At 53.7% G+C, this 56,414-nt stretch overlaps 1 protein-coding gene across 2 annotated transcripts; it reads left to right on the top strand.

The window, feature by feature from the left end:
• Window positions 1–11,495: 11,495 nt before the first annotated feature.
• On the top strand, window positions 11,496–56,129 carry MIDN (midnolin). 2 transcript variants are annotated; one of them, XM_053297227.1, is made up of 8 exons: window positions 11,496–11,974; window positions 21,159–21,384; window positions 24,013–24,100; window positions 24,611–24,673; window positions 35,300–35,755; window positions 36,346–36,478; window positions 37,225–37,512; window positions 51,476–56,129. In XM_053297227.1, exons 2-8 carry the CDS (start codon window positions 21,167–21,169, stop codon window positions 51,736–51,738), a joined length of 1,509 nt encoding a protein of 502 aa, XP_053153202.1. In that variant the 5' UTR covers window positions 11,496–11,974; window positions 21,159–21,166; the 3' UTR covers window positions 51,739–56,129. The 2 variants fall into 2 exon arrangements, with proteins under 2 accessions (XP_053153202.1, XP_053153203.1); XM_053297228.1 differs by lacking the exon at window positions 11,496–11,974 and adding an exon at window positions 20,550–20,699.
• Window positions 56,130–56,414: the final 285 nt, after the last annotated feature.

The following is a 56,414-nucleotide window of genomic DNA, read 5'->3' as shown; positions in this document are numbered from 1 at the left end:
AGAGGGTGCTTTCCTCTGGCTTCAAAATGTACTCCAAATGTACTCCAAATTATATTCAGATCAGAGAATGTTGAGGTATGTTTTGGAGTAAACAGACCACAGCAGCATGCAAAATGGCGGCCTGCACACTCATGACATCTTAGCGCTCATGCGCGGGCATCCACACACATGGGCATTAAAAGACAAGGTACACCAACGATATCTAATGCATCAGAGGTATCGGAGAGCCATCTTTTCAACAAGAGAAGTCTTGACTTTCTCTCATGCGGGTCAGTGTGCGCGCATGAACGCTAAGGCGCTGAGCAGTGCACAACTTTGAGGAATGACGTCTCTAGGAACCAACCACCCCACCCCCTGGAATGTTCACAAGCCCCCCTCCCCAGGCAAAAATAGGGACAGCAAGGACTTTTAATAGGGACTGTGGTAAGCAAGATAGTTGGGAGTGTTCGATACTGCAATTTCTTGAAACCAGAGATGCCAGCGTTGCAGACCACCAGTCACGGTTTTCACTCTGGAAACCTACAGTCTCAAATTGGGGGTGTTTTTTCAGTGGTAAAAGGAAAGTATTTTGCATGTCCTCAAAGAAATGCTTGTCACCCAAGATTTTGCATGCCCCTAGGTCATTGAAAACAGATTGGGGGGGGGGAGGTGTTGTGGAAGCTCTTTAGCTTAAAAGAGCTGCTTCTCCTTCTCAGGTTCTGGGTGGGAAGTGAGGTCTAGTGGTTAGTGCCAGAGAAACTGAAAGGGAAGTAAGGCTTGTAGGTTTTCTTTCTGTTGCCAAGGAGGGAAATGGGTCTACTAAGAGCTCTACCAAAACAAACCCTGGGATTCAAGTATATCAGGAAATTTTGCCTGGAATTTTAAACCCCAGAGATGCCAGAAGTGGGATTAGCTGTGGGATTAACAAAAGTTGTTTGTAGGTCACTTTATTGAGGGGTTGACAAAAACACAGAATAAGTGAAATAATAATCATGATCAAATCAGAATAATAAAGGAAAGGCTCTGTTCATGTTGAGGAGCACCGTTTCCCCCGTATTGGTCACACATTCCAGGAATGAAAGATTTGGAATGGAGGAAGGGGTCACACTGAGGCCTGTTTGTGGTAAGCTGACCTGAGCGTCTTTTCCATCAGAAAAAGAGCCTGTACACTTAAATGCATCACCACCTTAAGTGGCGCAGCAGGGAAATGCTTGACTAACAAGCAGAAGGTTGCTGGTTCAAATCCCCACTGGTACTATATCGGGAAGCAGCGATACAGGAAGATGCTGACAGGCATTATCATCTCATACTGCGCGGGAGGGGGCAATGGTCAACCCCTCCTGTATTCTACCCAAAGAAAACCATGGGGCTCTGTGGGTACCAGGAGTCGAAATCAACTTGACGACACACTTTACCTTACATTAAATGCAGATCAGGTTTTGACGACTCTTGGGAGTGACGACTCTTTCCTACCCTACCTGTCCATCATGTAAAGATGCCTCGCCTCCCACTTGCTTTGTAAGCTTGAACAATCTCTCATAAAGTAATAATATTTGCAATAATTTATTACAGTCAATAGGCCAATGTGGTGTAGTGGTAAGACTAAAACTGGAACATAGGAACATAGGAAGCTGCCGTATACAGAGTCAGACCCTTGGTCCATCTAGCTCAGTATAGTCTACACAGACCAGCAGTGGCTTCTCCAAAGTTGCAGGCAGGAATCTCTCTCAGCCCTCTCTTGGAGATGCTGCCAGGGAGGGAACTGGGAACCTTCTGATGCTCTACCCAGAGCGGCTCCATCCTCTAAGAAGAATCTCTTACAGTGCTCACACTTCTATTCTCCCTTTCATATGTAACTAGGGCACACCCTGCTTAGCTAAGGGGACAAGTCATGCTTGCGACCACAAGCTGAGTTCAAATCCCCATTCAGGCATGACACTCACGGGGTGACTCTGGGCCAGTAACTTCTCTCTCCGCCTAACCTACCTCGCAGGGTTGTTGTGAGGAAAAAACATAACCATGTACACCACTCTGGCCTCCTTGGAGGAAGAGCAGGATATAAATGTAATAAATAAATAAACACACTGTATGTGCACCGAACGCAGCCCATGAGTCACCATCAACAAGGGAGTGTGGAGGTCACGAACAGCGTGTGAATAGATTCAGCAGGGATGAGATGGTTGATCTCAGGGAGAACCTTTTTGCAAGTTCAGGAACGGCGAGAATGGAGCCCTTGCTCAAAGCAGCATTCTTTGGTTAGACCTCAGCCCGAAGGTCCCCCCGGCTGACCGGACTGCTGCCAGCTCGGACTGAAGCAATTCCTGGAGGGTCTTTCCCCCAAATTTTCCCCAGTATTTTTCACCAGATCAAGCCTTTGAGATCTCCATTTGAGTCGGATCTCACCAAAAAGTGATTACAAGTCACCTGGTTTTTGTGTGTTTCTTGCAGCGGAAATCAAGGCTCAAAATGTCTGAAATGTGGCCATGCCCACCCCACAGGTGGACACCAAGAAGACCCACGTACCTCCTCAAGGGAATCCCAGTGAGCTCAGGCAGGGGACCTACTCCCGAGTAAGGATGCATTGATTCTCAGGCGCCCACCTCCCCTAGAATTCTCACCTCCTCTTTCAACCCAACTGCAAGTTGCATGAGCTGTGCCCCCTGGGCATGGGGTGGCTTGCTTTCTTTGGGGATTACACAGCAGCAGGCAGAGCCGCAGCCGCAGGGAGGGAGGGTTTAACCCTTCCCCTCTTGCTCTGCAGTCCTGAAGGAAACCTTGCGCGGTCTTCTCTTCCTCTCCCACCCTTCCTTCTCGGCACCATTATCTGACCCACCCTGCTCTCCTTCCTTCTCTCTCCCCCCTCCCCTTCCTTCACCATGCCCCCCTTTCTTCTCCCCGTCTCTCTTTTCCTTCACTCCTCCTTTCTCTCTCTTCCTCTGTCCTTTTCTCCTTCTTTAATCCTTCTCCTCTCTCCCAAAAATGATCCAGTCACACACGCACCCCCCACACACACACACACATAGACCTCACCCCTTGGTCAAGGTCACCTCCGGGTTCCGACTAGAGCCTAGTTGGGCCCCGAAGCAAGTGCAGAGGGCAGACAGACGAAGCAACCCCCACCTCTCCCTTCCCAACTCAAGGTCCCTCACTTGGAGGCCTTAATCCTGTGGCTGAGGGAGGCAGGAACAGTTCCAGACTCAAAAGCCCTCCCTCCACCCAGGGTTTGGTTTTAGCGGGCACTCTGTGCATGCCCAGAAACCCCCCAATGATCTAGAAAGTGATGTTTTTGTTTTTTGGGGGGAAAGGCTCTGGTGCTTTTCAGAACTGGGTAGGAAAAGGAACAACGTCGCCTGGTGTCGCCTCCCGGCCTGCCATGGCAGACACAACTCCCTCTTCTCCAGCAGCACAACGCACACCCACGGGCCTTTGCCAGGGCCCCAGCAGTTTCCACCTCGCCCACAAGCCTCCGCAGCTCCAGGCCATGTGTGGGAGAAACCAGGCCTGGCCCAGGAATAGCCAGAGGCGGCGGCGGCGGCGGCAGCAGCAGCAGCAGGGCACTGGAAGGGTTGGGGCGGGCGGGCGGGCGTGTGGGAGCAGCTGCAGGCTGGAGGTGTTGCTACCTGGGATTGAGAGCATTACAGGCTGTGTGGGAGAGCCCAGGCCAGGAATAGCTGGAGGTACCACAGGTCAGGACTGAGGCTGGGGTATTAGCAGCTCCTGTGTGGGAGAACCGCCGACGCTGAGCCTGGCACCAGGGCGAAGGCATCCCTCTGCTCTGCTCCGGCAGGCAGCAGCCCCCAGCGCCCCATTTTCCTGTCCCCAGTGCGACTTGGAAGGCCTCCAGTACCCCCTGTGCCCGGGGAGGATGAGCGCTGTAGCTCAACCACAGCTAGAGAGCCAAGGTGGTCTGCCCCGGCTTGGAGGAGGGGCAGAAGATGTTGCAAGGAGATCAGCCTGCATGTTACCACTGGCGCTCAGGATGTCTCCTGTGCACACATGCTCATCGGAGACCTCACAGACCCAGCGTCTGCCGCACATGCAGGTTCACCACGCCTGATGCGTACTGTGCATGTGTGTTCAGTCTCTGCGCATGGACACTAAGGCACTGTACTTTGGCATGGCGTGGGTGGCAAGAGTGTGTGTGTGTGTGTGTGTGTGTGACCTTAAGTGGTGCAGCAGGGAAACACTTGACTAACAAGCAGAAGGTTGCCAGTTCGAATCCCTGCTGGTACGATGTCGGGCAGCAGCGATATAGGAAAGATGCTGAAAGGCATCATCATCTCATATTGCGCGGGAGGAGGCAATGGTCAACCCCTCCTGTATTCTACCAAAGAAAAACCACAGGACTCTGTGGGTGCCACGAGTTGAAACTGACTTGACGGCACACTTTACATAGATAGATAGATAGATAGATAGATAGATAGATAGATAGATAGATATACACACACACATACACTTAACTACACATATATATAATGGGGGATAACATATAATAGGACAGTTCTGTTTTTCAAGGAGATCTTTAGCCAGAACCAAGAACCCCCATGTGTACAGGGCTGCCTTAGTGTGTAGTCTGAAAACTGCAGATGGTGCAAAATACAGCAGCCAGGTTGCTCTCCGGGGCATCTGGAAGAGACCAATTTACATCTATATTAAAAGAACTACAGTGGCTACCAATAAGTTTCTGGGCAAAATACAAAGTGAGCTGGTTTATGGGAGGAGAACTGGTCTGGTAGTAGCAAGCATGGGTTGTCCCCTTTGCTAAGCAGGGTCCACACTGGTTTGTATCTGAATGGGAGACTACATGTGGGAGCACTGGAATATATTTCCCTTAGGGGAGGGGGCCGCTCTGGGAAGAGGATCTGAGGTTCCCAGTTCCCTCCCTGGCAGCATCTCCAAGATCGGGCTGAGAGAGACTCCTGCCTGCAACCTGGGAGAAGCCGCTGCCAGTCTGTGAAGACAATACTGAGCTAGATGGACCAAAGGGTCTGACTCAGTATACGGCAGCTTCCTCTGTTCCTATGACTACATGGGTGAGCAGCACTGTCAGATATTCCCCTGAGGGGATGGGGCCGCTGTGCGAAGAGCACCTGCCTGCTTGCCTGCAGAAGGTTGCAAGTTCCCTCCCTGGTAGCATCTCCAAGAGAGGGCTGCCTGAGAGAGACTCCTGCCTGCAACCTCGGAGAAGCTGCTGCCGGTCTGGGCAGACGATACTGAGCTAGGTGGACCAAGTAGAATGACTCACTAGAAAGCTGCTTCCTGTGTGTTCCGATGAACCTGCTCTTTCCTACATTCCGACTCTCTGCACTAGCTGGGCCCTCACTTGGGGGCAGCCCTTTCTTAAGGCAAGGGGAGGCCATAGTCTCAGAGGGCAGATTATTGGGGTGCCAGCAGGGTGGCAAAGTGCCCCACCCCACCTCTGCCATCGACGCCACGCCTTGCAAACTTCTCCTCACACGCCTTGCAGAGATTGAGGAAAGGAGAGGAGGCTGGTGGGGCCACCTGCCTTCCCACACACTTCCAAAGCTCGTGTGGGTTGCTTCTGAAAGGCAGCGGGGCCCCCACGTGGGGAAAGCAGCCCTCGGGGCCTCGCTGCAGGAGCTTCCATACCTCAGGCTGCCGTTGCCTCCACTGGCCTGAAAGGAAGCGCGTGGGGGGAGGGGTGTTCTTGGGTTATATTCAGGGCTCAGGAAATCCACTCGTCTACTCGTCCGTGGCGAGTGAAAAATGATTCCTGACGAGTGGGGGGAAAATCCCTGCTGAGAAATGTAGCAATATAGCTCAAGGAACCATCTGACGAGTAAAATGTTTTGTCTGGCTGGTCAACTGAGCCAAAGTTTCTTGACCCCAGGTTATACTTGGGAAACGCCAAGCTCTCTCACAAGATTTCACCCACCAACCGTTCAAAATAGAGCTCAGCTGCAGTGTGGGAAATGCCTGGTTGCGCACTGCATGGCACACACATGTTCATGTGCGTGCATTGATGTGCATGAGCAACAGAGGTTAGATGCATCCATTCCCCAGGAGCAGAGCCCGAATAATGACAACGTAAAGAACTCCAACTCGCAAAATTGTGCCAGGCATCCATAGAAGGTGAACAGTAGGACAAAACTGGGAAGCTGAATTATTACAGAGAAACCTAAGTAGCTGCCTTGTACTGAGTCAGGCCACTGGTCCATCTAGTTCGAATGGTCAGCACTGACTGGCAGCATCTTTCCAAGTTTCAGGCAAGAGTATTTCCCAGCCCTACCTGGAGATGCTGCCAGGGATTGAACCAGGGACCTTCTGCATGCCAAGCAGACGCTCTCCCACTGAGCGACGGGCCCACCCCAAAAGTGGCACGCACGTGTCCCCCATCCAGACACTGACCATACCCAGACCTGCTTAGCTTCAGCAAGGTGGCTGTGTTGTGTGCCCTTACACCGTGCTCTGGGATGGGTGCTAGAATACCAGGACAGTTGGAGCATATTACTGACTGACTGATTTAATGTCTTTCTATACCTCCCCAAACCTGCCTCTCTGGACAGTTTGTAATAAATGCAACATAAACACAGCATAATAGTGCAACAATTACACATTTTTTAAAATCCAATTAAAATCCAATTAAAAGCTTCAGTGAATAGGTGTGTTTTAGGCAGCTGCCAGAAATGGGGGAGCTCTGCTTTCAGCAGGGAGCGCATTATTCCACAGCCTCGGGGCAGAGGCGGAGAAGGCCCATCCCTGAATAGCCGCCAGTCAAGAGCCGGGGGCAACTGCAGACAGACCTCCCGGGATGATCTCACTAGGCGTCAGATCTCAACCCAGAGAAGGCCTTCTCTTAAATACCCTGGGCCTAAGCTGTTTAAGGCTTTATAGGTTACAAGCACCCTGCTGGGACCCCAATAATCTGCCCTCTGAGACTATGGCCTCCCCTTGCCTTAAGAAAGGGCTGCCCCCAAGTGAGGGCCCAGCTAGTGCAGAGAGTCGGAATGTAGGAAAGAGCAGGTTCATCGGAACACACAGGAAGCAGCTTTCTACTGAGTCATTCTACTTGGTCCACCTTGCTCAGTATCGTCTGCCCAGACCGGCAGTGGCTTCTCCAAGGTTGTTGGCAGGAGTCTCTCTCAGCCCTCTCTTGGAGATGCTGCCAGGGAGGGAACACGGGACCTTCTTGTTCTTCCCAGGGCGGCTGCATCCCCTAAGGGGAATCTCTTACAGTGCTTAGCCATGTAGTCATAGGAACATAGGAAGCTGCCATATACTGAGTCAGACCCTTGGTCCATCTAGCTCAGTATTGTCTACACAGACTGGCAGCAGCTTTTCCAGGGTTGCAGGCAGGAATCTTTCTCAGCCCATGTATGCAATGCTCCTGCATAGGAATAGGGAGGAAAGACGCGACCAAGAGGTTCACGTGGATGAGACAGTAAATCTCTTCTGGAAAAGTTTGTATGGTTATGTGCAAAAAGACAAGTGTATCTCTTCTTAACAGCAATGGGACAAATTATGGAAATGGACGCTGGACGTAACCTCCCCCCCCCCACATTACCTGATGTGCCTTGAAATCCCCCACCCCCACCCCCGAGTTACAGTACTACCTGCATATACTTCATAACCTTGTGGGTTTCCAAATCCTTGTGTGTAAATCTTGGTAGATCTATGATGTACAAACAACCACTTTGTATATGATTGTGCTTTGGCAATGTACTGTATGCTTTGGTAGTTTGTTGGTTCAATAAAAAAATCTTGCCCTATCAAAAAAAACAACACCTTGTCCTATGTTGGAGAAGCTGCCAGGGAGGGAACTGGGAACCTTCTGCTTTTCCCAGAGCAGCCCCATCCCCTCAGGGGAAGATCTTACAGTGCTCACACTTCGAGTCTCCCTTTCATATGCAAACTTAGCTAGGGGGACAAATCAGGCTTGCGACAAGACCAGCAATCCTCTTAAAGTCTCCCATCCAAATGCAAACCAGTGTGGACCCTGCTTAGCAAAGGGACCTTCAAAGCGGTGACCCGCATTATCAAATGCGGTGGGGAGGCGATAAGAGTGCCAATCTTTCACGTGTACAACCTTTCAGGGAAGGGGAATGCTTCAAGCTCCTTCTGGCCTTTCACCTCACAGTTGTGTGCCTCCGATGCAGGGTTGCCAGCTCTGACGGCAGCGAGTCCGGGCAATTTTTCTCCTCCCCTGCCCCGCTGCATTTTTCAGCATCTCTCGCGCGACGAAGACTGCTTCCGCTCCTCCTTCACCCAAAGGCCAGTTCCGGCCAACCTTGGAAGGTCAGCAACCCTGCCCGTCGGCTTTTCAGGGCTGCGCTGCAGACAGGCCCTCAACCAGTCTCGCTGGCATGCATGTTGCAAGGAAGCTGCACCGGTGGCCTCTCAGCCTGCTTTTGAAAGGCACCGCCTCTCTGGCTGGGAAACAAAGCGCCCCCTGGCCAGGCTCCATGCCGCCTGCGTTGGCTGGACTGTTTAGGTTGGTGACTCAGGGCTGTGACGGGGGCGGGGAGTGAAGCCCAAAGTGGTACCCGTAGCTGCTCGGAGTGTGACGTGCATTCAGTTCCCTCCCGTGAGCAGCTCCTCTCTTGGCAACGCCACACACACAGGAAGAGATGACTAGATCGCTCCCTCTCCCTCTCCACTGAGCCTTGCTGTGGTCTCTTCGTCTTCTACGTCATGTGCTGGGCGAGAGGTCCAGTTGCCGGATGGTGATCTCTCCGAACAGCGAATCGAGCCGATTCCTCTGACCGATGCGAGCTGGCAATGTCGCCTCGTGCTACCCTCGGTCGGAATGCTGGCCAGACAGTTGTCGACTCGGACCGGCAGCAGGCCGCTGAGGTCCTTGGAGAGGCCATTCCAGAGACGGACCCTGGGGTATTTTCTGGGGAACAGGTTCTAGGTTCCATCACAGCAAAACAACAACAATGAAGCCCTCCATTCAGCAGACAGGTCCTGGTAGCCAGCATGAATCACCCCCTTTGCTAAGCAAGGTCCATCCTGGTTTGCATTGGGATGGGTGTCTACATGTAAGCACACAGCCTGCTGTCAGACATTCATTCCTCTTGAGGATGGGGCTGGAGCTCAGGGGCAGAGCGTCAGCTTGCATGCAGAAGACCCCAGGTTCCCTCCCTGGCAGCATCTCCAGGTAAGGTTGGGACAGACTCCTGCCTGACACCGGGGAGAAGCTGCTGCCAGTCTGTGTAGATGGTACTGAGCTGGATGGACTTGGCATTAGGCAGCTGCTGCAGTTATAACATTTGCAACTCTGCGACATAGAGATCCAGTGTGGTGTAGCGGTTAGAGTGCTGGACTAGGACCGGGGAGACCCGAGTTCAAATCCCCATTCAGCCTTGAAACTTGCTGGGTGACTCTGGGCCAGTCACTTCTCTCTCAGCCTAACCTACTTCACAGGGTTGTTGTGAAAGAGAAACTCAAGTATGTAGTACACCGCTCTGGGCTCCATGGAGGACGAGCGGGATATAAATGTAATAATAATAATAATAATAATTTTGCAGGGACAGCATAAGATCTTCAGGCATCTCGGCCTCCCATCCTCCCTGAGCCCAGAAGCATGGAGGTGGGCTCATGTGACTCCCTATAATGCAGATGGCACTCTCTGCATGCTCAGAGACCCTCCCCTTCCTGGTCTGTCCACGCTTCCTGGATTCTGCTTGCCACCCTGCCATTAAAGGCGGGCCTGCCAGAGCTTGGATGGGTTGGCCAGCCCAGTGGGGCTTCAGCCCATGGTCCGGCCTCGATGTGAGGTGCATGGCATCCATGTGGGAGAGGGCATGTGGGAGGAAACTGAGCAATCGGCTGGCAAGGGGCAAGTCAGAGCTGGGTCAGAGACCACACTGGAAGTGGTTACTCACAGCCCAGTGGGTGAGCAATCCGTCCCACTTCCATCTCTGTGCTGAAGAAATAAGCCATTGGTGGTACTTGGAAGATTCCAGGGGGGCGGGGGGGGGAGAACTTTTACAGGGTCATGGAGGTCTTGGCTGGAGAACTCCGCCCCTTCACCTTGGGCCACACCCACCACTTAGCCCAGTCTCCGCCCCTCCGCTGCAGCCAAGCCCTTCTCCTTAAAGGAACAGATAATAATAATGACATAAAAAGCAGTACTCCTGAGCACACACAGAGTGCCCTTCCCTTCGCTAACCGTGCTGCTGCGGTTGGTCGTCCCTGGGTCAAGGAATAGGCGTTCCTTTGGGGGGCAGAGAAGCCTCCCACCCAGGCCTGAGCGCCCAGCTCCTCTCAGTGGCCTGCTGCGCCCTGTTCTTTGAAACACAGTCTGCAGAAATATCGCACAGGGCCCGGTTGGCTGTAGCTCCGGGAGCAGAAGGTCCCGGGTCCAAGGCAGGGTGGAGGAAGACCTTCCTCTGGAACCCAGACTGAGCCTTGCTCAGGAGAAGGCCGCTGATGGGGAAGCCGGGTTGGCCCGTCGTCCACTAGGCAAAGCAGGCCGCCGCCCAGGGCGCCAAGTGAGGAGGGGCACCGCTGATGGCTGGGCCTGCGTGCCCCCTTTCCGTGGCATCCCACGGTCGGAGCGAGTGGGCATTGCCTGAGTGGGCATTTCCCCATCCCTGCCCGCCGGCCTGCCTCCTTGCCGGTTCGCTGCCTCACATGGCGTGGCCGGCCGGCCGGCTGCCCAGTGGCAAGGAGAACAAGTGGGCGGCCGGGTGGGTGACAGGGACTGCCTGCCTGGGCGAAGGGCACGGGGTGGGGTGCAGGTGAAGTGGGCAGGGGGTGCCCAAGCCAGGCTTTGCCTGGGGCAGCAGCAGGGGTGACGTGCAGGGAGGCGGCAGGCGCAGGGAGGCAGCAGCAGCAGCAGCTCCTCCGGCTGTTGGGGTGGGCATGGCCACATGAGGGGCTGGCCTGGAGAGGCCTCCTGCACGTCTGAATGGGCAGCTGGGCCCCGGCTTCCCAGGCAGAAGGCCCAAGTTGGAGGCACCTTCAGGCCGAAGTTCCCCCTCTTCCTGGGACCCCGGGGAGTTGCTGCCAGTCAGAGCAGACAACCCTCCGCTAGACTGAGGCTCCGCAGAAGGCAGCTGCCGGGGAGGGTTTGTGGGCCTCCAGCAGCAGCAGCAAGGAAGCCGAGCGAGGGGCGCCGCGTGTGCGGCCCAGAGGGCGAGGGCGGCGGCAGCGGCAGCGCGGGCGTCGCGCCTCCTTTGAACTCGGCAGCCCCGCAGGCCCCCTTGCAGGGCCGGGCAGCTGGACGGCGGGCGCGGCGGCCTGGCCACAAGGGAGCAAGAGCCGCAGCTCCCCGCGAGCAGGTGCGCTAATGCGCGGCGGCGGCGGCAGCGCGGGCCCTGGCGCTGCTGCCGGCCGGGGCGTCGTGGCCAGCGAGCCCCGGCCGACCGGCCGCCCGTCCTCCCAGAGGCCGCTGCTGAGTCTGCAGCAGGGCGGGCTGCTCCTCGCCGCCGCCTCTGCTGCTGCTGCTGCCGCCGCCTCCCTCCGCCCTCCGCAAGCCCCACCCCGCAGAGTGTGGCTGCTGCTGCTGCTGCTGCTGCTCCGGGCTGTCCGGGCGGCGGCGGCGGCGGGATAAAAACTTCCGAGCGCCTCCCCAGCAGCCCTGACTGAGGCGCCACCGGCCGGCCAGCGGGAGCCTCTCGCAGACGCAGCAGCAGCAGCAGCAGCAGCGCAGACGAAGGAGGCTGTTGGTGGGCGGGGAGGGGGGCCGCCTCTCGGGGGAGGAGAGCGACGACGACCAGGCGGCGGCGGCGGCGGCGGCGGCTTCGCCTTGTTCTGCTCGCCCCACGGTCGGATCTGGCTGCTGGTGCCTTTCGGGTCATCACCCCGGGCCGCCGCCTGGCCTGGCCTGGCCGAGGGGACGGACGTCGCCAGCAGGAGCAGCAGGAGCAGTGGCAGCGAGGCCGCCTCGGTCCTTCTCCTCTCGCGGGAGGACTCATTGCCTGGGCCGGCGAGGGGGACCGCGGCGGGCGGCGGCGGCTTCCCGGAGGAGAGTGAGGGGGTCCCGCCCCACCGCCAGCGTTCCGGCCAGAGGCTTCCGGCGAGTTCGGTGAGTCGGTCTCGCGCGGCTCCGGCCCGGGGGTGCCGGGAGGGCAGTTGCGCTGCGCGCCGTGAGGCGGCTGCCTCTTGCCGAAGAGGGGTCGGGAGGGCCACCCGAGGAGCCTCGCGTCGCAAAGCCGGGGCGGGGGGCGCGCTTCTCTGAGCCGGCCGAGGAGGAGGAGACCCGTCGGGGCTTCACTGCGTTGCCAGGCGCGCGCTCGCGCTCGGAGAGACCCCCCCGACCCCCTGCAGGGGTCGGGATCCCCTTGGGGAAGTTGCCCTTCCCCGTCCCTCTCCCTGGAGTGTTGGAGACCAAACAAAAGGCGGGCAACGATCCCCACATCGGCGCGGGGAGAAAACGGGGCCCCTGCGGGACGCCTCGCCTCGGGGTCCCCGCCAGGAGCTCCTCCGGGAGGACGGTCGGTGCCCCGGGGCGCTCCCCTCGGTGGCCTTCCCGCTGGATCCTGGGCACCTTGACCTGGATGCCAGTCCCTCTGGGTTTGACACAGGGCTTACTCCCGAGTAAGCGTGCACTGGATTGTGGCCTGACTGAGCCCCCCCCCCTCAAGTCAACAGCGAAATGAGACTTTCTTGTCTTTCTTTCTTAGTAGTGGGAAACTAGGGAGTGAAGCCAAGTTAAGGGGAGACCCAGAAGGAGGACACCGAGCCCGCATGTCCGCTTTCGGCATTGGGGGGGTGGGCGGGCGGGCGGGCTGGGACAAAGCCTCCCTTCTCCTCCTCCTCCTCCAGCCCGGATTCCAGAGCGAGGGTGGGATTCTTCTCGCTTTGCAAAAAGACTCTGCCGCTCTTCCTTAAGCAGCCCTTCTAGTGCGGGGGGGGGCAACAAAGGGGAATCTTTTTGCTGCACGCCTCGGAAGACCTCTGGGGGGAGCCGCCGCGCGTAGCTAGACCGAGGAAGGGGCGATCCCTTTGTGCCCCCCTGAGCACACACAGAGGGCCTTCCCGGCACCACAGCTGGCAGGCAGGCGGGGAACCCTCAGACTAAAAAAGCGGCCCCTTCCTCAAAGCCCTGCCGCCGCCGCCGCGTTCTTGGCACGTACGAAGGAGGCTTTTCGGTTCACCGCCACTCTGCTTGCTCGTCGTGGGCTTTCGAGGGCCCCGTCCTCTTCCTTGCATCATAAGGACTAGAGCCTTTGAAAGGGAGCTGGTGGGGGGGGGGTGTCACTTCTCAGCTGGCTGGAAAAAGAAATGACCGGGGAGGGCCGTCTTTCTTTGTGTGTGGGAAAGCTCAGAAAACCCTGAAGGAGCTGGGATGAAAGCACCCAACTTTTCCCCCCTTGTGTGGGAAGTTGGGCCTCCGCCTGTCGGGATGATACACTGGCTAGCTTGTAAACACACACACAGAGAGAGAGTTCCTGTCTTCTGGTATTCAGAATGTAGTTGCCGTGAACTGCCCTTCCTGCTCTGCTGGGGAGAGAAGGGAAGCCCCCCCCCCCGTTGATTTCCTGACTGGTTCGTCTTGCCCCGATGGTCCTCCTGGTCGTGGGGCGCTGCCGCCCGCACCCGGCCATGAGGCCATCCATGAATGCTGCTGACGTAGGCAGGGTCCAGGCCAGGCCACCGCTCACCCCCCGACCCCCTCCCCTCCCTGCCCATTGTTACACTGTCAGGCAACTCCTCCGTGCATCCCCTTCCTGGCAGCCTGGCCGCGCGGATCGGGGCCTTGCCGGCCGCTTCCAAGTCTCCCTGGATTTTTCCAGTCGTTTTGAACCCCCCCCCCCCCGGGAACCAGATCAGGGGCTCACTTGAGCCAGGCGGCCCAGAGGCACTTTCCTAGCCCAATCCTGCGTGCATTTGCTCCAAGGCAAGCCCCACACAGTTCCCTAGAGCTTACTCCCAAGCAAGTGAGCCGAGAGCTGGGTTTAGTTTGTGTGGAAAGAGATTGGGTGGGGGGGGGGGGAATGATGAATCACTTGGTGTTCAGGCCCTCGAAGAGTTCCTGTCGCTGTGTCCCCCTGTGGATGACTGTGCCTTCGCCCTCCCCTTCAAACAGACCCCTGCCAGCAGCCTCCATTCCAATAATGTCTGGAGGGTGTTTCTTGGGGGCTGTTCCTGTGAAGAGAGGGCATCAGGGCCCCACGGCTCATGGCGCCCCCCCCCACACACACACACACACACACTGACCTAAAAACCCTGCCTCTAAATGCCTCCCTGGCTGTGCAGGAGCCGCCTCTCTTTACTCCGTGTGGGGAGGGAAAGGAACTCTGCACACCCTCAGAGACACTCGGTGCATTCACTGTGCATGCATTGGGAGCCGGGTCCTAATGGCAGCTGGCTCCTGATGGGTCCTGGGAGGGGGAGATGAGAGGCCTCTGCTCAAACCACTGCTTAAAATATATATATTGCTGCCTCGTGATCTCCTCGCTGGCTCCCAAGTGCAAGGAAGCCACATCCCTTTGCCCCGGCTGGTTTCCCTTCTCTGTGCAAGGAGCACCCTGGTCTCCTGGACAAAGAGCTGGGGGGGGGGATTCCTTCTCTAAGAACCCAGAGGCTGTAGGGTGGCTCTGTGGGCTACATTCTGCTCTCCGGATTGGGAACGTCGTGCGTTGGCCTTAGAGAATCTTCTTACGTAGTCGCGCCTTTGGTAGGGAAAGGAACTGAAGTGGGCGATCCCAGCAGTGTGTCATGCAGACATCTGAGTGACGCCCGATGCCTCTTAGCAGGGGGTTGGTGGGGGGGGGTCACAGGACATCACAGCTGCCTAGGAACGCCCACTCCGTCATCTCGCTCCCCCCTCCACTTCCCGACAGCCTTCTGTGGGGCCAGAGAGACCAGGAATCAGATGGGAAGGACATCTTGTTGTCCCGATGGACACACAGCTCCTCTTAATGCACAGCTCTCTGTCCCTTCTCGGGGGGGTTGCCTCTCAGCCCCTCCCCGTCTGGACTGCAGTCAGCCCTTGAGGCTGAGAAACTGGGGGGGGGCACGCATGCGGGAGGCAGAGGACAAAGGGCTCCTTCTTGCTGCATGCAACCTTTCAAGTGACACAGAATGCTTTTGTTGGGCAGTCCTCCTCGATGTGCCAAGGCTGGCAAAGGATTCGGTGGGGCCTGGCAGCTGGCTCGCCACCTCGCCCATCTGAGGATTGCCCAGGGCACCCAGGGATCTGAGGCCCAGACAGGTTCATGGGGACCTAGCCCTGGGCTCTTGTTCTCCAGCCCCCAGAAATCTTTGCTCGCGTGGCGGCATCTCTCTCCCCACACATCTGTCACTGCTGGGGGTGTGGGGAACCTTATTTCCCCTCGCATGTCAAGATTCCTCAGTGCTCCCGCATGGAAAATAGATCTTTCTGCCTCAGGCTCTGTGATCCAGCCTTCCTCTTGGAAGCCATGTAGAATGTTGGAATGAACTCATTCCGCAACTCTCTTTGTCACAAGTGGGCAAAAGGCACTCTGCACATGCACCATGGCTCTTGCATGTGTTCCCGGCTGAAACCTTAGCCCTGGTAACAGCTACGCCTAGCCCCAACCAAGCCCCGTGATTGTGCTTGAGGACGACATGGGGGGTGCCCCCTGGGGGAAAGGGGGGGCAACAAGAACTTCCCCTGTGCCTCTGCCAGCAGCCTGGGGTACATAGAATTCAGTGGGTCTTTGCAGGAAGTCTCCAGATTTTGTTTGAGGGGTCCCCTGAAGATCTGAAGGGGTCTGTGCTTCCCACAGGCTGAAACATGAATGGGGAGACGGTTCCAGTTGCCCTCCCACTTGGAGGATTTCGATCAAGGAACCCGGATCCCAGAGCTTAACAGCTTTTGCACCGCTCCTGAGAACTGTGCGGTGGAGGGAAGCGGCTTTGCCAGTGCAAAAGACACAAGACGCTATTGATTGATCTTGCTCTCCGCCCTCGCCAAAGCGTTTTGCAATGCTTATCGCACTCTGAGGGAGGTTCGGTGCTGCGGCTGGGACACCCTCCGGACCACCCCGTGAGCTTTTCCAGCAGGGCTGTGTCAGGAATATTTCAGCACCCCCTCCTTCCTGCCTGGAACGTTCAAGGTTTTTTTTGTTTTGTTTTTTGTAAGCAAGGCTCTAGTCCCTTGCATTGTGGAGACTTAAGGGAAAGCCTGCAGGCGGGTTATTGCACAATTGCTCATTCAGAAATCATGCAGCATAATCACATGCATGTTTGCTCGGAAGGAAATCCCACTATGTTCAGTAGGGCGCAGTGCCAGGTCAGAGTTCAAAGGACTGCGGCTTAAGCTTAAACAGCTTTGTGTATACTGACTGAATCCCTGTTTTGGCTGTTCTGCAATGATTCTTCACTACCCCACTGCCCCCCCCCCCAGTGTCTTATGCCACAAGATTTCTGTCTCTGGGCCTGCTTTCATGGGATTGGAATGTGGACTTTCATTTGCCAAAAAATCAACACTGTGTTCCTTGCCCCATTTTCACTTGGCTAACTGCTTTTGGTGCCAGCTTCAGAGATTCACAGCATGCTTTGATGGTAGCTAAGGCTCTGCTGTATCTACAGACTGAGGCTGGTTTCTTATGCATAAGGAACTTTTAACCTTTAGCATCTGTAGCCAAATGTGCCCTGTGTGTATCTGAGAGCCAGCTCCCTTTCCAGCCTGCCTGAAAAAGATTGCTGTGTGACTCCAAGCCCTGCCCATTCCTACCCAGTGGCAGGAGATGATCTGAGGGGTGAGGGGAATACACACCATCATATCTGTCTTGGACTTCTAATTTTTCTGAAGCCAACAAAACATATCTGTATCAAAATAAGGAATACAGGGAACCTTGGTTTTTTTTTGTTTTTTTTTGCACAATTCTGCCATTTCTACTCCCCCAAAGACCATTGTTGTTTCTGCACTGTAAGCTCCTCAATGGCAGGGACCTGGCTGTTTGTCTGTGTGTGTTGCAAATGCTACTCTAGAAAGTTTGCTGTGTAAATAAATTAATACCTGTGCCCCAGTACATATCTCCTCTGTGTTTGTATGCACTCTCTGCCCTGCCTATTTTCATCGTTACCAGCAGAGGGAGCTCTGCTCTGCTGACTCATTCTAGAGACTGCCCCACTCAGAGCCAGCCAGCCAGAGGAGGAAGAAAGGAATGGGGGGGGGGGAGCAGATTGATTGAATGATTATTTATTCTGCTAATATCTATATACAGCTTTTCATGGGGGGGAAGTTCTCAAAGAAAATAGAAAAAGAATAATGAGCAGAAAGTGATTCCCAGTTCCCAAAGGACTCACAACCCGACAGGCAGTCGCAGAAGTGAAAATTCAGTGGTGTTGAGCAGCGGCAGGATCGGGGCCACCTGGGCCTCATCCTGCCTCTGACCCCAGCTACTTTTGGCGATAAGCCCCACCCAAGCAAAACAGATGCACATCCATGCCTACCATGGCCTCAAGGCACCCCAGATTCAAGAGTGGGGGTGGGGGGAATCTAACACGCTTTTGTTCTGTTGTTGCTGTCTACCAAAAATCCGTGTGTGTGTGTGTGTGTGTGTGTGTGTGTGTGTGTGTGTGCGCGCCTCTCCGGAACTGAACCTACATTTCCAGGTTAGGGAAAGCGGGGCAGGAAGCCACTAGCGTCCGCCCACTTTTGCTCCCCACTGGTAAAATCCCACAAGGTGACCTCAGATCACTCCGTTCCTAGATCCTTTGCCCGTTGTCCTCGAGGGTGCCCTCGCAGCTCTCGCTTCGATTTCGAGGCCAGAGAATTCTCTCCCTGGACAAGGCCTCCGTCTTCTCCTGCCTTCCTTTGAGCCCCCCACCCGCCGATTAGCCCCCTCCCCTGTTCAGTAGGGTGATTATTTATAGAGAAAAATCTGCTTGCCACAGTCTCCTGCATAGGATGGAAGCGGATGTTTATCTGAGCCCTGCTTTCAGCTCCAGAGTTCACCCTGAGCTGAACTTGGAGATGCCCACGGCGAGGCAGGAGGGACATCTTGCACACCTGCTTGGTTTGGCGCAGGGGAATGCAAGCATCTGGGTTTTGCAGATAGTATTTTCTGGTGGCAAAGAGTTCTGTGATGCTCGAAAGCTTGGTCGGGCTCTGTGAAAGAGGTCATTGCAGTCTTCTGTCCTTGGAGATAAACGCAGCACTACTTTCACATTAGACTGGACTGGGTTTGTTTTTAACTCCTGCTCCAACCCTTCCCTTCCTCTCATACTGCCCTTTATGCCTGGAAGCAGCTTTCAGAGCCGCACAAGCCTCCTGTTCCCTCAGATAACGCCTTTATCTCTTGCCATCCTTTATGCCTGTAATGCCCTCGCAGAACCTCACAACCCTCCTGCTTCCTCACTCACTTGTCCCTTGCTGCCCCAAATTCCTAGAAACCCATTCCAGAGCCACACAAATCTCCTGTTTCCAAAAATGACCCCTTACTTCCTTGCAGCTCCCTTCCGGAACACCTGTGTGATGCCGTCCCCCTTCCTTGAAATCCCACCTCAAACTCCACCTTTTGTACAAAAACTATGGCACAGCCCCCAATCCCCACACGTAAGAGGGTCCCACTCCACAATCTTACAGGTTGGGCAGATGAGCTCTCATTGCAAAGAGCTAAATGGGAGCCTCCATGTCCAGATGCAGTCTATCTCTAAATACTGCTTGCCAGGAAGGGCGTCATCAGAGGGGGTGCTCTCCTCCCTGCCCTGTTTGTGGGCTTCCCGGAGGCCTGTGGCTCTCCCCTGTTGGAAACAGGCTGCTGGATTTGGTCTGATCCAGCAGAGCTCTTTTGATGTCTTCTTCCCAAGGCCCCCATTTTAAGCATCTGTATGAGTCACGATTCTGTAGGACTTTTTGCGTCTTTTGTTGCTTTTTTGTTTGAAAAAAACACCTAAAAGAAGAAGTAAGGCGTAATTACTGATTATTACTCACGCTGATGCAAAGTTCTGTGTGGCCCTGTAGTTCTGTAGACTTGTATCTATGCATCCTGCCGCACCAGTAAGAGAGTGCCTTGCTGCCTCTTCATTGTTGTTGTTTGTTTATTTGTTCAATTTTTATACCGCCTTTCAAATGGCATCCCAAGGTGGTTACTGCTCTTTGCAAACAATTATCTGTATCAGGTATTTATTAGTGAAATCAGGAGGGACTAATTCCAAAGTTCCAGGCCTCAGAGAATCCACAACTGAGGCTGGAGGGACTCTGCACATGCTCAGAGGGACTCTCAAGGCACTGCCCACATGGACGCAGGCTGCACCCTGACATTTGAAACAGGATTTGGGGACTAGGTCCCGGCAGGTGAGCCTCAGAGGGGAGGAAAGGTGGATTCTGGGGCTTGATAAATCTGGGGAAACTTGAAGCAGAGAGAAAGAAGGGTCTTCGTTCTGAGCTATCTGTGGAAACCCGACTAGAAAATTCAAGCTTGTTCAAGAGAGTAGGGGTCAGAATAATGTCCAGGTATCCTAGGAAATGGAATATTCTTCCCCTCTCGTTTTAAAAAAAAAATGCATCAAAGAAAACCTGATAGTTTTAATCCTCTGGGTCTGCTTTTAAGCCTATTTCCAGCCTTATTGACTTTTCCAGGTTTCTAGCCCCTCCCTGTTCTTTGTGCTCCAGCATGCCCCCACCCCTTTCGAGACCAGAGGCTGCAAATTGTACACACACTTTGCTCAGGAGTAGGCTCTGTTATTTCTGTGGGGCTTACTTCAGAGTAGCCCTGCCTAGAATTCAGCTGCCAGACTACAGCCCAATGGCTGTCCCCATCTAGTCTCACATTCTGCTTCCCGCTGTATCCAGACTCTGGGAAGCCCACAAGCAGGGCAGAAGGAAAACAGACCTCAGAAGCCAAGGTGGGCCTTCAAGGCAGCAGCCCTCCCAGCCCTTGCTCCCTTGCCCCAGCATTTCAGAAGCATACTGGTAATCAGTGGTATACTGCCCCTGGCCACAGAGGCTCCATTTGGCCATAATGACTAACCTCCTAGGACAGACCTCTCCTCCTCGTCCGGGAACTTGCTAGCCGCTATTGCCACATCCTTTGGTTTTGTCTCCATTAGAACTGGGTTCTTTAACCTTGGGTGCCCAGGTGGCGGTGTTCCTATTAATATTGATTCTGTTAATAGTTTGCATTAATAGCAATAGATAACCACGACAACATGACTGAGAAGGTCTCCAGCAGTCAGTCTCTCTCTCTCTCTTTCTCCCCCCCCCCCGCGCGCTCCACGACCCTCCCCATTGTGCTAATAAAAGAATATGTTGCAGTGATTATGGAAAACCTGTCGATTGCACAGACGCACGCGCACACGCACGCACACCCCGGCCTCATGCTAGGAAGCTCTTTGTTGTAGAAACCATTCTTCATGAATGGCCCTTTCAATAAAAGGTAAAAGTGAGGAAATAGGGGGCGGGGGGGGTTACCTTTGCAACAGCGAGTGGGCGGGGAAGAGCGCCCTGGGCCCCCTCCCCCCACGCCCCTCCTACCACTGTTCGGGCGGGGGAGGAGTGGGGGAGCAAGAGTGGAAGTATCCGGTCTCCTTCCACGTGTGGGGTGGGGGAGAGCACCGGGCAAGCTGCCATTGGCGCAGAGCGCTGGCGTCTGGGCGTTCGGAGAGCCCGGATTGGCTGCGGCGGGGCTGAGCGGGGAGGGGGGCGCGCAGAAGGAGTAAAGAATGAATGGGGAGGGGAGAGAGGCCACGCCCCCTCAGAACGTTGCTACATTATAACTTTTTTTTTCCGCCCGCCCGCTTCGTCTTCCTCTCGGTCTGTTCCCGACGCTGGTTATTTGTACGCCAGACCTCGGGAGCGGTGGCTGCGTCGTGGCCACAGGTTCGAGTCCCAGGTGGGGAGAAAGAAGCCCTCCTCGGCTTTCAGACCAAACGCGACTTTCTCGACCTCTTCTCCGCCACCCTCTTTAAGCCCCCGCTCCGGAGCAGCTCCTGCCTGGGCACCCGCGTCCCATTGTCCTGCCCAGCCGTTGCCCTCCAAGAAGCCCTGCCTCTCTGGGGATGTTCTCGCTTCTGGGGAGGTGAAAGCTGGTCAAAGGGCGCGGGCGAGAGAGAGAGGATTTTCCGTTTCTGCCGCTTCTGTTCTCGCGATCGGCTTCGAAGGACAAAAAAGCGGAGCTGCCGCCGCCGCCCTTGGATTAGTCCGGAGACAGAGAGAGAGAGAGAGAGAGGGCGGAGGAGGAGCGGGGGGGGAGTCACTCCGGTGTCGTGTGGACGCAGCCGAGGAGGAGGACTCCTTTGTCTGCCTGCCCGCCCGCCCGCCCAACTGATCTCTCTGCTTGCCCCCTGCCCAGGTAAGCGAATGGACCACCAACCCACCCCCAGGAGCTGCAGCCGGGGGCCCCCAGCCTGCGACGCCGTCCAGAGCGAGCCTTCCATGAATGTGCACATCCACACGACCACTGGGGCCCGGTATGAGCTCGCTGTCCCCCTGGAAGAGACGGTGGAAGGTCTGAAGAGGAGGCTCTCGCAGAGACTCAAGGTCCCTAAAGAGCGCTGGGCCCTGCTGCACAAAGAGAGGTAGGCGGACCGCCCCCCCCCATTCGCCTTGACGGGGGAGGGGGAAGAAACCCCACACAAATCTGCCTTTTGGGAGGCACATCTCTCCCCCCCCGCTTAAAAATAGCAATCTACATTAAATGCAATTGGCGCGGGGGGAGCGCGGAGAAGCGTTTGCGATTGTCGGAGGCAGATGCTGAAACTGTAAAGTGATGTGAAAGTGATTCTGAAAGCAGGCAGGAAGGCAAACTTCTGTCGAATCCTTTCTGTGCACGCATCTGTGAAATATTTAGCAATAAAGTCTTTCTGTGTCTGTGTGTGTCTTTAGATACAAACATACAGATAACCATAGATAAATATTACATGTTTGTTTTATATGCTCATGAATTAGATAAATGTCTATATATATCTCTGTGTATAGAAGTGTGTGTATGTATATATATATATGAGAGCACACAAACAGCAAAGAAACATTAAATGCCACTAGTCTGCATATGCATATGTGTTTGTCTCTGTGTGTAGAACATAGACACACACACATAAATAACCCTTAGATGTTTGTGTGTGTGAGATATCGGCACACACATAAAAGCAGATGTGTTGCATGCATTAAATGCATGCATTCTATATGTACATTTTGTATATTTTAATACCTGTGTGTACTGATTTGTACGATGTGACATGTATCTGCTGTATATGCATCTCCGTGATATATTTATATACATATATGTGTGTGTACACACATGATTATCTCTATAGTCTGTTTTATATAGATGTTAATATCTCATTCAGTGTACACATGCATGCACGCACGAACATTCCTTCATTCCTTCCGCCCACTTCTGCATCCTCCTTTACGGCCAGAAATATTTTCACCTTGATGTTGCCCTCTGGCTGTGATCCGTAGCACACTTTCCTGGGAGTAAGCCCCAGGGTTTGCCTTTTGAGCTGCCCTAGGTAGTGACCTTCTTGCTTGGGAGTAAGCCCCCTTGAACTCAGTGGGGCTTGCTTCCCAGGTGACTAGGAAAACCTTGCATTGTGAAAATTGCCCCCCCCCCGTGTCCCCTTGGCAATCTTGGATATGTAACCCTTTCGGAAAGGAGCTGGGGGGCTCACGGAAGGTGGGGAGGAGTTTGGAGCTCGTCTGGGACACCCCCAAATACCTCTTTGCTTCTGTGTCCCCAGATAACACCCCCTTTTCTCCCCCATCCTCCATGTTCTCCTTTCGAAAGCACCCTCCTGAAACCCTGGCAGGAGAGCAGGCGCCAAATAATTTTGAGTCACTTCCATTGAGACGGGTGCAAGCTAGGCTTTTGGTGCCAATAATGCTTCTTTCTTGGGGGGGTGTTATGGGGCGGGGAATCTGCTTGTATTATTGACAGGCATTGACCCTGTCTCCCCTGAGCAGAAATCTGAGCAGGCCTTCTTGGGGGGGGGGATTGTGTGCTGTTTTCAGAAGGGCTTTCAAGGCAGTCTGGGGTGAGCGTTGGAACCAACCAATTTCCACTTCCTGAGCATCTCTCTCGAAGGTGTCCTTTGTTCTGAAGGTTGATTTTGGGTAGCGTACATGCACATGCTATCCTGGTCTAAACCCTACCGGTTTGGGTGTTGCTTGGGTTTTTTCCATTGCCTATCTCTTTATAAATGGGTCTCTTGCAAAGAATTTTGCAGAGAATTCTTTTTGCAGAAGGGTGGGGGGGACTCAGTATCGCCTTGCAATCCTGGGAATGTCAGGGGAGGGTGTTGTGAGGTGGGCCTCTCCCTTTGTTCCAATCAGTGCTCCAGCTTTGTTAGAGAATAGATTGCTCATGGGTTCTTAAAATGCAAAGCAGGTCTGTCCTTGTAAGATGAAGGGGGGGGGAACCTCTCTCTTTCTCCACCAGCCCTCACACACACACACACCCCCAGTGCATGCTTTCGAGCTGATTTCAAAGGACAGAAATTGCATTTTGCTGCAAACGTGGGTAATGCGTGGAAACAGTTCCAACTTGTCAAAATGCAACCTACCAAAAACTGGAAGAGCTTTTTGTTGGGGGTGGGGTAATTTATTTTATGTGATGCTTTGGTGTTGGATTTGACTGTTCTGCCTCCTATATAACCCCCACCCCCAAATGTTAACAGATCGGAATATCTCTCTCTCTCTCTCTCTCTCTCTCTCTCGGTTTTGCCCTTCCACTTGTCTGGAATCATAGAGGGCTCCGAAAGAGATAGTTCCTTGACAGATGACTGCGGTATATAGCCGTCCTGTCTGGGGGCGGCAGAGAGAGACTTATGATACGGTGTTTACATAAGAAACGGAAAAGGGAGAGAAGGAAGGAACCGTTTAAGGGAGGGGAGAGCAAGGGGAAGGCAACAGAAAGGCTGCTGGAAAAAGATGAAAGATTGGTGTGGGAGGGGACACCCCCCACCCCACCCCACACACACTGCTACCCTGTAGGGCCAATTTTTCTGCAGCTTTAATAGGAAATTAAATCTGTGTTTAAAAAGAAAATGTTTTTTAAAAATCCTCTTCCTTGTCTTTCCTCCTTCCGAAAACCGAAACATTCCTTTGACAAATTTGCATGCCATTTGCATGAGGAAGGGTTTGTAGCCACTGTGTTAGGGAAGAATAATTTTCTGTTTTCTCTTCTTCCCCCTCCCTCCACATAGTCGGCTTAGTTCGGGCAAACTGCAAGATCTGGGAGTCGGAGAAGGTAGCAAGCTGACTCTGGTACCTACAGTAGAAGCCGGCTTGATGGTAAATGTCTTTCTAAAAATCCTCTTAAATCACTCACCATGCACACGTGTTCCTTGGCAGCTTTTCCCTTCCTTTTAAGGCTGCCATCCTGAAGGCTTACTTGAGAGGAAAGCCCACTGAACCTGATTGGGCTTACTTATAATATAATATATTTAATTTGTAAGCCTTGCAAACCCATCCACCAACCTGGCTAGCCAGCCCATGCCGCACTTCAAGCGTTTGCCGGACATGGGCCACCGAAAAAAAGAAACGTCTGTACAGCTTTCCCTGCCTCGGCCCCTTAGGGAGATCTTTAACGCTCCATAAGCAACTTCTTAAAATCCTGGTCCAAAGCCCCGTCTTCCCCCTTAGTCATCTAAGGCGACTTTTAACTCTCCCTAGGCGACTAGGTAACCAGTTAGAAGCCGTACCTCCTTTGCTGGTCTCCTAGAGACAATCCTTAACTCTCCATAGGCGACTAAGTGAAAGACCATTTGGAAACCTCATCTTCTCTTCCTCTTCCTTCTGTAGTCGCAGGCATCTAGACCCGAACAGTCCGTGATGCAAGCCTTGGAAAGCTTAACAGAAACTCAGGTGAGAGAGAGCATACATCTGATTTTTTAAAAATTTTTATTTATTTATTTATTGGGGGCGGGGCGTTGTGGAGCTGGGAGCAAGTGGAATGGGTGGATAGCCAAACTTAAAAGAACTTTGTTTTCTGGTCCCAGAGAGGAGGGACATGAGAAGTCACTGCAAGGAAATGGCATGCATTGTGTGCAGTCATGTGGCTGGGGCTTTCCTGAATCCTGGCATACTCTGTATGTGTGTGTTAAAGTGGGGGGGGGTGCGCAAGGATATGCCGCCATACCAAGGTTCTAGTCCATGTGGAGGTCCAGGTTTGCGTGAAGCACGAATGTGATTGTGTCTTATCCAGTGGCTTCCCTTTTCACCCCGTTTACTTTCGGAGGGACTCTAATGGGACTTCTGGTGACATACAGAATGTGCCTGTGCTTTTTGCAGGGAGGGGTGGGTATTACAACCATCTCTAGCCTGATTGTTCTCCTCCCATTTGAAGTGTGTTTAGGGTGCTGTGTAACAATACCCTTTCCTAACTGGCTGGCCACAGATGCAAAACCCTCCTCGAGAACAAGTCAATTGTGGGAGGCTTTAGAAAGCAAAGTGGGGTACTGCACTCCCTTTTTAACTTTGGGAGGGGTTTCCACGCAGGGTAGATATTAAAATGGGAGTTTAAGGTTGCAATCCTATGCCGATTTACCTAGGAGTAAGTTCTGGTGTGACTTACTCCAAGGCTACTGTATTTTCTGTTGGAATCCACTGGATACAAAAAACACTTTAATCTGGGATAGATGGAACCCTCAATCTCTATGATATGTGGAACACATTTTGTTGCATTTGTTTCTGACATGCAGTTCTGTAGCAAAACTCTTGTTGTCACTTATGAAAGTTTTTTTTAATTGCTTGAGAAACCAACTTTAAATGTCTCAACTGGCACCGCTGTTTTTCTCGCCCCCAAACCCCAACTGCAAAATGTCTTGGTGATTTCTTTATTTTTAAAGGAAACACCCGATTTTCTAATATCTGTATCTGCTAATGAGGAAGGGGCACTCGTGGGGAGGCAGACCCCTTGGAGGGAGACTAAAGAAAAAGACTCGGAGTGGATTTAATGGATATTTTGTACATGGTGCTTTATAAGGATTGAGAGGCAAGGTCTCTGCCCCAGAGGGCTTGCATAAAACAGAAGAAGAGGGAGGGGAAGCAGAATGTGTCATTATTTCCACCATGATATGCTGGAAGCTTGGTTACAAGAAGCCGAAGCTGTAGAAATGAATATTCTAAAAGGGTTGGTGGTCCCTGTCGCTAAGCAGGGTCCACCCTGGTTGCATGTGAATGGGAGACTAGGTGAAAGGGAGACTAGACTGGATGTGTGAGCCCTGTAAGATCCTCCCCTGAGGGGATGGAGCCGCTCTGGGAAGAGCAGAAGGTTCCAAGTTCCCTCCCTGGCAGCTTCTCCAAGATAGGGCTGAGAGAGACTCCTCCCTGCAACCTCAGAGAAGCCGCTGCCAGTCTGGGTAGACACTACTGAGCTAGAAGGATCAATGGTCTGACTCAGTATATGGCAGCTTCCTATGTTCCTATTTAACCTTGAGGAACACATATGCACTTAAATGTAGGCTTGACTCTCTCTGCAGACTGCGGCTTCTTTTTAGTGTGTGTGCCCCCCCCCCTTCTCTATTTGCTCCTGCTCTCAATTTTAGGAGTCTATAGCAAGGTGGTCTCTCTGCTAATGAGTATTTCTTTTGCCACAAGTGGGGAGAGAGAGATGGGTCTTTCTCAACCTCACCGAAAGACAGAATCATAGGATGTTAGAGCTGGAAGGGACCTTGCGAGAGTGGGGGGTCTTCTAGTCAGACCTCCAGCAAAGGAGAAACCATCACTGCATGAGGCAGGCTGTTCCACTGTCCAACAGCTCTGACAGGAAGTTCTTCCCAGTGTCTCGTCTGAATCTGCTCCCTTCTCATCGCAGCTCATGGGTCCTAGTCCTGCCCTTACATTTATTTCTCATGGGTTCCGTGGCTATTGTAAAATAAAATAAAAAAAATCCAATAAAAATTAAAAATGCAAAAAAGGGGGGGCCCTCTGTGGCTTTCGGCCCTGCAGTGGTGAATAGACCCTAGCTCTTAAATCCCCTCAAATGCACCCTGTTGTGTGGGGGAAGGCATTTGTGGGGGGGGGATCTTCCCTGCAGCTCCTACCTCTTGTGCGCAGAACAGCTTCAGCTTCATGCCTTTCTCCCCTTAACTCTGCCCCTTTCTTGATCGCAGTTCTTTGCCTGGACAAAATAATTGCATCCCCTTCTCTACCCAGAAGGATAATTCTGGATAATGGGATGCATGTCTTTCCTGCCCCCACCCCCAATAATTCACCCCTCTCTCTCATGTAGTATGTACATGGATCCCTTAAAAAATAAATCAGTTATCTTCTGCTAAAGATTCAAGTTGCAGAAGGTGCTGAGGGCTTTTGGTGATTCCACTGGGACTACTGGAAATGCTCAGGAATTGGGGCGGGGGGGGGGCTGGAAAGAGCAAGATTGCCCCCCTGCTTAAGATCCCTGGGGCAGTCTTGCTACCCCATAGCCTGCACCAAGAGGGGAAGGATGGCTTTAAAAGGAATGGTGTTACGGGGGTGGCAGCAGGTAGCTTGATCTCCCACCCACACCCCCTTCCAGCTCTACCAGTGCTACCTTCTGGACAAAGAGTGGGACTAATTTCATGCTGGAGGCTCCTCCTGTTGATGGAGGGGGGGGCTGCGTCAGGAAAGAGGGGGGGGCCCTCAGGAGTGGAGCTGAGACAGAACGCCAGCCAGCCATCTGCGTTGCTGGGGAGGGGGCTGGCTGCAGATCGGTAGCTTCTGTTGTCTCTGCCTGCCTGCCTGCCTGCCTCCTCTTGGGGGGCCTTTGACCCCACGGCCCACCCCAGCCTCCTCCCAAAGAGGTTTTTTTGTGGGGTGGGGGGGGTCGTCCCAGACCTGTTAACTCTTGTCTGCCTGCTAGGGTAGGAAAATGGCAGCTGGGTGCATGTATTTTCTGTCTCAACTGCAGATCAGCCGGTGGGGTTTATTTATTTTTTTACCCTTTGCTTTGGTAGGAAGGAACTGCCAGTTGGAGTTTTTTTTGGGGGGGGGAGAGATAAGAAGCCACACCCCTCATTCATGCTGCGGTGGTGGTGGGTGGGTTTGCGTCCGTCCTTGCGTCAGCGAAATCCACTTCCTCTCGTCTTCCGGGAGGCGGCAGTCAGGCTTAAAGCAGCTCACGTCCTTCTTGTCAGAGCTGGGTGGCGGCGGGCGGGCGGGGTGGGTGGGTGGGTGCCAAATCCTCACCCGTTTCCAGTTAGTGTGGTCCAACTGTGGATGTGGAACGTGGGGGGGGGGGCAGGGGGGAGAACCGCCAGGGTTTGTCCGAGGCGGGGGTGGGGGCTGGTTGGGAGAGCTGGGGTGGCGTTGGCGCATAAGCAGGCCTCTGCTGCCAAGACCTGCGGGTTCCCTTGCGGGTGGAAGAGAGAGCCCTGGGAAGCTGCCTGCTGCGGAGTCTGACCCTCGGTCCATCCGGCTCCAGAACTGCCTGCTCTGACCGGCAGCAGGGCTTCAGGCGGGACGGTTTCTCAGCCGACCCCGAGACCTTCTGTGCACTCGGCAATTGCTCTGCCTCTGAGCTATGGCCGTATCCAGCGGGGAGGCGGTGCAGCGAGGTGTTTCAGACTGGAATTGTCCAGGCTTGACTCTGTTGGTGACCCGTCTTGCTCGCCCTGAGAAGTGACCTTATGCATACATCCCTCAAGCGGCGGGGGGAGTGATGGCAGGAGGGAGAGAAGGAATCTGTAGTCAGGTTGGCAGTGTGGGGAGGGGGGTTGGCGCTTGGTTTTGTGTGGGGCTTCCCGTCTCTGGACGGAGCACAGGATTCTACCGGCAGGCCAAGTGTGGATTCTCTGGTGTGGGTGTGTTTTTTGGCTCAGGGTGGCTGCCGGTCTCTCAACGACTGTCCAGTGGATGTTCTGACCGCCCTTCTGGAATAGGGGAGGCATCTATGCCCGTTAGGAAACAGGGGCCTTGCTCTGCCCCCCCCACCCCCACCACCCATGACTCATTCCTTCCTCAAACTGGGGCCTTATGAACTCTCGGTGGCTGACCAGAAGAGAAACTAAGGGTGGCCTTAGTTGACCTGGCGGGGGGGGGGGCAAGGGAAACCAGAGGGTGTGGTTTTCCTCCCTCCCCCATCCCAAACGTCTCTCTGCGCCCCCCCCCCCCCGCCGTACTGGCGGTGCCACCCACTCACAGCCGTGAGGAGGGTCACCTCGGGCCAAGTGCTCCCGAACAAACGGCACAGAGAAGGAATCCAATGTACCCTGAGTCATCCCTTTCTGGGAACTGGGATCCACGTGCTGGAGTTCAGTGCAGAGGCAATCAATTAAATCCCTCTCCTCCTCCCCCCCACCCCCTTCACATCCCCTTGGGAAAAAACAAACTCTCTGAATCTGGGGCGGTGGGCGGGGGGGGGGGGGGCGGCTGTATGCTGACACTTAGCAAGAGATGCTGCCTCTTGTTTTCGGGTACCTGGAGGAGGAGGCGGCGGTGGTGGCATTCCCAAGCACAGATTTCTCTCCTCCTCTTCCTCCTCCCCACGCCCCAACCCATTCCCAAGAGGGCATGCATCACATTGCTGACTCTTGCCCTAGACTCGCACCCCTGCCCGGTCATTGCTCCGAAGAGCACTGCTTACATGTCTCTGTTTTATTCTCCTCCTTACTGGCATTGTTGACTGTTGGGGGAAGTGGAGCGTCATGTGAATCGGGCCCGACCCAGACTCTGAACTTGTGTTTCAGGACCAAGGGGCCATGCTGGGGCATGCCGGCTAAGTGGCAGTTCCTCAGAGCATGTGCAGAGTACACTTTCGTTGTTGCTGCGTGACACGTACACATACACGGGGATTTCAGACCTTAGATAGAGAGCTGGGGCTTTAGACCGGAGGGGATGTGGCCGAGGCCTGCAGAAGGCCCCGGGTTCAATCCCCGGCGGCTCCAGCTAGGGCTGAGAGAAATTCCCGCCTGACACTCTGGAGAACTGCCGCTGCCAGTCGGAGCAGACAGCCCTGAGCTCGATGGACTAACAGTCTGACTCAGTAGGTGGCAGCTTCTTAAGTTCTTTATTTCCGGAAATAACTAGATCCAATCGCCACCTCGTTGTCTTGAAAATGGAATTGCTCGTGGAGAAGGGGTTGTTTGCAGATTTCTGCTGGAGTCTGGGGTGCAGTCTTGGATCCTTTAGAGTTCGGCTTTGGGCTGGGCTGAGTCCCCAGTGCCTTAGACCATGTGCAGAGCGTTCAGCAACTTGAAACGTAGGGAGTAGCCCCTTGAGAGTGACTTAGTTCTTAAATGCAACTTGAGTCCGTTTATAGGGGGGAGTGCCCGCTTGCCCCACTGGCGACTCGATATCTTCATCCAGAAGTTACCCACAGATCCCCGTTCAGATTTTTCTCTTTCTTTTTCGCCCTAACAAATGTTCAGTTTGTTTCTGTCCTCCTTCAACCAACCAGACCACCTTCTGAAATGGGCGAGAGGTGGTTGGGTCTGGCGACGCAGCTCTGTCCGGGCCAGAGGCAGGCGGAGGTGTGGGGCGAAGGGGCCGGGCCTCCGTCCTGGGCCTCTCGGAGTGGTTCTCGCCAACGGCAGCCTTGCGGGCTGCCCGCCTGGCTCGGATCCTCAGCGCCTGGCTGGCACTGACGTATGTGTGCGTGTGTGTACAACTGTTTGCTCTCCCTTCCTTCAGCAAAAATAAAATCGGAAAAAGCATCCCAGCAGGAAAGGGGGTGTTATTTTTAGTGCGGCCAGGAGCCGGTGCCGCTGCTGAGGTGCCAGGCGTGGGCCTCGTGGGGTGGCCGCGGCTAATGACGGCAGCAGCAGAGGGCCGGTGTGAGTCAGCGGCCGAGCAGGGACGACGTCTCCGCCAGGTTGGAGTCTCTGACATCAGCCAAATAATGGGGAGGGGAGGGAGGCAGCTGGCCTTGCAAGGAGAGAGGGGAGAGAAAGAGGCCAGGCTCTTCCGGCGTAGGGGTAGAGGACCTAGTGGTTAGCGCAGAGCCAGCTGGCGGAGGCTTCAGGCTGGGAGCAGTGTTCCCTGCCCTTGAGATTTGCAGGTGTGGCGGACTACAACTCCCATCATCCCCAGCCATTGTGGCTGGGGGTGATGGGAGTTGTAGTCCACCACACCTGGACTGCGTCCGAATCCCTGTTGCAGGCTGGGAGGCCCGTCAAACCTGGTTTTAGTTCCTTGCTGGTGCTTGGTCAGAAGGCTGAAGGAGGCTTGCTGCGTGGGACTCTGTACACGCTCAGATGCCCTGGCAGTTCTGAGAAGAGAGTCAGAAGCTGTGTGCTGGCGGGGGGGGGGGGGGGGATGCCAACCAGGGGTGTCCCTGAGAGCAGCTTGGCCCGGATTGGGGTCTGGATGGTGTTGGCTTGCGGTGGTGACACACTCATGAGAAGGTGTTGCTAATTTGGTTTCCGCAGCACTGTGTTTGACTGAGGCTTTAAGGGGATCTGTGTGTGTGTGTGCAATCTCACACACGCACCCACCCTCCTCTCCTGGCCTCAGTCATTCGGTCTGCAAAATGGGCGCCATGTCGTCGCAACTTCTGTGGGTTCGCTTCTGGCTGCAGCGGGGTTCCTCTGTGACCCTGGCACCTTGGTTACCTGTCCGATTGGCATGGGTAGCTTGCACGCCCTCGGATTACTCTTGTCTTCCTGACTACCCTGCACGATGCCCAGGCTGGTCAGGGCCCACAGGATGAGTCTGTGCCAGAGGAAGGACTCGAACCCGGGTCTCCCACCATCAGACTTAACCCCGCAGCTCCTGCACTGCGAGACGGTCACGGGCGAAATGGCCCCACTTTTGCTCACCATTCAAGAGGATGGAGCGTCTGGGCTGAGGGGGGCATAAATAAGCAGATCCCAGATGCTGCCGGCCCCACAGCAAAGGGGCTTCCTGGGGGGGCAGGGGGGGAGGGATGCATTTGTCCCTGAGCTTCCAAGAGCTATTCTGCATATGGTAATAGCCATGTGTGCGGAGAACAAAGGAATGAGGGGATTCCTGGTGGGGAGGACACACACACACACACGAGATATGTGTTCATGCATGCTGGGAGCGGAAGAGATGGTTTCAGCTGGCTTCAGCGGCTGGCAGTCTCCGTCTCTCTCACCCCCCCCCCCCGATTGGGCGGGTGCCCGGGCCCTCCTTTGTTCAGCCGGTGGCGGGGGTGGGCGGGCGCTGTGCCCAGGGAGGCCCGGCCACGAGGAGGAGTCGTGACTGGCGTGGGGGGGGGAAGGAAGGAGACTCTTGTGGCTGGTCTGCTGCGAGGAGGAATTCGTGACTGGCGGCTCGGCTGAGCGGCTGTGTGCTTTTGGGCTGGTGGGAGGCGGCAACTGGGGACTGGGTTCCAGATCTGCCGCACGCTTTTGGTGCCCGGCTCGGAGCCCCGTGGGCCTGCCCTTCAGCTCGAAGTCATTGCTGAGAAGGTCGCTGGCGGCGGCCTGGCCAGGTCGGACTCAGACATCCGGTTCCAGGCAAGCTTGCCCTGAAGCCAAGAGGGCTCCCATGTGCCCAGCATTGAGGGCTCACAAGTAGACTGCCCCTGTGCAAGGAGGTTCCATTGAGCTGTCCCCCTCAGATTGCAGAAGAGAAGGGGGTGGTGGGGGTGGGGACTGTTAGCCTTCCAGTCAGGCTTACAAGCTTTCGGCTTTTCTGGGAATAGGTTGCCGGCTTCAGGTCTGATTCTGCAGTCCTTGCACAGGAAGCAGCTGCCTGCCGAGTCACACCGTGGATCCGTCTCGCTCAGCGTTGTCTACCCTGACAGGCAGCAGACCTCCAAGGTTTCGGGCAAGCGTCTTTCCTAGCCCTACCTGGAGATGCCGGGGATTGAACCTGAAATATATGAAGCTGCCTTCTATGGAGTCAGTCGCTTGGCCCGTCTCGCCCGGTACTCTGACTGGCAGCAGCTCTCCAGGGCCTCAGACAGGAGCATCTCCCCCCCCCCGCCCCATTTCTAGCTGCCAGGGACTGAGCCTCAGACCGCCTGTGTGCAAAGCAGGCCTCTGCCCCCTTTCCTGCAGCCCCCGTTCCCCTAACACCAAACTGCATGGGCCCACGGTCCTGATGGGACTGTCTGTGTCCGTCTGCGTTCAGCAGAGGGTGTGTGAGCTTTGCTTCCGCTGGGGCCAAGCGCCGAGTGGGGTGGTACTCTGTGCATGCTCAGAGGCCCTCTGGGTGTCTCCGGCAAGCCTCAGTGAACCGGCACATTCCGGGTCCAAGCCACCCCCCTTGCCCAGGGGTGTGGTTGCAGTTCCCCTCTCCCCTTCCGCCTGTCCCGGCTATCCCAGCAGCCTGGCTCTCTCTCGGCGTGCCTCCTGCACAGGCACCCTTCTCAGCCTCGTGCAGGGAGAGACTTCACCTCGCCGCCGCCTCCTCACAGAGAGCGAGAGCCGAGGGCTCTGCCTCCCCGCCCCCCCATGTCCGAAACCTGCATTGTCTGAACCCCGCCCACCTCTTCCTTCTGCCTGCAGGGCGAGCTGCCGTTTCCCACGGCTTTCTCAGAAACCTCGAGGGGCCCCCACGGGTTTCTTTTCCAACCGGGGAAAGAGATTCCCACGAGCCTGAAGGTGAGGAGGGATGAGACCTCTTCTGTGGGGCACAGAGGGCCTGTACGGCTGGCCACTGGGGTCACAGCAGGTTCGGTTTTTGTGGGGGGGGGAAGGGAGTGATGAGGCACAAGAACGGCTGCAGAGAGCGCCGTTCACGGAGGGCTGCAAGGCAACGTGCGTGTTTTGCATGCAAGAGGTCCTGGGTTCAAGTCCTGCCCTCTTCCGTTAACACGGGCTAGGTTTGAGAGGCTCGGAGAGGCCTCTCTTTCCATCTCTCTCGCTCTCTCTCTCCTGAGACTTTCCAGCTCGGAGACTCCCCGGTTCTATGGGGCTGCAGCAGCAGTTTCCCACACTCAGCAGGGGGTTCGACTAGAAGACCTCCCGGGTCCCTTCGTACTGGGGCGTTCTGTCCTGTGTAGGAGAGCTGCTGCCAGTCAGCGCAGACGATGCTGAGCAAGATGGCCCAAGGGACTGACTCGGCGTAAAGCAGCTTCATCTATTCACTTTAAAAACAGAGTCGATCACCCCAATCAAGTATTGCTTTCTTCTTGGTTGTGACTGGTTGCTTTTGGAGGGCTTTGGGCTCTGCTGTGGGGGTTGATGGCAGGCTGCGTGTGGTTGGTGCTCAAGAGGCTGCCTCGTTTTCTCCCCACACCCCAGGAGCTCTGTGGAGCCCCTCTTGGCAACCATGAGGTCTAGAAACATGATTATGCAGGGCAGCTCTCAGTCAGTTGCCCTGGCTTAGGAACAGCTCCTGTGTTTGCAGAGGTTGTTCTTGGTTGCGTGATGGGAAAGGCTGGGAAAATAACCCGCCCTCCCCTCCTCCCTCCCCCCCCCCACCCACCCCGCCTGCCTCTCTGCTGGGTTGGCAAAATGAAAATTTCCAGTTACGTCTTTGTCCTTTCTGCTCTAGCTCCACCCTAGCACAGCGGACCCCACCTGACTAGGCAAATATTTACGGCTGGCTTCCTTTTCTTCCCCCTGCTTACCCCTTTCCTGGGGGCCGGCGTCGTTCTGAAGCCTCCCCACCCTGATTCCGACCGACCTCGCAGGTGTGGCCGGTCCAAAGCGACCCTTCCCAGGCGGGCCGGGGTGGGGTGTTGATGACTCGCCCTGAACTCTGGGCTGCCTGCAAGCTGGTAGCTGACACAACACCACTACCCTGGTTAATGTTTTATTCTGCCTTCCCCATCGCCCGTTGCTGATTCACAGCAGCCTGGTGAGTAGAAATTCAACCGGTGCAGCTCCAGGCAAGGGACAGCTGTGCCTGTTGGATTTCTACCAGTCAGGGCACTGTTAAATGAGGGCGGCAAACTGATGTTTAATGGTGCAGCAGGCAGCAGCCCAACAGGCGCTGCACTGCACAGCCTAGAGTGGCAGCAGTAGGGCGGAGCTGTGCCAGTTGAAGCAGCAACCTGCCAAGGCATGGATTTGGCCCTGGATAGGACTGAGACACGGCTGTTGGTCCATGGCATGCACTAGCCACATTTTTAAAGTGGCACCTCTGAAGTTGGCCTCTGATAGGGGAAACAAGGTCGCCCACTAGCTGCAGCCTGCTTTGGGCTTCTCGGCAGCCGCTCGCCTTTGGCGAGCTGGCGATTGGCACCAGGTGACCAGGCCACAGAAGCTTTCCGCAAGGTGGTGTCCATTCTCTCCTTTGGAAAGCGTTGTTTTGTTTCTGCTCGCCGGGGAAGCAGAAAGCAGCCAACGTGGGGCTCTCCCGCCTTTCCCTCGAGACTGCTGGCCGTCTGAGCGGGGCTCGTGTGTTGCTCCGGCCGGCGGCGGCGGCGGCTGCGCGTATTTCTGGGGCCATGCGGAGGGCCGGGCAGTTGGTTTCTCGCTTCAGTCCTCGGAAGGGCAAGTGAGAGTTGGAAGCTGCCGCCTCCTCGACCTGACACCGGGTTCCTGCAACTCTGTGGGGTTTTGAGGGGCGTCCGCACCCGGGAGAGTGGGAGTCCGCTGCTAATCCTGCCGCCTCCTTTCCTCCTCTCCCCCCCCCGCCCGCCCGCCCCTCCAGGTAAACGACTTCCTGTCGGGAAGGTCTCCTCTGACCCTCGCTCTGCGCGTCGGGGACCACATGATGTTCGTCCAGCTCCAACTGGCGGCCCAGCAGAGCGGCGCCCAGCTCCAGCACCGCCACGTCGTCGCCAGCCGTGGCGAGCCTGCCGGAGGAGGGGTGCCACCAACCACGCCGCCGACGCCCGTCGCCAGCCCAGCCGCCCCCAGCTGCCGGACGCTCCATGGCGGCGGCGGCAGCAGCAGCACCCCCGGCTTCTCCCGCGTCCCCCCGGTGCCCGCCTGCCCGCCCAGCCCCAGTCCGGCTGCCTCCCCGTCGCCGGCTCAGGCCACGCCCATGTACTGCAGCGCGGCCCACCCCGCCCCCGTGACGGCGGGCATGTTCCGGTCGCACGGTGCCAGCACGCAAGCCGTGAGCGGCGGTGGCAACGGCAGCGTCGTCTCGTCGTGTTCAGAGGTCAGTCCCAGTCACATTGCGTCAAGGAATAACGTTGAGGCGCTTCGCGGGGTGGGAGCCCGGACTCCTGGGTTCTCTTCCCTAGAAAGCAAGCTGCCCCCCCCAAAAAACCTGCCATAAATTCCTCTTAATGAGCCCCTTGTTCCCCAGCTGCAACGATGTTTTGTGCCAAAAGCAAGGCAGACTCTCACCAAGTTTTGAATTGGGTAGCTGCTGTTGCTTGAAAGGGCCGGGGAAGAAGATCCATCAGAAGCTTGAACTTGGGGTTCTTGGGGGGGGTGCCCAAAGTCACACACTGAGGACCTTGAAGCCGGGAGGTATTCTCCTGATTTAAGGCTTCACAGGTTTCACCATTTGTGCTCCAGATCTTGGGCACTGTTGCTTTCATTTTTTAAAAAAAAATTTTGGAAGGAATGAACAAGTTTCTAGTCCCTGTGGTGCTGAAAAGCAGGGGGTGGGGGTGGTGCTTGGGGAAGAACCCAGGAGCCCTGCATCTGACTGAACGTTGCTTCTGAGATAAGGAAGGGTCACAGGCTGCTTGCGGGGTGAGCTTATTCTCATTCCCTTTCCCCTCCTCCCACTTTCCACAGGTGGACTGCACCACACGGAGTAACAGTTCGCCCAGTGCCGCTCCTGCCCAGACTTCCCGTTCCCGCAAACCCGGTGCTGTGATCGAAAGCTTCGTTAACCACGCCCCTGGGGTCTTCTCCGGCACGTTCTCTGGTACGCCCTTGCTGAGTTTTTCCTCCAACTGGTCTTGTTTTCTTCCTCCTCTTGGGCCAACATGACTTGGTGTGTGCAAGCTTCAGCGTCTCACCAGACGCTTTGCCACACCGGATGCAGAACTCTGTGAAGCTTGACAGCTTGCCTGCTCCCACCATATCTTTGTCCAGCAAATGACCTGGGAGCACCTGATAGTTGTCGCACTGTTTGAGTTACAATTGTGTGAGCCGAATCCATCTCCATAAGAGCTCGGTTTACTCTCTGAGCTTTCTAAAAGTGTTAGTAGTCATGTCGCGTCTCCATAGGAAAAAATGAACACAGCAATAGTCTGTCTTCTTTATGCAACTGATGCAACCTATTGCCACAGGATGTTGCAATGACCACTAGTGCAGTGAATATAGGATTTATTAAAAGGCCCAGAACATTGTCGCGTTGGTTGCTACTGGCGTGGCACAATCCTACACTTGTTTGTTCAAGTAATTTGTATCTAGCACATAACAGTGTGTTCTTGAAGCTCCCTGAGGGCTCTGTGTGTGTGTGTGTATTAAACTTCACATAGCAAAAATGTTCTAGAGAAATTGAAGAATCCCCATGAGGGCTAGCAACCTGATTCTCTTTTTAAAAAGAGAGGCTGAGCCCTCTGGGGGAAACGGCGTATCTTGTGCTGCTTCGTGACAGTGGGCGAGGTGAGGTTGGCCACAGCTTCCTAACAATCCTCTCCGTCCCCCCCTCCACTTGCTTTGCAGGCACTTTGCACCCGAATTGCCAAGACAGCAGTGGGCGGCCGCGGCGGGACATTGGCACCATCCTCCAGATCCTCAACGACCTCCTGAGCGCCACCCGGCACTACCAGGGCATGCCGCAGTCCCTGACGCAGCTCCGGTGCCAGACGCAGTGCTCGTTGTCGCCTTCACCTCCGCCCTCCCCGGATCTCGCCAACAACACTACCTCAGACAAACTGGCGGCCGCTGCTAACCAGCCCCTGCACTCCGGGGCCCAGTGCCCAAGCCAAGTGGCAGCCTGCAGGCCTTCCGGTGAGTCTGCCTGCCTTGCTCCCTTCGCGGCCTGTCTCTGGGCCGGGTTCCTCTCAGAATTTGCGTGTATATTTAGAACATCAGGACAGCCCTGCTGGGTCAGGCCCAAGGAGGCCCCTCTAGTCCAGCCTCCTGTTTCACACAGTGGCCCACCAGATGCCGCTGGAAGCCACAGGCAGGACTTGAAAGGGGCAGGTCCTCCCTCCTGCTGTTGCTGCCCTGCAACTGGTGCTCAGAGGCATCCTGCCTCTGAGGCTGGAGGTGGCCTGTAGCCCTCCGACTAGTAGCCGTTGATAGACCTCTCCTCCATGAAGTTATATCCAAGCCCCTCTTCAAGCCATCCAGGTGGTTGGCTGTCACCACATCTTGTGGCAGAGAGTTCCACAAGTGGATGATGCGTTGTGTGGAAAAGTACTTCCGTTTGCTGGTCCTAGATTTCCTGGCAACCAGTTTCATGGGATGACCCCTGGTTCTAGTGTTATGCGAGAGGGAGAAGAATTTCTCTCTCTCCACTCCACACCATGCCTGATTTTACAGACCTCTATCATGTCTCCCCACAGTCGTCTTTTCTCTAAACTAAATAGCCCCAGGTGTTCCTCATAAGGAAGGTGCTCCAGGCCCCTGATCATCTTGGTTGCCCTCTTCTGCACCTTTTCCAGTTCTGCAATGTCCTTTTTAAGATGTGGCGGTCAGAATTGTATGCAGTACTCCAGGTGTGGCCGCACCATAGTTTTGTATAAGGGCATTTATAATTTGCAGCCCAGTGATTGGTTAAGACCCCGCAACAGGGTGGGTGGGTGTGGTGTTTGCAAAGTGGCCTTCCCAGAATCCTCCACTCATCCAGCCTCTGCCTGCTTGGCTGAAAATCAAATTTTGAACCCCAGTAGCTGCTCTCTGATAGGCCAGTGGTGGGTTCTGGCAACTGATAGAAATCAGATTTGATTCTGATTGGTTCACAGATGCTAGGGCAAGGCTGGTGAGCTGTAGAGCCCCTCCCCTGAATTAATACATACATTGAATCTTCAGTCTAGCTTCAGTTCTGATGGAAGAGGGTTTTTTCACTGTTGGTCACTGCATTGGGTGCAAGAGATGTGTGGATACTCTGGCAATCTTGCAGATCATGTGGCATGTTCAAGAGACGATGGTGAAAAAAAGAATATTCCTTTTTTTAAAAAAAGGAATAAAGTCTCAAATGTGTTATCCTTCAATTTATTTTATAGTTACAATGCAAGCAAAAGGAAGGATGTCTGGTGTTAGTCTGCACAAAACAGAATCAAACCGATTTGAAGACCAATTTCAAATGTGAAATTGCTGATCTAGCAAAAATATGTAACTTACCCCTACTACAGGCCTGTTCGCTTAACTTCTGTGCTGGGCAAATTGATGGAAAGCATACTTGTTAAAATTGCTCAACACAGAGAAGAACAGGCCTTGCTGAAGGAGAACCAGCATGGCTTCTGAAGGGGAAAGTCTTGCCTCGCTAACCTTCTGGAGTTCTTTGATAGTGTCAACAGGCATGTGGATAAAGGCGATCCATTTGGCATAGTATTAAATGGACAATGGAGGGAGGTCAGAAGTGGGGTCCCCCAGGGATCTGTACTGGGACCAGTGCTCTTTAACTTGTTCATAAATGATCTAGAAGCAGGGGTAAGCAGCGACGTGGCCAGATTTGCAGGTGGCACCAAACTATTTAGCGTAGTGAAATCCAAAACAGATTTAGAGGAGCTCCAAAAAGGATCTGTCCAAACTGGGGGAGTGGGTGACAATTGTGGTTCAATGTAAGCAAGTGTAAAGTGATACATGTTGGGGCAAAAAGCCCCAATTTTACATATACACTGATAGGGTCTAAGCTGTAGAAATCTTGGGGTCATGGGGGACAGCTCATTGAAAGTGTCGACTTGGTGCGCGGCAGCTGTGAAAAGGACAAATTCCATGCTAGGGGTCATTAGGAAGGGGATCGAAAATAGTAATGCTGCTAATATAATGCCCTTATACAAATCTATGGTGCAGCCACATCTGGAGTTCTGTGTACAGTTCTGGTCACCATATCTTAAGGACAACATTGTAGAACTGGAAAAGGTGCAGAAGAGGGAACCAAGATGATTAGGGGCCTGGAGCACCTTCCTTAGGAGGCTAGGCTACAGCATCTGGGGCTCTTTAGTTTGGGAAAGAGGCACCTAAGGGGAGAGACATGATCGAGATGTATAAAATTATGCACAAGTAGACAGAGTGGGCAGAGAGAAACTTTCCTCCCTCTCTCACCACACCAGAACCAGGAGTCATCCCATGAAACTGAAGGTTGGGAATGTTAGGACCGACAAATGGAAGTACTTTTTCCACACAGTGCATAATTAACCTATGGAATTCTCTGCCACTGGATGTGGGGATGGCTTTTAAAGGGGGCTTAGACAGAATTTGTGGAGCACAGGACAACTTGTTTTCCTCCTCTGCTTGCCCCTAAAGTAACTGGGCCAGTGTTGATCTCCCCAAAGCAAGTCCCCACCCGTTCTCTGGTTCACATCTCATCTGTGCCATGAATTCTTGGGGTCAACAGAGGCAAGTGATTCCCTCCCAGTCTCAGCTGCAATCAGACTTCCTTACCTTGCCAGGATTAGCTGTTCCCTCCTAGCCTCGGCTGCAATCGGACTTTCCTCCCTTGCGGGGTTGGCGAAAGGGAGACATCTGAAGCACTTGGCACGCTTTCTAAACATTCAAAGTATTCCTTAGTACTAATATTTATAGTCTTATTTATTCCCTCTATCTTATGGGCTCACTGTGTGCGTCTCCCGATTTTTGGCTTCGTTTGCCTATGTCCTCGCCAGCCAAAAAAGCCTCAATGTTGTGCCTGACAATTTCTTTACCAAGCCAGGCGAGGGACAGCGTTGAAGAACTGGGGCTAACTTCTGTTCCAGACGGGGAGCATCTCCTGCACACTCTGTGTGTGCTTCTCTCCTAGGATGCCTATGCAAATTCACCCTAGTGGCTTTGCTTAAAAGCAGTGTGGGCTGGATTTGGGCCTGGGCATTTGAGGTGGTGATTGTGCCAAGTGTGGTGGAGAAGTTTCTTGCCCACCCACTGCATTGTGTTCTGGATTTCTAATTGAGCGGGCAGAGGTCTGGAAGACCGTGCCCGCCGCTCAATACGGATCGGACAAAATGGGGAAATTGTGGAGGATACGGCCTAGTGACTGCTGTGCAGCGTGGTCGCTGAATGGAGCCTCCACGCTCAGGGGCAGTCTATCTTCACCCCTTGTTGAGGACCAACCTTCTCTCTCGTTTCTGCCTCCTCTTGGTGACTGGCTCCCTTCCCTTTTGGAGTCCTCCAGGGTCGTGGCCACAGGACAAGGTTGCCCCAAAGGGTTTGTTTCAAATGGGGCAGCCCCTCCCGAGGCCTGAGCCACTTCAAAAAGTAGCCTGCAGCAGCAGAAGCACTTGTTGGAGTTCTCTCTTGGGTGGTGTTGAAATGGAGGAGGAGCAGCATAGCCATATCCGGAAGGGTCTACTTTGGCTCCCCTCCTTGTTTACCTGGATGTGCATATGCAAATGTACCCCTGTGGTTAGACACAGTGGAGGGAGCTGCCCAGAAGCTAGAGTGTGGCATCTCCCAAATAGCCTTTGGGGGGGGGGGGCGGTTTGGAAATGTCTTTGCCGCCTCCTCCCATTCACAGCTCCGCCCACTGCATTCCCTGGAGCCTTACAGGGATCTATCCTCCCCCCCTCCCCCCCCCAATTCTGCTGGCAAATTCACATCAAATGCCAAGTGGCTCCCTGATTCCCTCCTTTGATTCCCTTTAATCCCCTGACAAGGGAGGGAGAACCTTATTCCAATGCCCTGGAGGGTGGGAGAGCTTGGGTAATAATGGGTTAACCTCCTCCCAGCCCAGCTGAGCTGAGCTGATCGCTATCACACTGAAACTGTCGAGGTTATAATTTTGCTAAATTGCCCTCGCCTGCACTGGCGCCAGCTGTGAGTTGGCAGCTTGGCCCAGTGGCTGAAGGGGCCGCCTAGCAGCCGTGGGCCAGTCCTCTGGCTGGGCCTGGCCTACCTCACAGGACTGTCGCGAGGGAAGCCGCACGTGCCACCCTCCGCTTCTTCTCTCGGTCGTGGGTTGGAGCAGAACCCTGCCTGCTCTTTAGAATGCAGTGTGGGGTCCTAGGACCCGTAGGAAGCTGCCAAGGAGGGGACTTGGAACCTCCTGCAGGCAAGTGTGGACGTGGTCTCCCATCCAAATGCAAAACCAGGGCAGACCCTGCTTAGCCGTTCATGTTAGCGACCGCAAGACCAGATCTCCTCCTCCGCCTTCTTGTGACCCGCCCCGCCCCACCCTGCCCCCTTTAACAAATCCAAAGAGGCGAAGTAGAAAACAAAGAACTGCAAGGTTACTCGGATGATTTGCACTTGGCGTTTGTCTCTCTCGCTCTCTGCTTGGTTGCGAGGAAGCCGTGGGCCGGCGAAGGCCACGGACCAAAATAGCAAGGCGAGTTGGCGGGGGTGTGGGGGGCGGCCGCAGCACAAGCAGCTTGGCTTGGGCTCTTCGTTATTCTTCATCTCCCCCCACCGCCCCGGCTTCCTCTTCCTTCCTGGCACGGAGCCGCAGCCTCTGCCGGGCGTTCCGGGCTTGAAGGCTGCCCCGTCCCGGTGCCAAAGCGGGCCAGACAGCCTTGGGGGAGGCTTGCAGGATGTTCTGTGTCTGGCTGCAGGAGGCCTCTCCGCCTCCCTAGCAGGGCTGCTGTGGGGTTTTGCGCGGCCGCTTAGGAATTTTTCTGAATGCGCTCAAGGGGCACCCAGGAGACTGTGGTGGCGGGCCTGTGCATGGGAGTGCAGGTTGGGCCGTGTGGCTATAAATCCCCTTCGAGGGGTGCCGTGCCGTGCTCTTCCATCCACCAGCTGCTTAGGAAGATAGGAAGCTGCTTCCTGCTGAGACAGACACTTGGCCCACGGAGCTCAGTATTGTCTGCACTGACTGGCAGCAGCTCTCCGAGGATTTGGGCAGGAGTCTTTCCCAGTTCTACCTGGAGGTGCTGCCAGGGACCTTCTGCAAGCAAGGCAGATGCTCTGCCTCTTCTGACCTGCAGACCGCCCCCCCCCCCCCCGCTTTCCTCCAGGAGGACGTTATCTGTGGTCCTCACCAAGTAAAAGAGGGCTACAACCGGGGTGGCAAAGGCAAGGGCGATGGGTGGGGGTGGGTCCAGTGCCCCTCCCTTGCCTTGGTTTTGAGAAAAGTGAATGGCATTCTTTGTCCTCCCATTCTCCCAGGAGCAGCGTGGGGCAGCATACAGAGCATTCCCGCCCAGTGTCCCCTCTAACAGGGATTCCCAGATGTTCTTGACTACAACTCCCATCATCATCATCATTATTATTTATTACATTTATAAACCGCCCCATCCAAAGGCTCTGGGCAGTGTACAACTTTAAAAAGACATAAAAACACACAATTCAAACACAGTGCTAAAAACAATATAAAAACAATTCAAAACAATTAAAATACTTTAAAAAAACAACAACTTTGCAAACCTTGGAAGGCTAGGCAAAATCCCCAAGCAAAGGCTCTTGCAGCCGGGGATGCTGGGAGTTGTATTATTATTATTAATTTGATTTCTATACCGCCCTTCCCAAAATGGCTCATGTTGTAGTCAACAACATCTGGGAATCCCTGTAAGAAATGGGCCATGGTTTCATATAGGATTTGTTCAAGGGTCTTGGGGCCTCTTCATGAGAGAGTTTTGAGCCAGAGGCTCAAACTGGGAGCCGTGGGTATCTTCAAGGAAAAGCCTGTGTCCTTGGATGAGGGAGTTCTGGGTTCCGATCCCACACTCGGCTGCACAACACGCTCTGTGACCTTGGGCTAGCAATCTTCTTGCAAGCTTAACTCTCACTCCCGTGCAACACGACCCTGCTCATGCGCAGCGGCAACTCCTGCGGTTAGAAAGCAGGAGGCTGTTTCTCAGGGAAGAGGCCGGCCTGTGTCTGACTCCCAAGTGAGAGCTCACATGGTGAAGAGTGTCTCCGTGCCAAAAGCAAAAGAGAATCCCGGCACACAGCAAGCTTAGGGTGTCAGGAAAGCGGCTAGGCTGGAAGCCTCCAGCACGGAAGCCTTTGATGGGACAAAAGGTGCAACTTGTCCCGTTTCCTGCTTCTGACAGTGGCCACCTGGGTGCCTCTGAAAAGCCCAGAAGAGAAATACGTGAGGGGTGCACGGCTCTGTCTGAACCCAGACGTGACCAGAGCCTCTTTCTCTTCTCCATACATCAGGTAGACAGGGGAGGGGCGGGAGATCAGGTGAGGACACTTAAGTCTTCATCGCTCCTATCTTAAAAGACCTTCACTGGATGCTGAGGGGTTTCTGGGCAAAACACAAGGTTGATATAGGTTTATAATGACCTATAGAGCCCTGACCAGATTTGGCCCTATGCGTTTTGGAGAGCGTCGTCTTTGCTATGGACCACAACGCCCATGGAGATCATCAGGTTCGTCTGCCGTTGCCGCTGGTTCATCTGGTGGCTACTCAGGGAGGAGAGCTGGTCTGGTGCTTGCAAGTGTGACTGGTCCCCTTAGCTAAGCAGGGTCTGCCCTGGTTGCATTTGAATGGGAGACCACATGTGAGCACTGTAAGATATCCACCCCCTGCCTGAGGGGATGCAGCCTCTCTGGGAAGAGCAGAAGGTTCCAAGTTCCCTCCAAGATAGGGCTGAGAGAGACGGGAGAAGCCGCTGCCAGTCTGTGTCGACAATCCTGAGCTGGATAGACCAATGGTCTGACTCAGTATATGGCAGCTTCCTATGTCCCTATGAGTCTAGTGGGGAGAGAGGGTGTCGGACAGAAACCGTCTTGTAAGAGCCGGCCAAGAAGGTGAGCTTCAAGCCCAGGAGTCCCGGGTTCAAATCTCGGCTCAGCCTCAAGGTGGCTTTCAGTCAGGTGCCACCCACCTGCTCTCTGCCATGGGGGGCTGGCCCATCCCGATATGGGGTTAGCGGGAGGGTGGACGTGACGTCCTTGGAGTGCTGCAAAGCATTCCAGAGTCCTTCAGTCTCCTGGCGGACTCCGAGAAGGCGGCCTTGACGTCTCCTCCAGGGCATTCCACGCTCCTTGGGCAGGCTCTGGAGCAGAGAGGCCTCATTGGCGTCAGTCTCTCTTCTTCCCCCACCCCCCAAGCTCAGCTTGGATCTCGGGGCAGGGGCAGGCCAGCATGCAAGCGGTGGCGATGCGTAGGAGGCTGCTGCAATGCACGTCCAAGGCCACTGGAAGAGGGAGCCCCCAATCTCCAACCGGCGTTGTTTTATATACATATAAAGCAGTATTTCCCACCTAAGTTGCCACTGGAACATAGGAAGCTGCCATATACTGAGTCAGACCATGGGTCTATCTAGCTCAGTGTTGTCTTCACAGACTGGCAGTGGCTCCTCCAAGGTTGCAGGCAGGAACCTCTCTCAGTCCGACGTACTGTATGGTAGTTTGGTAGTTTGTTGGTTCAATTAAAAAAAAATCTTGTCCTATAAAAAAAAAATCTTGTCCTATCTTGGAGAAACCAGGGAGGGAACTTGGAACCTTCTGCTCTTCCCAGAGCGGCTCCATCCCCTGAAGGGGAATATTTTATAGTGCTCACACCCACACATCAAGTCTCCCATTCAGATGCAACCAGGGCAGACCCTGCTTAGCTATGGAGACAAGTCATACTTGCTACCACAAGACCAGCTCTCCTCTCCTGAGAAGACCATGTTTCAGGGTGCGGGGTGTGTGTGTGCATCCCCCCCCCTTCCTGCTCCGCCTCGGCTGCGAATGTGCTTTGTGTGCGCGCCCCCCTGCAGCTCTCCCCCCTCCCTCTACGTCTCCTATGCTACCTTTCCTCCTCCTCCTCTGCTTTTACGTTCCCGCCCCCAAAGCTGCTGCTGCAGCCACCACTTCAGAGGGGCACCTCCAGGGAGCAGAGTCGGACAGATTTGGGTTGGGAAGGGGGTGGGAATCGGGGCAGGGATGCTGCATTCCATTCCTCCCCCCCCCCCCGCATATCCCTTGTTTGTTCAGTTGGCTCCAGCTGAAGAGAGATTGAGTGGGAGGCTGAGATCAGTAGCAACGAAGACAGGAGTGAGGAGTTGCTGCAGCAGCACAGGGCTGGCTCTCCCCCCGCCCCCCGTGCGTACCTGCAGGGCGGCCTGTTGGGGCTTGCATTTGCGGCTGGGGGGGCGAAGGAGGGGGTAAAGCCCCCCTCCTGGAGTCCATGCCGTGTGGGGATTTCACCTCCTTGATTCAGGAGCGGGTTGCCTGCCACTGACCTCGGACCACCTTGTTGTTTTGTCCCAATATGAATGAGTGCAGGGCCTCACCGGTGTGAGAGCAAAATGCCTCTGGGCATGTGCAGAGCACAGCTTGCATACTTTGAGCTAGCAGGTATTTACTGAGTTGGTAAAGGTAAAGTGTGCCATCGAGTCAGTTCCGATTCCTGGCGCCCACAGGTTTTCTTTGGAAGAATACAGGAGGGGTTGACCATTGCCACCTCCCACGCACTATGAGATGATGCCTTATAGCATCTTCCTATATCGCTGCTGCCCAATATAGTACCAGTGGGGATTTGAACCGGCAACCTTCTGCTTGTTAGACATTTCCCTGCTGTTGTTGGGGGTGGGGGTGGAAATCTGTATACAAAAGCATCCTGCTCACAATGGCCCTCGGTGACTTGGGAGAGAGGCAGTGGTTCCGGTCCATACAGATCAGTCCATAGGTCCGCTCTAGTCCTGCATCCCATTTCCCATAGCAACTGGTCGTATGCTGCCTCTGGGAAGCCCACAACTGGGGCATGATGAAGGCAATACTAGTATTCAAAGTTATGCTGCCCCTGAGCATGGAGGCTCCACTTTCTAATAGCCAGCCTCTCGGCCTTCAGAGAGGCACAACCCCAGAGTGGAGTTTGAAATGCTTGCTCAAATGAGAGGGGGCAGGGGCTGATGATACCCCAGGCTGTGCATGGCAGAAACATGAAGCTTCCAGAATACTTTGATTCAATGTGTGTGTGTGTGTGTGTGTGTGTGTGTGTGTGTGTGTGTGTGTGTATTCTAAGGTCTCCCAGCTCTAAGATCTGTGCTCTCGAGATCCCTGTGAAGGATATGGGCCCATTTAACGGAGGGAGGGAGGGATAGATTGAGGCGCAGTTCTTCAAACATGGCCCGATCTTGTAGGTGAAGATCAGCAAGAAACCTGGTGGAAATAATTGGGGAGGGGGGGAGCATGGAGAGATCACTGCTCTTGTTGCTGGGAGCTGGGTCCTTGGGCTCTTTAAGACAGGAAAGGCCGTTTTCAAAAGGGGCCGTGGGGGTGTTGCTCACGCCCTCGTGCAGATGTCTGGAATTCCTTTCTGCCTGCTTGGGCAACAGGGCGAGGTGAGGCCTAAGAGTGTCTGGAAGGGGGCTTAGTTGGAAGCGAAGAGAGGGCGGGAACCAGAGCCCAGTGGGAAGATCAGGCGAGAGGACCACGGAAACGGCCACCTTGCTCCTCTTCAGAGGGCAACGAAAGGGGCAGGTGTGCTGCTCCCCAAGTATAGCGGTGGCCAATGGGTTGGTTCATATACTGAGTCAGACCCTTGGTCCCTCTAGCTCAGGATTGTCTGCACGGACTGGCAGCAGCTTCTCCAAGGTTGCAGGCAGGAGTCTCTCTCTCCACCCTCTCTTGGAGATGCTGCCAGGGAGGGAACTTGGAACCTTCTGCTCCTCCCAGAGCGGCCCCATCCCCTCAGAGGAATATCTTACGGTGCTCACACTTCTAGCCTCCCATTCATATGCAACCAGGGTGGACCCTGCTTAGCTCAGGGGACAAGTCATGCTTGCGGCCACCAGACCAGCCCTCCTCTGGTTATGCCAGAGACAACCCCAGCCCCCAAACCATGCTTTCTCTAAATACTTTGAAGCCCAGGGATGTCCACACTGGAAGGATCAGAGCATTTGCCATGCGCATTGGTGTGTGCAGCTGTGCCAGCTTTGGGGTGACACCCAGCTTTGCAGCACCCCGTTGACCAGGATAGGGACTTGTTCGTGTCGCCATTTCCCTGTCAAGAGCTGAGGCAGCTGGTGTGATGCTGTAACCCGTGACGTGAAACAGCTCTCTGTGTTGTGAGGTGTGTGTGTGTGTGTCTGTGAGAGAGAGAGAGAGAGAGTTAAAATTATTATTTCTTTCTCTGCCTGTCCACGATGTCTCTCCGGGGGCGTTCACGCAATCGTGGCCTCCTCGGATGAGTTCCTCTAGAATAAATACCGCCCCCGGTTCCTGTCCTGCCTGTCACCAGCGTGGATTAGTTTTGCCCTTCTGCGCTTCAGGACGCAGGATCCATTAGCTAAATCTTAACATTCTCAGCTACTCCTGGTCCTCAGTCAGGGTGCTGATGAATGGGAGTTTGCCATTTGAGTTGGTTCTTCCTCGCCTTTGTCTTCTGGCATACATCTGTGCAAAAATCTTTCCCCCTTTTTGGTCACTCTTTTTCTTTATGATCAATCAATCTTTATTACAGTCATAGACCGGCATAAAACCAAGGCAATAAGAGGATAGTTCTTCTTACGTCGCGTCTGTCCAGAGCTAGTGCCAGTGTGACGAGGGGGAAACTGAGGCATGGGCTGCACACTGCACCTTTACCAAAGTGTCATGGGGAACTGGCAGTGTCTGTCGTCTTCTCCGTCTGGAGCATGTTTCTTTTTGTTAGAATTCATCTAGCGCCATCTCTAAACTGAGCAGAAACAGGGACGTGGGTCTGTGCCCCAAGGGGTTTACAGTCCAGAAACAAGACCACAAGGAAGTTACTCCTAGTTGCAGCGGAGTAACAGCACCAGTTGCAGGGGTGGGGGGGAGACAGGAGGGAGGGAGGGCAGGCCCCTTTCAACTCCTGCCTGTGGGCTCCCCGGAGGCATCTGGTGGGCCACTGTGCAAAACAGGATGCTGGACTAGATGGGCCTCCTTGGGCCTGATCCTGCAGGGCTGCTCTGATGTTCTTGTGAAGACGTTTTGGGTCGGGGACTGTCCCCCCAGTGAGCTCATCAAACCCTTTTGCTCCTTAAAAAAATATAAGTAAAATCCTGCGGCTCTGCAAAATCTCCCCTTTTGAAATAAATATATTTTCTCTCTTCCCCTCCTCCCCTCCCGCAGCCCTGATGACACCAAAGAGAGCGAACGCTCCACGGCCAAGTTTCTCATCGAGTGGGCTTTCTTTCTTTCTTTCTTTTTCCTTTTTCTCTGCCGCTCCAGCCCCGTCTCTATAAACGCTCAATTGTTCACCCGCCCACGGGCTGCTAAAGCGAGCGGGAGCAAAGACGCACCCTCTGCCTTCTTTGACGGCGAAGAGTGGGAGGCGAGAAGTCAGGAGTGAAATTCTGTTCTCCTCGGAAAGGGGAAGTGCTTGAAAGCGGGCGGCGGTGGGGCGGGGGAGAGAGAGAGAGGCAGGCAGCCGAAAAGAGCGAGCGAGCGCGAGCGTGCACAAGCGCGCCAGAGCCATTGTTTGCCTGGCCTGCTTCTGCTTCCTGTCCCGGTTGCCATGGAGATGGAGGCCTGCTTCTGCTGTGGTGGTGGTGGTGGTTGCCCCGCGAGGAACGGCTGCGGCTGGCGGACCCTGCAGCTGGGCTCAGGGTGTCTCGTTGTGTGCCCATGTGCCAACGGTGGCGCCCACCGTGCCAGAGGCTTTGGGCGGGCTGGCTCTGGTCCACCCACCGCTATTGGCCCCACGCTCCCGTCCAGGCGGGCCAGCTCTTGGCCCCCTGCTTTCCAGAATTGCCCTTTTAAAATCCCCACAAAGGGGTCTGGGGTGGCAGACAGAAGTTCTCCCCCGCCATGTTATCCATAGGAACATTGGAAGCTGCCTCTTACCGAGTCAGACCCTGGGTCCGTCTTGCTCAGGATTGTCTTCACAGACTGGCAGCGGCTTCTCCAAGGTTACAGGCAGGAGTCTCTCTCAGCCTTATCTGGAGATGCTGCCAGGGAGGGAACTTGGGACCTTCTGCTCTTCCCAGAGCGGCTCCATCATCCCCTGAGGGGGAATCTCTTCCAGTGCTCATACATGGAGTCCCGCATTCAAATGCAAACCAGGGTGGACCCTGCTTAGTAAAGGGGACAATTCAAGCTTGCTATCACAAGACCAGCAACCTCTGGCTTGCTAGTCAAGTCATTTCCCCACTGTGCCGTTAGGTGGCCAGAGGTTGCCGGTTCGAATCCCCGCTGGTATGTTTCCCAGACTATGGGAAACCCCTATATTGGGCAGCAGCGATCTAGGAAAGATGCTGAAAGGCATCATCTCCTACTGCGCCAAGGTGGTCTAAGGACCGTAATAAATTTACTACTACTGTGCGGGAGGAGGCCATGGTCAACCCCTCCTGTATTCTACCAAAGACAACCACCATAGGCTCTGTGGGCGCCAGGAGTCGACACCAACTCAACGGCACACTTTACCTTTACCTTACCACAAGACCAGTTCTCCTCTCTGAAGCCGTGAGCTGTTCAGAAGTGACACTGTACAGCTGCCTGTGTGTGTGGCTGTGTATGTGTGTCTTTAGCAACAACAAAAATGAACCTGGATACAGGCCCCCTCAAATGTTCCAAGCGAAATACAAAGTGCTGGTTATTACCTTTAAAGCTCTGAACGGCTTGGGTCTGGGTTACCTTAGAGAGCGCCGCCTTCTGTATGATCCCCATCGCTCGATGAGGTCAGCTGGAGAGGTCCGTCCCCAGTTACCACCAATATGTCTGGTGGCGACTTGGAACCGGGCCTTTTCTGTCGCTGCTCCTGGCCTGTGGAATGCACTCTTGGCAGATATCCGCAGTTTAGGCTCACTGAAGGCCTTTAAGGGAGCCCTAAAAACTTATTTGTTTGGCTTGGCCTTCCAAAGTGGTGGTGGTGTTGCTTTTAAATGTATTTTATTTGGTTTTTAATGGTTTTAATTGTGTTTGAATTGTTTTTATATTGTTTTTGGCACTGTGTTTTGAATTGTGTGGTGTTATGTCTTTCTAAAAGTTGTTGTACACCACCCAGAGCCTCTGGATGGGAAGGTTTATAATTAATTGATTGATTAACTAATGTAGGGGAGGGGGAGGAAGTGTACGACTATGTGCCTTGAACGTCATGTGTGGATGACTGTACATTCGCACCCTGTATATAGATTGCACATGCATCAGACTTGACGTACAAATAGCGCTATTGTCAAATTCTGTTGTCGGAAGATGTGAACATCGCATTTCCTAACCCATGTGAATATTCTGCCCTACCCAGTTCCCGGAGTAGGCAGAGCAGGTGAACTTCAGGACTCTGACCTACCGTGCAATGCCTTGCACATTTTCTTCAAAAGCAGGACATTGTCCTGCAGCAGAAACCTTTACTTCGAAGCAAGTTTCCCTGAGTTCCCCGGGACCTCCTCCCACGTTAAGTGTGCATAGGGTGGTGGAAACAAGAGCCCAGCTGGGTCCGACCAAAGAGTTGTCTAAGCCAGCATCTCTGCTTTCCACATTTGCCCGTTGGAGGGTTTCTGGGAAGTCCACAAGGAGGTCACGAAGGCCACAGCTGCTCCCAAGTAACTGTTGCTCTGAACATGGAGGTCCCATACTGTCATTCAGGTTAATTGCCAATAAAGGTAAAGTGTGCCCACAGAGCCCTGTGGTGGTTGTTGGTAGAATACAGGAGTGGGTTACTATTGCCTCCTCCTGCGCAGTATGAGATGATGCCTTTCAGCATCTTCCTATATTGCTGCTGCCCGGTATAGGTGTTTCCCATAGTCTGGGAAACATATCAGCAGGGATTTGAACTGGTGACCTCTGGCTTGCTAGTCAAGCCATTTCCCTGCTGCACCATTAACAGCCCTATTTTTCTCCTTGAACTGGTCTGATTCTCTTTTTTAGGACACGTTGAAGCTTATGACTTTTCAAATCTTGTGGCAGGGAATTCCGCAAGTTTACTTCATTAATTTTAACCACTTGTCTTTCTTCCTTTCCCCACCCTTTGTTTTAGGTGACCGTTTGCGGCAGACAGAGAACCGCGCTACCCGTTGCAAAGTGGAACGCCTACAGCTCCTGATGCAGCAGAAACGGTTGCGCCGAAAGGCCCGGCGTGACGCCCGGGCGCCCTATCACTGGCTGCCGAACCGCAAGTCCAGCCGTACCAACAGCAACAGTAGCGTGTCTAGTGAAGGCAGCCTGGACCTTGACTTCGAAGACTCTGTGTGGAAGCCAGAAGTTAAGGCGGACCTCAAATCAGAATTTGTCGTAGCATAAAAATCACGAAACCTTGGGTTGAGGGGGCGGGAATCAAAGCATCGGGGCAAGGGGGGGTTAAAAAAAAAAAGACCATTTAGTAATAATTAATATGTTTTTCTTTGGTCCATGAGAACAAAGTTTGGGTGCTTTGATTATAGACTTTGGTTGCTGTGGATTTCATGGAGTGGACCTCCTCTTCTGGATGTCCCGAGTTGGACGAGCCGTCGTGTCGGAACAGTATTTTCAAACTCGGTTCTGTCTTTATTCGAAAAACGGAAACGTTTTTGGGGCAGGACAGGAGAGCAAAAAAGGACGTTCCCTCCCAAGAAGAGAGCCTGAAAGGAAGATGGCAAACCCTTTTTAGTTCTGTTTTTTTAATTTTCTTTGCGGTTTAAGGAAGAGGGCCCTTCATCTGTGTGTGAGAGAGAGAGAGAAGAAAGCAGGCCTGGAGAAAGGAGATTTGCTGAACTGGGAGGGGCAAGGACTTAACCCCTGACTTCCTGATTTTTATTATTATTTTTTTTTTTTCAGGGACAGGAGGGGGAAAGGAGGGGACCTTTTGTGGTGTGCTGAAAGCTGCTTGCTTCTCTGTGAAATTGGCAAGGATGTACATTTTTTTCTTTTTTAAAGAAAGAAAAAAGGAGACAGTTTATCGCAAGAAGCTTCCTCAATTCCCCCCCCCCCCGTGACTTCTGTCCAACGGGAAGTGCTGTGCATTCTTCAAGCTGTGGGAGGGCCCGAATTGGGGGTGGGTGGGTGGACCGACGGATCCGAGGGCGTGTGTGCGTGCGTGCGTGTCTCTTCTCCCCCTTGATATGTAGCATTTCTGAGCTCACTTTTTGATCTGTCCAATCAAAGCCTCTCCCCCCCCTCCACACACACACACACACACACACTCTCTCTGCCCCATGGGTTTCCATCACAAAGACTTGCATGCACTTTAGAGGTGTGAATTGTGAAGGGCTAACAGAGCCCACCAAACGCTTTGGATTTCCCAGGATATTTTGTGACCACAAGGCCAGGGAGAGAAATACTGTTTTTCCTTGTCTTTGGAAGAAGAGGGTTGCTCTTCCCGCCCGCCCCGTGACCTTTTCTTCCCCTTTGCATTGTAGATCTTCAGTGCAAAATAATTGACTTTTAAATATGAATAGTTAATTGTGTGCATCGAAATTCGGACACGTTACTGGGCATTCTTTAAGTGTGTTTGTTTCTGGAAAAGTGTGTGAGGGTGCTAGTTCTCTGGAGCAGGGTTACAGATATGTTGATTTTTTTTCCAACGTGCCCCTGCTTTGGGCAACCAAAGTGGTTCCTAGCCAGAATTGGGTTATGTCTTCATAACTTCCTTGCTAGTTATGGCACCATCACTACCAGATTCCTTCTGACCCTCCAAACATACCAACCCCTTAATAGTCCACATTGCTCATCTCCTCCACCAAAAATATATCATGCACACCACTGACCACCCACAGATCTAGCCATAATTTCCCCCAGGCTGTGCACACATGCAGGAATTACAACATTAACCCTCTGTTGTAGAGACCAATGTTTCTGTTCTTTCCCCCACCCCCACCCCAGGGTAAATGCAAAATCAAAGTGACACACAAGCAGTATCTGATACCACATATATAGATAACTTGGGGTTGTTGGGTTTTTTTTTTTTTTTAAATAATTACTATTTATAGACTTAAAAGATTATCTGAGCCAGTAACTTTTTGTAGGCAGTAGAAAGTTCATTCTGGTCGTCTTTTTCTGTGCTGAACGAAAAACCACAGTGTGTGTGTGTGTGTGTGTGTGTGTGTGTGTGTGTGTGTGTGTGTACTGGGGAAGACAACTTAATGGGAGGCGGAATGCTTAGAGGGTAATTAGGGCTTGCTTTTTGCTGTTCTGCCCCTACTAAATCCCCTTCTTCCAGCAAATGTGGGTGAGAAGTTAACTTCAGTCCACAAAGTATCTTTTTCTTTTTTCCCAAAACGGGAAGGGAAAGCCAATGTAGAACTGGCAAGGCCTGTCTATATGACGATACTGGCGTAAACCAGTTTAGACCCTCATTGCAAGAACCCTGCAGGGTATCTTGTCAGCCCTGGGGGCCCGTCATAGAAGCAGTACCCTTGCCAAAACTGCATCTCCCAGGTTGCTTGGAGGAGTGAGGCAAGCCCAGCCTGCTTTCCAGCCCAGGCAACAACTGTTGCATGGATCCAGGCCCGGCCCGTGAATTGGCATTTGTTCCAAAGCAAGAGGCAGCCTGCAGGATGCATTCACAGCGAGGGTGGCTGGGTGTGTGTGTGTGTGTGTGTGTGTGTGTGTGTTTAAAAACCCTTCCTCCACACAGTTTGTCATGAGAGATGGGGAATGGTTTGGGGGCAGCTCTGTGCCCCTCGCAGTGGTGCTCTTGTGTTCCTCATCTCCTGTGATTCTCTCTTTGAGCCTTAATTAACGTGCACCGGTTTCATAACTTGAGTGGTGTGGGGTGTGTGTGTGTGTGTGTGCACATGCGTGCATGCGCACCTGACACCCTGCAAAAGCTGGGGGGGGGGTTGCCACTCCCCTCAACGCCCTCTGCTTGCCTTCTGGTCACCCTTTCCCTTTCTGTAACCATTCCCATCCTAACGTTCTAGGTCAGCATCTGTTGGTCCACCTGTAAATGTAGACAATTGAGGCTTGATGCTGGGAAGGTCCAGAGATGTTTAACACTACTGGTTATCCTGTGTGCTTCTTGTCTTTCCAAATGGAATTGGGTGGGGTGTGTTTTTTTAATGCTTCTGAAGCAAGTGCCTCGCTCTGGAATAGTTCGCACGTCAGCTGATCTGTGTCTTTTATTTTATTTTCCCCCCACCCCGTCCCGTGTGTGCTGAATTCATCTCTTCCTGCCCAAACCACCAAATTCCACAATCCAACATCTTCCTGCAGTGTCCTCTTAGCCCCTCCCATAACTTCCTGGAATCCAGAGCGACCAATAGGAGATGCTTCTACTGGGAAAGGAGAATGCTGGAGGAGTTTTTCCAATAGATTTCCTGCTTCAGTTTGACACTCTTAGTCACTCTGGGTGGAGCAAAAATGGGACTGGTACCATTAGGTACCGATTCAAACACATTTCCCCATTCATCCCCAGTTGTCTCCTCCTCTCTCCCCAGCAATCTGGATTACATTGTCTGGGTTTTTGGAAGATTTATGTGGAAAGAAGTATAGGGCTGGAGACAAACCCAGTGTTTGCCCTTAAAAAACATTCAGTGTACTCGCATCAAGCTTTGTAGAGAAGGAAGGCTGTTCACACAATTGCTTCATGCCAGTTGAGCACCCTTTGTTTTTAATGCTAACCACACCCTTCTCGCATGCACACAGGCCGGAAATAACAAGTGACCTCTTGGGTTATAACTCTGTAATCCTGATGAAAATGAAACCAAGTTTGAGAGCATTCCTGCATCAGAAATTTGGGGCAACAGGGAGGGAATACCCTGCTCTTTCCTGTTTTTTTAAAAAAAGGGGTTTTAACCACTTGATGTGAACATTTTACACTTTCCACCCACCCACCCCCGGTGGTTCTTTTGTGTGGAAGTGATCTTGGGAATGCATCTGGCTGGGGAATAGGAATTAAATGGCAGCCAGTTGTTCTCTTGAGGATGGATCTCTTCCAAACGACGGACGAGACCCCCCACACACACAAAGGAAGAACAGAGTGTCTTCCGATGTGTCCAAAGTTTTTTAAAACTCCAAAGGTCCATCAGATGACCTGGGTGACTGTCACATCTTCCTTTGGAAACAAATAATGCCAATTGTGTAGCTCCACTCTTCCCTACCCCATCTCCCAACCTTCTGTCTTTCATGTATTTCAAATGTCGCACAACCCACTGCCCCAAAGTTGCTGCCAAAATCCACTGTCCCATCCCAATCTCCATGGACCCCCTTGGCAGTAACTCCTTGCCAACTGGAGGGGAGACAGCCTCTACTGCTCCCCCTCTGGTTAACTGGTGTCGTTACACTTCCTGTTTTCCCTAGATGTGAAATACCTTCTGTATGTAATGCTGTAGCGGGAAAGTTGTTTTTTTGGTTGTTGTTGTTGTTGGATTTATATATTTAAATGTACTGCTTTTTTTAAAAAACGGTGTATGTGTGTGTCCATACGTACTCCCCTTTCTGCCCCCTCTCTCATCTTCATTTCTTTGAGGGGGAGTGGCTTCTGTATTTTTTTTTAAAGGAAAAAAGTTGCTATAGCAGCCAAAAGAGTGAGAGCATAAAAAGAGAGCATTAAAATGAAATTCTCCTGTATGTGTGTGTTGGAAGAGTGTGGGGGGGGAAGGGGGAATGCGTAGACTTGTTTTATCACCTCATTTAAGTTACTTGTATTAAAAAAAACTTTTAAAAAATGATTGAAAAAGAATAAACACAAAATAAAGATTGCTTGAGCCACAGTGGCACTGTAGCCTGAATAACATTTTTTTCTTTTAAAAATAATAATGTTAATGTTAAAAATGTGGAGGGTGGGGTCGACTTCAGGATTAGCATTGAAAGATTTCAAATATAGGTTTCCGCCCAAATGTCACATTTGGCTTTTTGCTGCGCTCGGAGGCACACTTCCTTGGGAATAACTTGCTTCTGAGTGAGCAGGCCTGCTGGTGTGCTGCTAGAGCCGTTCCAAAGTATTTGTCTTTACTTGGGAGTAAATCCCATTGACCTTAATGGGCCTGCCTTCCTCGTTA

The sequence above is a fragment of the Hemicordylus capensis genome, chromosome 2 (assembly GCF_027244095.1).
Source record: "Hemicordylus capensis ecotype Gifberg chromosome 2, rHemCap1.1.pri, whole genome shotgun sequence".
Classification (NCBI taxonomy): domain Eukaryota; kingdom Metazoa; phylum Chordata; class Lepidosauria; order Squamata; family Cordylidae; genus Hemicordylus; species Hemicordylus capensis.
The sequence above is the reverse complement of the archived record's forward strand: the minus strand, read 5'-3'. Positions and strand labels throughout refer to the sequence as shown.

Coding starts and splice junctions, on each gene's coding strand:
- MIDN (XM_053297227.1), top strand. CDS start 21,167: ATGGACCACCAACCCACCCCCAGGAGCTGCAGCCGGGGGCCCCCAGCC. Junction 21,385..24,012: donor GCCCTGCTGCACAAAGAGAG/GTAGGCGGACCG, acceptor CCCTCCACATAG/TCGGCTTAGTTCGGGCAAAC. Junction 24,674..35,299: donor AAAGCTTAACAGAAACTCAG/GTGAGAGAGAGC, acceptor CCGCCCCTCCAG/GTAAACGACTTCCTGTCGGG.